General features: G+C 50.4%; 2 protein-coding genes across 3 annotated transcripts; both read right to left on the reverse strand.

Annotated features, from left to right (window-relative positions):
* Positions 1 to 11,782: 11,782 nt before the first annotated feature.
* On the reverse strand, positions 11,783 to 20,374 carry Optc (opticin). Its single transcript, XM_047521531.1, has 7 exons — positions 20,144 to 20,374; positions 19,325 to 19,460; positions 17,628 to 17,786; positions 16,679 to 16,881; positions 12,915 to 13,010; positions 12,265 to 12,455; positions 11,783 to 11,971 (listed from the first exon to the last, which is right to left on the reverse strand). The coding sequence occupies exons 1-6, from the start codon at positions 20,372 to 20,374 to the stop codon at positions 12,285 to 12,287; spliced, it is 996 nt and encodes a 331-aa protein (XP_047377487.1). The 3' UTR covers positions 11,783 to 11,971; positions 12,265 to 12,284.
* Positions 20,375 to 24,891: 4,517 nt separating this feature from the next.
* Prelp (proline and arginine rich end leucine rich repeat protein) lies at positions 24,892 to 38,205 on the reverse strand. Of its 2 annotated transcripts, none has more exons than XM_047521776.1 (3): positions 38,062 to 38,205; positions 29,958 to 30,949; positions 24,892 to 27,509 (listed from the first exon to the last, which is right to left on the reverse strand). In XM_047521776.1, exons 2-3 carry the CDS (start codon positions 30,931 to 30,933, stop codon positions 27,334 to 27,336), a joined length of 1,152 nt encoding a protein of 383 aa, XP_047377732.1. In that variant the 5' UTR covers positions 30,934 to 30,949; positions 38,062 to 38,205; the 3' UTR covers positions 24,892 to 27,333. The 2 variants fall into 2 exon arrangements, with proteins under 2 accessions (XP_047377732.1, XP_047377733.1); XM_047521777.1 differs by having other exon boundaries at positions 38,072 to 38,199.
* Positions 38,206 to 69,996: the final 31,791 nt, after the last annotated feature.

A 69,996-nucleotide genomic window follows, 5' to 3' on the forward strand; every position in this document is an offset into this window, starting at 1 on the left:
GGGTCCCCAGCCCTGAGATGCTTTGTAATCCCTTTTGGGACCCAGCCAGCCGTCATGGTTACCAAGATGGGGGGCTATTCCAGGGCCCTGATATTCCTTAGGACAGTTCCATATTCACTTCCAGAAAGAGAGACAGTTCAATGCTCCAAACCAATAAGGAAGTATCGTTTTCAATCTGTTAGGTGAGAGAGACCAATAATAGGAGCTTCCCCAGCCCCAGGAGCCCCCTCCGTATGCCCAGCATCCTGACACATTAGCCACTTAGTAAGGGAGGGGCTGCCATGGCTTTCTCCTTCTTTACTCCCCCACCCCCAGCAGCTGACGGGGAGTGAGTGGGAGGACAGTAATACTCAGCCAGCTTCCCTGTTGTCTTGTGTGCACATGGAAGGTCTGGACAAATGGAATTCAAGGGTTGGGGAGGAGTAGGCTGAGGTTTGCCCATCACACCTCCGGACTGCCAAGCCTGCCAGGAAGCCCAAATTGCAGAGCTCAGCTCCTGGAGAGAGCGGCTGCAGTTCTATTCCACCTCGGTCCCTGGGATGGAGTCTGGATTGGATTGAATCCCAGGAAATGTCCCTTTCCCTCTGCTAGCTGCTGTCCTCAGTGTCTGTGTCCTATACCCGAGAGAGCCAGGTTGAATGGAACCTGTATCTATGCCAAGACGGCCAGGCCTGAGCCCATTTCTGGGGCAGTGGGGCACTGGGGCAGGGAACAGGGGTGGCTGCAGGTGAGCAACTCCTCAGTGCACCCCAAGTCCATGGCCCTGAAGAGAAGGAAGAGAGGATCCTGGGAACATTTGATCTTTCACCTCCCCCCTCTGCTGCCCCAACCTCTCTGTGTCATTTGAGTCACAGAACTGAGGACCTAGTTAGAGAAATAGAGACAGGCAAACGGAGATGACAGAGAGGGATCCCGCTCCCCTGTTGCCCCTGCCCCGAGTGGCTCTCTTGTTCTGAATTGCTTCGCCATCGTATTTCTCTCCCTGCTCGGCCCCTCCGGCCTCAGCTGCCATGAGCGGCTCTGGCCTCCTCATCCATCATGCTGGCCGCAGGGCCCCAGAGCACTTCTCACAGAGCAGCCTTCCTGCCCTGGGCCTCCAAGGAGAAGGGCTCAGCTGTCAGAAGAGAGCGGTTTCCGCAGAGGTCAGAGCAGCAGGCCCTCCAGGATTGATGTCCTCTGAATTACAGGCATCTGGCTCCAGAGCCAGAGCTGAAGCCAGAGAGGGCGTCTCTGCCTCCCTTTCCCAGGCATCTCTTCAGCGTGGGCTTGCTTCTCCCAAGGTGCGTTCCTGAGTTGCTCCTTGTTGGCTGCTTTTTTAATGGGTGGGGATTTTGCACACACCCTCTGCGTTAGATTGGCAATCCTCTGTGCAGGAGGGCCGTGCCTCTTCCCAGGGCTACGGCCCAGCGAGAGGATCAGATGGTCAGTGGGTACCAGTATAGAAAGGCCACTGGACTGATGATGAGTGGCAGAATGAAGAGCACTTCAGATCCAGGAAGACCCAGGAGACGAGTGAGACTGTCCCAAACCAGGAAGGCAGCAGTGAGTCCAGACTGCACACACACAGTCAACAAGACCAGTGTCATTCCCACGTCAAAGGGCAGTTTGCAAAACCCTCCTGAGTGAGGGGGGCCCCAACTGCTTCCCTTTCCCTTTCCTTCTTTTTGGGTGACTGGTTTCTCTCTGTCTCTCTCTCTCTCTTTTGGGTACTAGGAATTGAACCCAGGGATGCTCTACCACTAAGTTATGTCCCTAGCCTTTTTTTTTTCCTTTTGAGAGGGTCTCACTAAGTTGCCAAGGCTGGCCTCAAGCATGTGCCCCTCCTGCCTCCCAGGTTGCTGAGGTTACAGGTCGCGCCCCACTGTGCCAGGCTGGTCTCTTTTGTTGCTGCTGTCTCTCCAGTTTCTCTTCTGCTTGCATGCCCCTCAGACATCCCCAGGCCTGTCCCTGCCCTCTGTTCCTCCCAAGCCGTGCCCTCTGCGCCGCCTCCATGCAGGGAGTGCTCAGGAAGCCTTCTCACACCCTCCCCTGGAGCCAGCTGGTCCCTCTGCTAAAGAGTCCCACACCCGTGACACTATTGCAAGTTCTTCCCCTTGATGGTTCTTTCAGTGCCTCCTACACCTTCTCTCATCCAAACTTGCTACCATTTTTCTCACCCAGAACTCATCTCTGTCTTCAAATTCCATTGCATCAACCTCCTCACCAATGACTACAGGCATGTCCTCTTCAAAACCAGCTTTCTCAGAACTTCCCAAATGCCCCCTTGTTCTTCCGATCCCCACCCCCAACATCAGGAAAAGTGCAGGGCTCTGCCCTTACTCCTGCCACCCCTGTTCTAGCCACGTCCTGCGCCTTGCTCCTCTGTGCTGAGGTCCTTTGGTCCTGCAGCCCCTGGCCTGGAGTGACGTCCACCCACCAACCTTGGATCCCAGGAGCTCCTAATGGCCTGGGATCCCTGCTCCAGCGTCCCACCTTCAGGACACGTTCCTTGATCTCTGCACCCACACAGACTCTCTGTTCCCGCGTGGTGTCACAGTAAGGCTGTGTGTGTGTGCACTCCTGTCACCACGGTTACTGCTTTGTATTTTAATGGTTTATTCATGTATCCACGCACACCCCTCCCCCTGCGGCTCATCCCCAGCACCTGTTGTTCCTGGCACACAAAAGGAGTGACTCTAAATTACTGAATGAGTGTAATGAAGTGAAGGAAGGAGGGACAAGGAGTGGACAGGCCTGTAAGCGAAGGTTCATAGGTCAGGGTCAAGAGGATGGTGGGGAGAGACAGGCCAGAGGAGCAGCCTGCAAGGTAAATGCAAGATAGTGCCAGATCCAGCCACAGGGGGAGAGCTTTGAATATACAAAGGACCTTTGCAGTGCTGCTTCTCAAAGTGAGGAAAATAAACCTGTTTTCCTTATGACAAATGCTGATTTGATGACTCTGGGCTTCCCAGGAGGTGGCCTTGACTCTGATAGGTGGGGAGGAGGCTGGAGTAAGGGAAGGGAGGAAGGGGGAGAAAAGAGAGAGAGGAGAGAGAGGCGGTGGGGGAGGAGGGCAGGGCTCCACTGCGTGCTGCTTTCTAATGTGGTGGCAGCTCGCTGCTCCGCTGCTGGGCTGTTCTGCAGGGAAGCATTTTGTGTGTGTGTGTTCAGGGGAAGCAGGCGGTGTGTTAGAACAGCTCTCTCCAGGCAGCAGGGCTGAGGGAGGAGAGGACCCCGCAGGCTGTGGGGACTGCTGTGCCAGGGAAGGGATGGGACAGGGGGACAGGAACCTCTGCTCTCCCAGGGCCGTAGTCATCACGGGGCATGGGGTTCTTCCACAGACAGGGGTATTTCAACCTCAGAGGTCACAGACTCCTTCCTTGAGGAGGTGTTTGTGGGTCACTTGTCTCTTCTTTGACTTTGCAGGGGGCTGTACCAAGCCCCATCCTGGCACGGGAATCCGCAAGCTTACAAAGGCTGCTGGGAGTCCCTGTCCTTGAGTCAGAGGCCATTCTTTTGAGGCCCAGCCTGAGCAGTGGGTGGTAGGGAGTCCTTTCGCCCTTACTGCTAAGGGGAGCAGAGCTGGCTGGTGGTTAGGCCAGGCAGCCCTCATCTCCAGGAGGTGGTGTGGAGGAGGCTGAATTCTCTGACCTACTTCCGCAATCAATGGCTGATCTCTAGGCCCATCTTCTCATGTCTCTGAATATCCTCACCCTTAAGAAAGCAAAAGCACATGTGGACTCATGGAGTCACAGATGGCCTGTGCCTTCCAGATTATGGCCAGGGGAGGGAAAGAGAAGAGAGGACTTGCCTGAGGCTACTCAGCAAGTTAGTGTTGGAACAGGGGCTCAACCCTTCCTAGGAATTCCAGTCCCAACAGCGTAGTGCATTCAGGGTCTCTGCTTCCCCCACGGCCCTAACTTTAAGGCAAAGCCTCCCTGTCCATTCCTGTCCAAAGGGGACTGACGTGGGCCTCTGAAGCTCGGAGATGAAGCAAAGCCCCTGCCTGAGACTTCTTGAGACTGTGACCAAGGGCAAATTACCAGACTGGACTTCCTTAAAGCACTCTCTGCAGTCCCCTCGTCAAAGTCCTGCAGCTCTCAGAGCTGCTGAAACCCTCCCTCCCTCTTCAAGCTCACCCAGTAGGGCTTCCTGGTCTCAACCTCCCCCACGCCCTGGGGTCTCTCCCTTCTCCACTTCAGTTCCCCATTTCTACCCATTACCATCCCCAGGCCTGGTAGCCAAGCAACAGATCTTTCCTCCTTTAAAAGGTCATATTCACTCTGGTCACTGTCACCCTCCGGTTTGTGAATCATGCTCCCGTCCCTCCTGCCTGTGTTTTTAGCATGACTAACAGAGAGAGAGGGGGCTGAGAGCATTTGAGTTTTTCCAAGAAGGAGCCATTGCACTTACAATAAAATCCTACAGGACTTCAGATTCGGGGCCGCTGCCTCTCTGACCCCATCGGAGTCTAGCTCCTGCTGCTCACCTGGGCCTCCTTTTCCTTTCTCAAACGTGCGGCCTCGTTTGTGCTCAGGGCTTTGCACCTTCTGTTTCCGCTGCCTGGAGAGCATCCCCCTCATATTTTGCTGCTTGCTCCTTTCCCACCATGGAGGTTGCAGCTCAACCATGACCATCCTGACATGCCTTCCTCCATGACATCATCTAGTGTCGCCAGCCTCCACCCCCAGTCTCTGCTACCCAGCATGGGTCCTTATCTGAAATATCTGTTATTGTTTGTTTACTCTGTTGTCCCACTGGGAAGACGTCCCTGGTGCTTGGCACTTACAGAGTGGTTCAAAGAATCAAAGAAGGACTCAGGAGGGTCTGGATCTCTGGAATGTCTTGGTGGATGGGGTCTTGCAGACTCAGGGGTTCTTCTCTGCTCTCCTCAGAAAAAAGGAGACTCAGGATCCATGTGAAATGGAGGATCTTCTTGGTAGAGAATTAGCAGATCCCCTTTAACCTCTGAAGCACGGGTGCTGAGGCTGCCTGCTGTGTTTGGGGTGCTCCTGCTTCTCGGGGACCTCCTCCTCCTCCCCTGTGTGATTGCAGGCCCTCATAGAAGTTACTCGGAAAACACCACCTACCCACCTGCCCTTGCCCTGGGAGTGGGGTGGTGGGGACGGCACTCCTGCCTCTCCTTCCACGTTCCAGTGAAGAGATGAGTGGCAGTTCCTGGACCCCATGGAAGGAAAGAGGCATCGTGTGAGGACCTTACTCACTCTCCCTGCAAGCTGTGACCCAGGAGGAAAGAGGGCATGGGCAGCAGAGAGGAAGGGGTGGGCCAGGCCACCTCTCCAGGAGTTCATGTCCCCACTAGGAAATCACAGGGAGAGAGGCTCCTTGGGGAGCCAAACTGGCTTGGAATAGCTCCACTGGCCCTGCTGTGGTTCTGTTTACCAATAAGCAGGAAGACGCCTATTGTGCTCAGGGTCAGAGAAGTGGAAAGAAGCTGGTGAACAGGAGAGTAGAAGCCAAGAACTTGGGTCAGAGACAATAGATAGGAAGGGAGGGGGTGTGGGAAGGGAGATCCAGACTGGAGAGGTTTGGAGGAGAAATCCAGGTGGCCCGGGCCAACAATCGGGGACCTTAGGAGAGGAGGAGTGGAGAAGGGGACATTTATGGTCAGTTTTCTGTAGCACATCTGCCTCCCCGCATGCCATGGAGCTGGCCTGGCACAGTGTTTATTGGGTGTGTTTTTAGTAAAGTCCCCATAGGAAGTGTGAAGTGAAATAGGATTTAGCACGTGTGCCAGCCACCCAGCTCCAATCCAGGAGGGCTGGAGGGCTTTGCAGACACACCAAGCTGAACTTTCCATTCTGCTTCTTACTTGCTGTATGACCTTGGGCAAAGAACTTAACCTCTCTGAGTTCCTCTATCACATTGGAGCAGTGCCCACCTCACTGAACCTCTGTGGAGGCTACACATGCTAATGGATGCAACGTGAAGGGCTGGCACAAGACACACAGTGTCTTAAAAGTGGTGGCAGGGACTGGGGTTGTAGCTCAGTAGCAGAGTGCTTGCCTAGCATGTGTGAGGCACTGGATTGGATCCTCAAAACCACATAAAAATAAACAAATAAAATAAAAGCATGCTGTCCATCTACAACTGTGAAAAACTTTTTTAAAAAATGGTGGCATGGTAGCTTTCTGTAGCCTGGACCTCTGGCCCTCACTTAACCCAGAGAGGAGATCTCCATCTGTACTTGGTAAAGGCCTGTCCACACTAATGGGGGCATGGACCAAAGGACTTGAGGACTCTGGGGTCCTTTGAAAGATTGAATTTCTGTCTGCTTCCTATCTTTCAAAACCTCCTGTAATCTCTGTAGGAATGACAGTCTGATCTGCTGACTTTAAGAAGGACTGAATTTTCAGATGGACCTCTTCAAAGGGACCTCTACATGGGCAAGCCGATTTCATCCCAAGTACACAGCTGATTTGAAAGACTTGGGTTCAGAAAGATTACATTCCCCCCCTCCTCTGCAGGGTGCTTTAACTTGAAACATCTGGATAACTGTTCAACAATTCCCAGCAGAGCAGCTGTTCGCATCTCCCTGGGTTGGTGTTTTCCAGGATTATCCAGAGCCCAGAACCTCATGCACCCCGAGTGACCCCACCTCCTCTCTTCCCACCCCTCCTCATGCTCCCCTGCCCCAGCACCCTCCAAGGCGAGGCTTCTTTCCCTGATTGCCTGTCCTCAAGGACAAGGCCCTTGAGGGTTTTCTTAGAATCCCAAGAGAGGCGGGTGCTGGGCTCCAGGCACTTGTCCTGGGGTGCGGGGCTCCTGGAGGGGAAGGGGTCTCCTCTCCACCACTACATTCAAGGGTTGTTACTTCTGGTGTCTGAGGATGGTGTGGAGAGCTTGGATTGTCCCCTCTTCTGCGAGGACCAGAGAAGGAGCAGGAAGGTAAGCCAGCGGCAAGGCCAGGGTGCTGCTGAGTTAGGGTCAGAACCTGGACTTGGACTGGACCCATCCCTGCCACAAGTATTTTCTTCCCCCGTCTTGTTTTCATCACCATCAGGTACCTTTTTGTCTGAGTGGGTTTGTGCTACAGAGGACAGTAGGTAGGAGAAGCTTTGGTCTTTGTTCTTGGACTTGAATCTAACAGGGTGGGGACAGGCACTGTGCCCCCTGGGCTTGGATATGACTGAGTGACAGGAAGCTCCACCAGGAAGCTGCTGATGTTGTCACATGTCCCACAGGAAGACAGAGCACCAAACTGTCAAACTCAGGAGCCTGGACTCTCATTTCAGCGCTCACTCCCTTGCTCACAGTCCTTCACAGAAGCACTTCCACTCCCTCCTGCTTCGGAACTGAGACACGCAGGAGAGAAGAATTTGGAAGGCTGGCTGGGACTGGGACCAGCGGCATAGGAGCAGAAGAAGAGCTGTTTGCTCCAGTGTCTGGGGCACAGGAGGGCGGGGCGTGCAGGGGGTGCGGGTTCAGGAGGGGTGCGCACCCTGCCCAGGGCCACGTGTCCAGAAGGGCTGGACTGGCTGGGGGAGGCCAAAGACAAGGAGTAGGAGGCATTTCATTGCAGTGGAAGAGGGGCCCCTGATGCTTTGTCACCCTGGAGGGCTGGGGGTGGGGCAAGGAGACATGGTGAAATAAACAGGCACTTTCCTGCCACGCAGAGCGTCTCATCCAAGCCGGTGACACGGGAGGGAAGCTTGTGAGATCTGGCTGCTGGAGACTAAAGTCTGCGGGCCAGCCCAGAGAACCTTGAGAGAGAGGCCCGTGGGAGAAAGAGCTTCACCGAGCTGGAGTCTGGTGGCGGGGAGGAGGGGGCAGGCTGGAGGAAGGAGGATCTAGACTGGGAGACGGGCAGAGCCCTGGTCACCTCAAGTCTGTGACCTTCCTCCAGGACAAAGTTAGAAGGCCACAGACACAGGCATGTGGGGGTGAGGAGAGATATGTCCTTGAGCCCTGGGGTTTTCCTGGGCCGAGATCCTTCCTTCCCATGCACTCCCTGAGGATGCTGGCCCTGATCCTGCTGGGGTCACCAACTCAGGCAGGCGCCCTCTTCCAGCCTGGGGTATGCCCTCCTCAGAGCTTGCTTTTCAGTGCTTCGGGGCATTGGAGGGGTGGAGTGCCTGCCTGGTATGCGCTGGGCCCTGGGGTCAGCGCCGGCTCTGCCTTGCCAAAACAAAAACAGAAGGCAAGGAGCAACCTGCTTTAGGGGCTACTAAACCACGGCTGCAGGTGCTAGAGATGAGGTTTCCTTTCTCTCTGGTAGGATTTCCCCAGAGGTGGAGCTGTCCCCACAACCCCACCCACCTTGTTTTGATGTCACATGTTGTTTGTCATCTTTCTCTTGGACAAAGCACTTAGCCCCCCATTTCCTATCTGTACAGTAGGGAGGATAATTCCTTCCTCCCAGAGTTGTGGGGACTATGGAGTCTGATCCCATATGTAAAAGAGCTTCTTAACGCGCAAATTTGCAGCCTAGGAGAAAGAGATTACTGTTCCCTGGGAGGAAACTGAAGGAAGAGGAAGCAGGAAGGAGGTCTAGGCGAGGTCAGAGTGAGGAAACCTCCCTGGCTCTAGCCCCTCCGCCCTCCATTCCCTCCTCAGCCCTGGGCCTTGCTGTGGGAGCTTCAGAGTGAGGGAGGACTGTGGAGCTGAGGATGGGCAGGTGCAAGGGCCTAGTTGCAAATTTACTCTCCCTTGGCTGCGTGAGAAGCGGGGAGCCGGGTTAGTGAGGTGGGGCAAGTCCTGCTCTTGGAGGAGGGAGATCCTAAGCAAACCTAGACTGCTTGCCCGTGTGCGCTGGGCCTGACGGGCCCTGCAGTCCCCTCTTCCCTCCACTCTTATTTCTCCCAGTGACGGGCGGCCCTACCCTCCCAACCATTCTCCCCGTCTTTACCACTGCAGGACAGTGGGCCTCCTCCGGGCTGGCAGGGGCTCTCCACCCACCTCGCCAAGGCCCAGCCCTAGCTCCTTTCGTCCTGCGGAAGACGCCTTCCTCGCCAACATCAGACCAAGAGGTAACAGCTGCTGGGAGCGAGCTGGTCCCCTCCCTTCCCTGGGGTGAGGGACAGATGCTCTGTATAGAATTTCTTCAGGGAGACAGCCAACAAGGGCATTCTTTCTGTTCCTTGGGCTTCCCTAGTCAAAAATGGGGGATTAGTCAGGAGACAGCTGCAGAGGCGCGGCCTTGGGGAAACCCTCCCAGCGCACAGAGGCCTGGGAACACACAGTGGCATCTGCCTTCTTGACTGGCACTTGAACCCAGCGCCCACCCCAGGGTATGGTGTAAGAGCAGGACTTTGCACCCCTGTCAGAGAGACCTGGGTTTGAGTTTTAGCCTTACTGCTTCTTTGCTGTTTGGCTTCCTCTTCAGCAGCAGGGAGAAAGCGTCCCGTTGTCTAGGGTTCTTCCCGGGATTAAATGACCTGAGCAAACTCCAGGAGCCCTGGAATCGCTAGTTCCCTTCTCTTACAGCAGAGCAGGGGCCGATGACTTTCTATATGTACAGATTCACCAGGGGCATCTGGGTGTGACACAGCTTCTAGCACCAGGAGCCCCAGTTCTGGAAAATCTTCTTTATATTTTTTTTGGGGGGGTTCCTTCAGCGGAGGGTCTCTTTCAGTTAGGAATCTTGAGGCCCTCAGCTGTTGCAAGCTTAGGCCTTTTCATAATCCAAGAGAGCAGGATGTGAAAGAGACATGGGGCATGGAAAGGAATAGAACTAGGAGAGAAAGAGAGAGTGAGAGTGAGAGAGAGAGAGAGAGAGAGAGAGAGAGAGAGAGAGAGAGAGAGAGAGAAAGCTGGACACACACAGGTTCTGCTGACATGCTTGGGAGCTAGGGAGAGCTCACTGTCTAAAAGGTGAGGAGCTATTAGCTTCCTGCCTGCCTAGTCCTGGCATGGGGCGAGGAGTCTCCAGGAGAGAAGGCAGGCCCCTCAGCCAGGGCACAAGGGCACCTCCTACCACTTCCAAGACTTCCCACTGACAAAGTGATTTATCTCTTCTAATGTCAATTTCTTCATCTGAAGAATATGAATAATAATCCCTGACTTCTTACAGGGTTGTCATGAGGATCCAAAGTGCTTGGTGAGGTGCTAGACAGGGGTGGGGGAGGTAGATAAACAGGTTCTTTTCCATGTGGGCCACAAGAAACACCTGTCCCTCCAGACTCAAGGACCACCTGGGACCTTGAGTGGTTGCCTTGGCAACCCATGGCGTGCTTAACTCCTACTCCATCTTAGCCTTCGGCTTTAATGTCAATTCTGTGAGGAGGTCTTCCGGACCCTTAGACTTGGACCCCCTCTCGTAAGCTCCTGCAGTGTTCCGTCTTCCCTTTACAGCACTGACCATCAGTTGAACAATGTGGTTGGTTGTGTGATGATTCGCTCAACACCTGTCTTCTGCACTCAAGTCTAAGTCCTCAGAGGAAAAGGAACATGTCTCTGTCGCACACCATCTTATCACCAGCATGTAACAATGTCTGGCATCCAGCAGGTAGGTGCTCCATAAAACCCTTGCTGAATGAGTAAAGGCATTGCCGGCCCCACTCCTTTTCCAAGCCTCAGCCCACACCTGATGCCCAACACCATCCATCACACGCTCCCTGCCCAATGCTTCCCTGTGAGAAGCAGGGGGGGGGGTGCGTCTCCATCCCTACTTATTATTCAAGAAACAATGGCTCCCTTCTTCCCAGCCTCCCAGCACAGCAGGCTCCGCCCAGGCTCCAAAAGGCTGCAGGTGAGTAATTACTCTATTTATTTATTTATCTTTGCACAAGGCTGCCCTCTGGTGGTGGAACATGCAGGAGGTCGGGAAGGACAGCATCCCCGGTGGCCAGAAACCAGTAGGTAGTGCCAGACTCAGAGACTGGCAGGTGAGGCAGGGAAAATGTCAGCACTAACAAAAGGGTGTCCAGGTAAAGAGTTGGATCAGTTCTCCATCTTCTGATTGGCTCCCTCCAAATTTAACAGCAGGTCCCAGCCTAGGAAGAGCAAGAAATTAAGGAAGGCTCCCAGAGACTTGGGAGGTTGAGGCAGGAGGATCACAAATTTGAGGCTAGCCTAATCAACTTAGTGAGACCCTGTCTCCAAATAAAAAATAAAAAGTGTTGGGCGTGTGGCTAAGTGGTTAAACACCCCTGGGTTTAATCCCCAGGACTGAAAAAAATTAAGGAACACCCCATAGAAACCCTACTCAACTCAAGTAGTGCAGTTCTGTAGGGGTAAGGGACAGATAGTTTAAATAGCTATTCTCTTTCTCCCTCTCCACCCCTGCCACCTTGGTACCAGGGATTGAATCCAGACATGCTTAGCCACTGAGCCACATCCCCAGCCCTTTTTATTTTTTATATGGAGACAGGGTTTCCCTGAGTTGCTTAGGGCCTCGTTAAGTTGCTGAGGCTGGCTTTGAACTCACAATCCTCCTGCCTCAGCCTCTTGAGCTTCTGGGATTATAGGTCTGTGCCACCATGCCTGGCTTTATTTTTTTCTTTTCATTGGTTTGCTGGCAAGCTTAGCAATCAACTCTCTCTAAAAAAAAAAAAAAAAAAAAAGAAAGAAAGAAAACCTCAATTTGTAACATTTTGTAAATCTCTTAACATGACCAAAGTCACATAGCCAACATGATGTCACCAAACAAGGAGTTGGGAAAAGATGCCCAGTAGTGCATCACTGTATAAAATCTCCACCACACAGATATCTCACACATAAATAACTTCAGGGGTGTGATTAATAATAAAATAATTGAGAAGTGGTGAGTTTTGAGTGTTTATTACATTGATATATTTTGATATAAAATATTCAGTTGTGGGTTATACAATTTAATTTTTCATAATGACTGTTTAATAACTGATTTGCAGAATTCTGGAAAATTCAATCCGTCCTTGCAAGACTCATAGTGAGGGTGGTTCCAGCACACCACTGCTTCTCCCGCTCTCTGCTTCCCGCTCCGTCCTCTGCTGCGTTTCTCTACCTTCTCTTTCTCTTCCTTCTCCTCCTCCTTCATGGCTTTCCTGGCATTCTGTGTGGATGGGAGAGATGGGGAACATGGAAAAGATCCTGCTGCAGACACTGCTGTTCTCTGAGCCAGGAGCCATAAGGTGTTAAAGAAAGAGGAGGGAGAAATGCAGATTTGGCTACTGCAGGACACTGCTGGTGTGTGTGTGTGTGTGTGTGTGTGTGTGTGTGTGTGGTGGGGGGTGAGGTGGGGATTTTTTGCAACCAGATCACGAGGCTGTCTAATGCTGAAGACTGCTGTTTAGACACAGGAGACCACAGGTTCTATGTGGCCTCAGGGCCTCCGAGTGCTCCTACCTGGAAGAGAGGGAGGGAGACTAGGAGAAGCGGCCGACGGGTAGCCGGGGCAGGCAGAAGTAGGCACTGGGGAAGAGGCTCAGGTTGATGGGGTTGCCATCCAGCCGGATGTCTTCCAGTTGCCTGCGGATGTGTCTGTGCTCCCCAGGGTCACAGAAGGCATCTCTCGGCAGGGTCTCTATCATGTTATTCTGGAAAGAACGCACAGCAGCCGAGCACCCTCCTAGAGGCCTGGGCCCCGGGCAGCACTGAAGATCCACCAGCCTTTCCCACCAGCCCTGTCTTTCCTGTGCACTCGGGGAAGCCGAGGCACCAGAGCCCAGAGCACATGAGGGGTGAGAAGAGGACACCAAGCAGGGAGAGAGGTGAGAGAGATGAAGTGGGATGAAGGATGAGAGGGAGAAGGAAGAAAGGAGGCCGTGATCGGAAGAGAAGAAGAGAAACAGAAGGAAAAGCAGGCGGATGAGGCGAGATACAGATGCGGAGGAAAGGAAGCGTCTTCCAAGGAAGAAATGGAGAACATCAAACGGGAGCCATGGACCATCATCTAGATGAGAGCATGTCTCCCACACAACCCTGTTACCCAGGCCTTGTGGGGCTCTCTGCCCCGTTACCTGCTGTCCACCCTCCCCATGGCTGAGGCTTCTCACCTGCAGGTGGAGCGAGCGCAGGCTCAGAGGCAAAGGCCAGGGGATGGAATCCAGCAGGTTGTCTGCCAGGTAGAGAAACTGCAGCTTCTCCAGCGCCTGCAGGGGCACAGAGAGCATGGGAGGCTGGTGGGTCCCTTAGGGCTCTGGCAGGGAGGAGGTTCCCCATGAGGCCAGGGCCGGGGAGCCCATTCCACTCACTCAGGGCTCACCGAGCCTCAGCTATGTGCTGGGCCCTGTAGTGGGTGCTTTGTGGGGGCAGCTTGGCTCTGTAAGGGCCTTACACACACTAACTCTACCTATCCAGGTGCTGCTGCTTTTGAGGTGCAGGCAGCTAGAGGCAAGGTAGGGGCTGTTAGTGACAGCTGGGAGGAGTGGGGGATGGACAGGGATAGGGTAGAAGGGAGGACCAGGGGACATTTCAGCTCAGCCTCAACTTCTCTGCCATCAGAATGGATTTTTCCCTCCAGTGAAAAGTCTCCCCATGCCAACCCTGGAGCAGATGCATGGAACTCGCTCAGGAGATAGAGCAGCAGAACGAAAACCCAAGGCACGTCCAGACCAACGGTGAGCGAGTGCGAGAGCCCCGTCAGAATCAGGTAGGCTAATGAGAGAAGGATGCGGGTAGAGATAAGCCTTTCGGGGCTCAGAGAGCAATGAGGAATAATAGCTGCCGTTCATGGAGCATCTGCTATCTCATCAGTCTTCCCGGGCTCTGTGTAAATGCTGTTTTACTTAATCCTGCGGCCACAACGTCAAGTAGGTGTTATCACCCTCATTTTGCAGATGAGGAAGCAAGATCAGAGAGGTGAGGTGACTCACCCATGAGCCCAGGTCCCTCTGGTTCCAAAGCCCCTGCCTTCCCCTGGACTGAGGAAACAGCCCAAGTCAAGGCAAAGAAGTCCTCCTACTCTGAACACAGGCTGTTTCTTAGCTCGGAAGGCACAGCAAGGGAGCTCTGTGATCACGGGACCCCAGCTCTTGGCTTTGAGACGGGAAGGCTGCGGCCCGAACATGCACAGGAGGAGGGTTCTGCTTTCCACTGCAGCAGAGCTATTGGCACTGTGTTCTGCACCTCAGCCCCCAGGACCACTGCACCCGGAAGACTGAGGGCAAAGGTGTTTGGGAGAGGAGAGAGAGCAGGCATGTCCGTGCCTGCACCATTTCAAAACGGCAGCTGCCTTGACTTACTGGATGCTTCTTTCCTCCTCCTCCCCCACTCCTCCTTCTCCTCTTCTCCTCTCCTCCTCCTCCTCTCTTTCTCCTTCTCCTTTCCTCCTCCTCCTCCTCCTCTCTTTCTCCTTCTCCTTCTCCTTCCCCTCCTCCTCCTCCCCCCTCCTCTTCTCTCCTCCTCCTCCTCCTCTTTTTCTCCTTCTCCTCCTCTTTTTCTCCTTCTCATCTCCTTCTCCTTCTCCTTCTCCTCCTCCTCCCCTGCCCTCCTCCTCCTCCTCCTCCTCCTCTCCTTCTCCTTCTCCTTCTTCTTCTTTTAGTACAGGGGTTGAACCCAGGGTACTCTACCACTGAGTTACCTCCCCAGCACTTTTTATTTTGTATTTCAAGACAGGATCTAATTGAGTTACTCAGGTTAGCCTCAAACTTGAGACTTTCTGTCTCAGCCTCCTGAGCTGCTGGAATTACAGGTGAGCACCAATGCACCTGTCTATTTGATGCATCTAAACAGCCAGAAGAGCCTACCATAGCCATGCATTGCTGAACCACTGGGAGACGCAGCATTAGGTGATTCTGTGATTATACGAGCACCATGGAGTATACTTACATGAACTAAAAAGGCTACAGTGTCACTAGGTGAGATCATCTTAGAAGTTCACCATCCTATATGTGGCCTGGTGTTGATGACTGTACTTAAGAGAGACAGATAGACGCTGAAAGTGAGTCCAAATGAAGAAGAAAAGACTGAAGAATGAGTAATAGGCTTTTGAAGGCCATTTCTAATGATTCTGCCAGCATACTTAGAGGCGGTCAGTCTTGTCCACACTCTGCTTCACTACTTCAGTGGAACTGCACCCTCCATTCTTCCTAGCCCTGTCCCAGGGGGCCATATTTTTTAAAATTTTTATTTGTTGTTTTTTAGATATACATGAAAATAGTATATATTTTGACATATTATACATACATGGAATATAACTTCCCATTCTTGTGGTTGTCCATGATATGGAGTTTCACAGGTTGTGTATTCATATAGGAACATAGGAAAGTTATATCTGATTCATTCCACTGTCTTTCCTATTCCCATCCCCCCTCCCTTCCCTTCATTCCCCTTTGTCTATCCAATGATCTTCTTTCCCTCCCCACCCTCCCTTGTTTTGGGTTAGCATCTGCACATCAGAGAGAACATTAGGCCTTTGGTTTTTTGGGACTGGCTTATTTCAACTTAGCATGATATTCTCTAGTTCCATCCATTTACCAGCAAATACCATAATTTCATTCTTCTTTATGGTTGAGTAATATTCCATTGTGTATATATACCACATTTTATTTATCCAATCATCTGTCGAAGGGCACCTAGGTTGGTTTTATACCTTGGCTATTGTGAATTGAGTTGCTATAAACACTGATGTGGGTGTGTCACTGTAGTATGCTGATTTTAAATTCTTTGGATATATACTGAGAAATGGGATAACTGGGTCAAATGGTGGTTCCATTCCAAGTTTTCTAAGAAATCTCCATACTGCTTTCCAGAGGGGCTGCACCAATTTGCAGTCCCACCAGCAATGTATGAGTGAGCCTTTTCCCCACATCCTTGCCAACATTTATTTTTACTTGTGTCGGGGTGCCCGGGACCCCTGGCCCTAGGTGTGGCTAAGATGGCGCCTGGCAGTGAGCCAGAGCAGTTAACTTTTGCACAAACAACTGACATTATTTTGAGGAAGTTCCAGGGATTGGTTGAGTTCCCTCGTGGACAGTGCATGATCACTGCATGTCTGCATTTTACTGCCTGTATCTGTTCATGCTCTCCCCTCGTGCTCTAATGCTGATTGGTTACGGTAATGCATATATTGGAGTGTAAGTTCCTCGAAAGGGAGAACAAAGAAAGAGAACAAAGAAAGAACTGAGAGGATGGGGGTGCGCGCAATAAAAAGGCTGAAAAGAACCAGGTGTCGTGTCTCTCTGCGGGCGGGGAGCGCGATATACTTGTATTCTTGATAATTGCAGGGGGCCATATTTGCATCCTATAACTTAGCCCTTCCCACCAAAACTAGACAGCCAAGGACCCATCGGATTGAGTCTCTTGAGAGCTTGATGATAGACAATGATTTGTCACTTGGCGATGGGTTTGGGAGGGTGGAATGACACACAGGAGTTAGGGTTAGAGTTAGCACTTTTGCAAGTCAAAGCCATAGGTATTTGGAGAGGTCTGGAGTTTCTGGGAGCAGATCGTGGGAGTGTGCTGAGGATGCTGGTGGGTAGAGGCGAAAGGAGATGATGCAGAGCAAGAAGCCCAGACCGAGACATGTGCCCCTCAGAGGAACAGGGAGAGTCACTGACCTTGGTTTCTGGTCCTCCATTCTCAGTAACAGGCTCGTGAGGCCTGTCAGTACTGAGTTTCCCATTCCAGGAAGCTCTTGGAATGGCCTGCTATAAAACATCCTTTTCTTGAGTCAGAATTCGTTTCTTCCAACCCAAAGAACAAACAGAAAAGGATGAAAACTAAGCATGGATTTGTAGACCCCAAAACACCCTGGAGGGCACCAAGCTCGGTGTGAGTGGGGGCAGATGGTGTGTGGTGGTCTGAGGCCCCGACTCACCCTGAAGGCCTCAGGCTGTATCCCTGAGCTCCGGAGCCGATTCAGGCGGACATCCAGGAACTTGATGCCACTGGGCAGCATGGGCAGAGCCACCAGCTGGTTCTCTGGGAGGATCAGATCCTGCAGGGCAGGCAGCAAGTGGAGGGCGTCATTATCAATGGAGGAGATGAAGTTGCTGGAGAGGTCGATCCTTTTCAGTTTTGCTGAGGGACATTGGGAGAGAACAGAGAAAGATACTGGACGCATTATCTTTCCTTGCTTCCTACTGGATGTGCCTGGTTATCCTGCTCCATCCATCTCAGGATAAGAGAATTCTAACCAGCTCTCACCCTGCAGCAGGTCCAAACTAGAGTCTGAAGGACCCCTTGGAAAAGCCCTGGGATTCCTCAGTACCTTTCCCTGGATTCTGGGCTGCCCGCTTTGGGACCCTACTGGAAGAGACCTCCAGCTAGCCCAGGAACCCCTGGACCACCTACACTCAGTAGTTCTCACTACAGGCGCTGAAGGCTGGAAAGGCTGTGGGTGGTCGGCAGTGGAAACCGGAGCAGAGCCCAGGTCTCCTATCCCAGGTAGGACATGAGACAGAACAGCCAACAGCATCAGTAGGTACAGGAGGAGCTGGTCCAGAGGCCAGCAGAGTGACCCGTTTGGGGCAACCTGAAAATGTTGGCTTCATCCTACCTCCCCGTCCCCACTTCCCAGATCTTCAGGGAGAGCAAATGAGAACAGATCACTTCCACCACTTGAACTCTTCAAGGAACGGAGTTAGAAGGACTTGGGGGATGGTTTCCTTTGACAACTGGAGAGACTGAGGACTAATAGGGAAAGGCTAACACAGGTGGGGGCTAACCGTGTCTGGTCACTGTTCATGTGACCAAATGCAAGGAAAAGGACCCTGGTGGTCCCCTCTGCCTGGCCCCCTCTCCTCTTTTCTCAGGGCATTACATACTCAGCCCTTGGAAGTCTGCAGTCCTGATACGGCTGATACGGTTGAAGCGGGCGTACAAGTAGGTGGTCATCCGGGGAAGAGGAGGAATGTTCTGTAGGTCAATGTCATCACAGTACACAGAAGAACCGAGGCACACGCAGACCAGGCAGGTGGGCAGGTCTGGCCCAGGTGGAAGACAGAACAAAGGGAGACCCCTGATCAGACTCCCTTCGGCCTCTGAAGCCAATGGCTCTTGCCCCAGGGAGTATCTGAGCCATGGACATCTGTGTCCTCTTGATGGCCTGTGGGTTGCTGTCTAGAACCAATTGGCATGATGCACCCAGATTGTACTGATGCCTACTCTCAGCCCATCACTCAGGCCTCAACCTAAGAGAATCAGGTTCACCCTTAGTTACTACTCAGTACTTTCACCAGACCTGGTCCTTTGTAGGTGTTCCTGGGTCTATGTGAGCATTTCCAGGATATCTAGTGGCCTTTTTTCCCATATGTCTCCTGTCTGGTCCCAACAGGAACAGTAAAGATGAAATAAAGCCAGAATCAAGTGGAATAGCCAGTGGTTGCTGGGTCTACCAGCTGTCTTTGGGAGGAAGAGCTGGACATGTTCTCCGCAGCTCCGAGAAGCACAATAAGGCCCAGATGGGGTGGACAGTGCCTGCTTAGCACCCATCTCCCCTTCTTACGGCAGCAGCCTCCCAATTTTCTATCGGGAAACAACCCTCCCCTATTCTTAGTCCATGACCCCATTTCTTCATCCAGCACTCATGGGACTAAGGCCAGTCCATCCAACTCAGACTGGCTTTAAAACGTTGGGAAGACTGTATTGGCTCACACGATGGAACAGTATAGGAGGTTGTGTCACTTGCTTTTATAAGACAGAGATTTCTGTGAGGCCAGGATTAGCTCGACTCAAGGCAGCACTATGGTAGCAGGAACAGCCCCAAGATGAAGCAGCAGTTCCCAGCCAGCGGTGACCAGCAGGACTGATAAAGCAGGGGCCCCAGGGCCCTTCTTATCCCAAGGCCTTAAGTGACAGGTCCAGAGAAGGCCCTTTACAATCTCTGCAAGGTCATGGATCCTGACCAAAGGCCTCTGACTGATGTCCCAGTCCCCCAGGAGCACCCGGGGAAACACCCTAAGAGGAGAAAAGGGATGCTGCGTGCAAGCAGGTCCAAAAATGAGCTGCTTCCTTCCTCTGCCCCAGTTTCTGATCCCCAGCCGAGTACTAAGCCCTCACCGCCTACCATGCCAGCATCCCAGGCTCCAGGAAGGCTCTGGGGAGGGAAAGAGGACTGGCTACTGAGGAGATGAATGCGAAGCTGAAAGCAGTGTGACTGCTTCATTTGCCCCCATGCCAAGGGACAGCCACAAAGTTATTTATTCTTCTCTCCAGGCTTTTAATTGCCTCTGATCTAATCACCACTCAACCTGTTCCCCGAGTGATGCTGTTAACTGAGGTGTGGTGGCTTTGCTGGGGCATAGGCAGCTCTTGCGTTGCTTTGCTTGGGAGCCAGCCTCTTCCTCCCCTCGCTCCCTGTTTTTATGGCAGCTATCTCTCCTCCTCTCCCTGACATTAGGCACCAGGCTTGACACTCCATCCCCACTCCTGACCACACTCTACGTGGGTACCACCTGGTGCTGGGTCATGGCTGCTGGACCTTGGACCTATGGATAAGATAACCATTTGACTGTGCACTTACCAAGGCTGGTTGGGGAGCCCAGTGGGCCTGGCAAAGTAGGCTTGGTCATCGCGGGGTTTGACAAGGGTGTCCTTGGAGCCACAATGCTCTGGGTGGGACTAATCCTGGTTGGAGGTACCAAGCTGGTCTCCTTAACCTGGAGACATAGCACACAGCACACAATAGGCTGGCTTTTGGCCCACAAAGGACTCAACTTTGGGTTTTAGAAACCTCAGTGACCCATCTCAAACTTGCAAAGAGTCACTGTGATTGAGGACAGAGGGACAGCACAAAGAATGAGCAAGGAAGAGATCTTAAAGAGCATCAGACCACATCTTCACTAGATAGATGAGGAAACAGAGGCCCAGAGAGGGGAGGGACTTGGATCAGGGAGCCTGTTGGTGCCAAGCTAGCACCTGGATCCCCAATTCCCTCAGTTGGTGCTCCTCCACACTACCCGGCTCACACCCGCCACAGTGGAGGCTTCAAACTGGAGAACTGTCTAAGAAAAGAGATGAGGGTGGTATTTCCTTTTGTGGGGGGCGGCTATGAGGACTTTGCTGACCCTCGCCCCAATGAAGATATGCTGTCACACTTGACAGCCTGGGGAGGGATGTATGACTTTGGGAGGGTGGGATCCTATCAATTTGCACAAATAGACTACTTGGAGGTTTGTGTCCTCTTTCTTAGTACCATGTAAGCAACAACGTCCTCAGGAGGGTCAAGAATTTGCCTCTTACAGAGAGTAGGAGGCTTGAGAAGCCTGCATCGTGGGGCTGGTGGAGAGGGGCCAGGGGCCTGGTCTTGAAGGGCATGCAGCCAGTCTGTTGTGTCCCTCACCTCAGCCAGCTGGTCCCCGTAGTCTGCCAGCTCCTCGTAGTTGCTCAGGTCAATGACCTCCCCGTAGTCATCCAGGCTCCCCAGGTAGCTCCCCGCATGCGGCTGGGCGACAGCATGGCTTTCCCCGTGGCCCCGCTCTTCTCCCCTCCTCCTCTCCTTCGGGAGAGAAGCCGGCCCTGCCTCCTGCAGCACCAAGGCCAGCAGGCTCAGCAACCACACGGGGAGCCTCATGAGAGCCTGGGGCGGGCGTGGGGGAGAAGTGGCTGAATCACTCCGGCACCCACCTGGGGAGGGGGCAAGTGTGGGAATGGCTTGCGAACTTGCTCCCCTTCCCAGCATGCATCACGCACGCTTACTCGCACCTTCGCCCCCCTCGAGCTCCCTGAGGGCTGGGCTGTGCCGGGGCACCCCGGCACCCCCTCCACGCACCAACACTGGTGTCATCTCATACAGCACATGCAGACACCCACGTAGTCCTGCTTCACCAGCACAGACACGCTCACGAAAGCCCTTTGTCCCTGCGCCCCCCTGCACACCCGGCACACGCTTCTGCATCTGTGCAGATATTCTCTCTTAACCACGCACTCGAAACATAACTGTTAGTCACTAGATTTAGGGAAACCTCCATCTCAAGGAGTCTTTGTGTGTGTGTATGTGTGTGTGTGTGTGTGTGTGTGTGTGTGTGTGAGAGAGAGAGAGAGAGAGAGAGAGAGAGAGAGAGAGAGAGAGGGAGAGAATTACTCATTCATGCATTCACTCAACAAATATGTATGGGGTACTCGTTAAGTTCCAGACCCTGGACTTGCTTCTGGGGGTACAGAAAGGAACATGGCGTGGCCCTTCTCAGGAACACCTCATCTATTTGGAGACATGGACTTACAAGCTGATATGCAATGTAAAGAATGTTAGTTCATAAAATAGATGGAGAGATGCACCTTTTTGCAAACATGTTTCTAGAAACCAGAGAGTTCTTTGTGTGTTGTGAGAGGGTGTCCACATCCAGAAAGTTCCTTGGATAGCTATACATCTGTGTATGTGTGAGTGCATTTCACGTGAGTATGAATGCTCACTCATTTAGCTCACCCACGTTGTACAGGCGGGCAGAGAGATGTGTGTGGTGTGGCCGTGGAAGCATCCATGTAGAGTGGATACGCAGACATGGGAGGTGTGTGACTGATCACATGGCCCTCCCCAAAGCCCCTGCACACATTTCTAGTAGACCCTCCTCCTCAATTTCAGCTGGGTAAAGGGGGTAAGCCCCTAGAAGCAGCAAAGGGGGACACTTCACCTCACTTCCCATAACTCACTCCAAACCAAACTCCATGAATTTTAGACAAATTCCTAAGGCAGAGTTTGCTGCCCAACGAGAAGCCTCCTCCAACTTCTCTGGCCAGGGGCCTGGACTCCCTCCATCCTCCCTGCCCCAGTCCCAGCCCCAGCTCTTTCCCCTCATCAGCACACCTGTGGCCCTGAGGCCTCCAACCTTGAACCTTACCCTTTAGATGCCCTTTGGTTCCAAATGGAGCCCTACAGCGTCCAGAGAGAGGGACTCTGATGGAAAGGTTGACGGCGGTGGGGCAAGCTGGGCAGGACAAGCAGGCAGGCAGGCATGTGTCCAATCAGGCTTCTCATTCTTTCTGATGTCCTGCTGTTTCCCCTCCTCCTTCCTCAGGGGGTCCCCAATTCCATTCCTTTGCTTGATGAAGGAAATTCTTCCTCTCTCTCCCTTTGCCAGTTTTGCCACCCACCCCTTTTCTCTTTCTGTTAGTATCCGCTACCTCTCTTTCTGGCCCACCTTCCTGATAAGGCCAGGTATTTGAGGGGCAGGCAGTGCCCACCCTGAAATGAAGAGGCCTCACCCCTTAGAGTCTGAACTTTCTGCGAAGGATGGATTGAGGGTACTTGGAGGGCTGGAACTTGTCTTCCCAGTTTTTTTCCTCCAGCCAAAGAGTGATGAGGATTGGCTTCATAGATGGAATCCAAAGATAAAAAGAGGCTGAGCTGAGGAATGCCAACCAGCCCCAACACCCACAGTCCCTAAAAGGAACCATATTGAACAAAATCACCAGTGGGAGGGTCTGGGCCTGCGTGATGCAAAGAGATGGTGAAGAGGGGGTGGGGAAGGATTTGAAAGCCAACTTAAAGTTCACAGATGATGATCAGGAGGAGGATGCAGAAAATTCTTTAAAACTTCTAGGAGGAAAGGACATGGAACCAGAAGACTCCTCCAACTCCATGAACAGGAGTTGGGCTTGGGCTCCAGAAGGGACTTACTGATCATGAACACTGAAGACACCACATAGGGGCCTCTGGGGCCGGCTGGGGGTACATCCTCCCCTCAAAGATATACTTATGAAGAGAAATTCTTCTTTTCTTGGTGCCTTAGGCAGGCAGTGGGTGGGAATGGCTAAAATGTTTGATTCTGCTCGTGCCTGTTACCTCTGCCAGGTTCTTCAGGGATGTTCTCTGCTCCCTCTTCCCTCCCACTGGCTCATCCTTTATTCCAGCTACAAGGCCCTCTAAAGATTTGAGTCTAATTCCTGTAGTGTACAGATGAGGAAGCCAAGGCTCAGAGGAGGGAGGTGACTTGCCCAAGATCACTCAAAGCCACATCCAGCACCTAGATTTCCTGAGTCTCACCCCAGAGTTTCCCTTGCTTTATAGGACTTCATCTTTTCAACCTCATTCCAGGAAGCCCTGAGCCAATGTGCCTCTGGGCACTCAGAACAGATGGTCTTGGCAGAACTCGTCTCTGCCCGGGTCTAACAGGTGAAGGGGCAAACCTAATAGCCGGCCCAAGAGGGCAGCTCCTGGTGTGGGAGGGGAACTTCCCTCAACCCAAGAAGCTGGGCACCTGAGAAATTGCATGTTCCTGTGCCTCTGGCACTCCCCACCCTGGAGCGACCTCATCAAGGGCTCTCCTGGATGGAGGGAGGTATAGTCCTGGAGCCAGAAGGGCTCCCAGAAAGCAGATGGCACATTTGGCGGGCTATGCTCCTCGGTTTTCTCTCCACAGCCAGGCCAGAGAACCTCTGGCCCCATGTTCGGTCCTGGAGCATCCCCTCTCTGGTCCCACGCTTTTTATTCCTGCAAACGCTACTGTTCGTTCATTCCCCCCGCCACCTGCTCCTTCCCTCCTTCCTCCCTCTCCACTCTCTGGGTGACACATCCCTGCAGGTCTCGGCGCCCTCTGCCTTGCGAAGGGTCCTCCTCCACGCGCTCTCCAACCTCACAGCCAGCCTTGCGACCGCGCATGCGCCGGCTCGCTCCCGCGCGCCCCCGCGCGCTCCGCTGGGAGTCACCTTCTGATGCAGGCTCTCTCCCAACTTCTGTTCTCGCTTTTGCAAGCTCGCAGTTACACATTCGTTCCCATGGATTTCAGGGAGTGGCCGTGGACGTGTATGTGTGACCTGTGTGGGAAATGGCTAAGCCGCGTGCTGTTCCAGGCGCTCAGCTCCCGGAGAGCCTGGCAAAGCGGGCGGGTGGTCGGGGGAGGCGTCCTTATCTTAATCTCTCATTAGCAGAGGCACAAGGCAGGTTGATGGAACGGAAGTGGCAGGCGGTGTGGACAGAAGCCTGGCCAGCTGACCCTGTTGCTGCCCCTGTTCTGGGCAGGGAGAGAGGTGGGGATGGAAAGTTCAGGAACCCTCCTGCTTTTTGGATGACAGGGTCTGTTCCCTGCTGGGGATTGGTAGCCACACAACTTTAGGGCAGGAACACAATTCTTTCCTTTTCCTCAGACCCCCTCCACTTTTCCCAGGGTGGACACGGCTCCTTTCCTACCCTCTGCTCCCTGACTTGGCCCTTTCAGACACGTGCTTTCTTTACCTTTTCCCATCTGGCAAAATTCGATTTGTCCCTAAGAGCCAGCTTAAATGATAGGAGCCTCTCTCCAGTTTCCCCCAAGCAGAGGCAAGGGTCCCCTCCTCCCTGCTGTTTGTATACAGCATGACTCCTAACACTTCAGGCAGAAATCCAATTCATGGAATTTCCCCCCTTTACCAAGTTATGAATTCCTCAAGGGCATGGGGTCTGTATTGCCCAACCTGAATTCTTAACTGGGAACCTGACCTGTAGTTGATGCCCCCTGAGCACTTGTCAAGTTGACCTGAAGCAGGTGTTTAGCAGGCAGGGTGAGGGCTTATTTAGCAGTTTTCTCCTACAGAAGGTGGTATGAACTGGGATGCTGGTAAGTCACTCTTACCATTTGGCTAGAGCCAAATTCCTTCTAAAGAGGAGCCAGGGCACCCTCTTCTTGCCCTTTATGAACTCCTGCATGGCCTATAGACCATTTCAAATGATTTGGTCCTTTATTCTCTGCCCTCAAAATGGTTTTTCCGTTGTTCACGTGCACATTACATTTGCCCAATTCATCCATAAGCTTGATCAGAAGGGGCAACCGTTTTGTCTTTCTGCAGCTGCCTTAAAACTGAGCCTGGGAGACCCTTGACAATTTAGTGTCTGTGGGTCAAAAGAACCTGGGGCTTTGAATTCAGATGTAGCTGTTTGATTTCTGGTCTTACTTTAGGAATAATTTTTCTTGAGGGTTATGAGTTCTGAGGAAATTCTCTGAGAAGAAGCTTTGAGATAACTGTCCCAGGAGTTTCTTAAGAATATGATCTTTTCTTCACCCGTTATTTCGAAGCAAGTAAGAGGTGTGTAGGGGAGGTGTCAGGGGATAGGTTGTCAGATGACTTTAAGGTATTATTTTTGACCTGTTCACATTGTCAAGTTCAAGCAGGTTATTTTTCATATTACTTTATTTCCTCTGCTGTAAAGCGTGTTGAAATGTGAAACTTGTTTCACAAAGTTAACATGGTCTTCAAGAGGGAATAGAGATATATGTGCAGAGCACACATACGTACCTACGTACACACCTGTTTATGTAGATGCCAACAGCACTGAGGGATGAACTTGGGTAAGGAGGAGGGGCTTTCTAAACCCAAAGGCAACCTGCACATTGGGTGTGCTTGGCCGGGGTGGGGGTAACCTATGGTGCCAATTGAAGTCTAAGCCCTGTGGTGTTCAGCTGCAGAGAGCAACACAGGGAGCAGATGGATTCTAGATGGGGCAGTGGAATGATGATGATCGTGTGGCTGCTAAAACAAAATAGTTCAGGTTTGCAGGACTAGGCTCCCCCTGGGGAGTCACAGGAGCACACTCCCCCGAGGGCCTCACCAAAGGGCTGAGGTTGCGAGGTGTGAACAGGTCAGAAGGGGGCTTATCCAGGCCATAGCACCAGGTTGCTTACAGCCATAATAATATGTTGACTTTCAGCAGGAGCCTTGGAGAAACCAGCTGCAGCTAGAAGAGGAAGCTGAATGGGAGCAGGGGAAGGAGGCAGGGATGGGATGGGCCTAGAAGGAGCAAAAGAGAAAGGTGAATGAGAGTATAATAGAAATTCCTTGATGTTAGGGACTCAGCTTAATACAACTTCTTGAATATCTCTGGAGCTTTCCTCGTCCTAACTTGAGGGTGGGCACTGTGTCTTACTCATTTCCAGAACATCCTCCTCTCCAAATTCCCTACCAGCATACACACTCAGGACTATGGAGGGGCAGATCCCCCTAAAGGAAGTGAGGGGGGAAGATGAAGGCGAGGCAACCCAGGTTCCACTTGGAGACCTGCTGAGCTGTTCACCTGGGCCAGATAAGGAGAACAGAGAATCCTCTCAGCAGGGATAATCCAGATAGGGAATAAATTACTGCAAGGAAAGGGATAAAAGGTAGGACTTGTCCTGCATTAGGGTGTGCTTGAGAATGCAGAGTCGCAGATTTGGCACATGAGAACAGAGAGCTCAGAGGAGCCTCTTACCCACCACCTGCGTTTATGGATGTGGGAGCTGAGAGCAAATGGATCTGGCAAGGTCAAGGTCAAACTGTATCCTCATCTGGGGTCTCCAAGCTTTCCCATTTATACCATTCACTATTGGAATGAGCCTAGACCTCTGCACCTTTGTGCCCTTTGGACTCTAGAGGAGAGAGACACTGTGCACATCACCCATGGCTCTTCCAAGCTGGAATCCTACACCAACTTCTTAACCTTGGAACATCACCCCAGGGAGAGGGTGAGCCAGCTGTGACCTTCAGCAGCCACCAGGTGTCACTGATGTGTCTGTCTTAGAAATGGGGGCTAGTTTCCAATGTGGAAGAGGCTTCTGAGAGATTCCAGATGCTCCGCCCCTTCTTCCTTGTTTCTTAAGAACCGCCTGCTTGGGGGTGGAAGTGACTGGACTGATCGCGCACGCACTAACACAGAACAGATGGCGGGGTGGGGCGGTGCCTTATGACCTTCCACTGTGAACACTGTGTTCCCCAGGGCCTCGGGACATATGTTGAAGTTGGGCGAAGGGGGCCCACAGGGTCCGTCTACACTCACACGGGCCAACCCTCAGGCCCTGACCCCCGGCCCTCTCCCTCTAGCTAATTCCCAGTTCTTGGATCCACTCTTCTCCTTGGCTGTTCCTATCTGAGGCCCAGTCAGGAGAGTGTGTACTGGGTTTGTCCTGGAAAAGGAGGAGTAGTTTCCAACTGTCCCGGTGCAGAGACATCCAGATGCAGGCCCCTTTGGGAACCCTAACCCTCCGCCCCATCTTGGGCATTCCCTCATACTTCCTTCCTGGATAACGTGGCTGGCAGAGAGCAGTGCGATATCTGATGCTGGGAACAGCAGATGGTGGAAGAGCAGTTTTGGAAGAAGGGATCCTTGAATGTGGAGACCTGGATTTCTCAGCCTCTTTGAGGCAAGATGGCGAAATCTCCAGCGGGACCCTCTGAAGCTCACCTCTGGGCTTCCCAAATCATCTTCTTGTCTCACTTGACCAGGACCAAAGTCAGATGTCAATCCACCGCCCAGCCTGAGCCAGAATGGATGGGTGGAGGAGGGAGGAGGATATGTGAAGTCTTTAGACATACATCTGCGTTTCTGGAGCAGAGGGAGACCACAGAAGGCCAGAAGTTTGGGTGTGTGTGTGCAGGGGGTGCCTTTGAACTGGGTGGGACCAAATCAAGCCCTGGAAAGTCTTGCTCCAGAGCTGTAGCACGGCATATGGCATTTCCCATCCTCAGAAAGGGGAGAGGTAAGAGCCAGGGCTGGGAGCAAGGCAGGGCGACAGAGAAAAATGGTGGGCACAGGCGCCTGGGCCACCAGCCTTCAAGTGCGATCAGAGGAGGTCCAGCCCAGGGCAAGGTCTAGATGACCACCGACTGCAGGAGGCGGAAGCACATCATGAGGTCCAGCGGGATGGGGGGCTTCAAGAAGTTCCCATCCAGCCGCAGGTAGCGCAGGTGGGGCACGTTCTCTAGGTCTGAGGAGAAGTCGTGGAAGGCCACGAGGTTGTTGGGGCAGATCTGCGTCCCATTGATTTCTATGGAGAAAGAAGGGGAGAAGTCAGCAGCAGGGTGGGTGGGAGGCAAAGAGGAGAAAGGACTCTAGAATTCCCTCTGGAACTAGCTGACGTTGGGAATGTGTGGCCATGGATGGGTCACCCTAAGCTCCAGGCTGTTTACTCATTTGTAAAATGACTAAAGTTGGAAATAATCAATAATTGTTATTGAAGTCACCCTGGAGAATTGGATGTTGGGATATCTGACCCATTGCATCCTGGGGTGTTAAATTGGAAGGGGTCCTTAGATCCCTGTGATCAGGTTTCCGCCTTAGAAAGATCACCTAGCTAAGCGTGGAGGAGCAGTCGAAGGAGGGAAGATCCGAAGTCACAGGGACGTGAGAATTACTCTGGAGTTTATCCGGTGGGTTGGATGTGAACTATGAGGAGGAATGGAAGTTGGTCATGTTGACAGAAGTAGGGATGACAGGAAGAGAACAGGGAGCTGGGCAGGGGATGAGCCCATTGATTCTCAAGTGTCCATGGCCTGAGATTCCATTTTCTCCTTTGCCTCTTGTGAGACAGATGAGGCATGTCATCTTCTAAATAAGGTTCTTTTTTCTCCCTAAGCCTGGCCTCGCTTGTCGTCTGTGGAGGTGGAGGAGGAGAGAGAGGGAACAGTCATCTCTGTTGTTGTCTTCTCTTCCTCTCCTGTTTCTCCTCCTTCATGGTTGAGGTAGTAGAGGAGCCCTGACCCAGGTGAATTTTCCCATATGGGCTTTGTGACTTTGGGCCTTATTATTCTGACACTTGTTCCCCGTTGTGTAAAATGGTGAGGGCGGTGCCTTCCCTGAACATCAATGAGGGAATGTTTACGATGTCATTTTGCTAAATGTACAGGTGGCAGCAGTATGATAATTGTTGGAAACATAATCGTGGTGGCACATGCCTGTAATCCCAGCAGCTTAGGAGGCTGGGGCAGAAGGATTACAAGTTCAAAGCCAGCCTTAGAAGCAAGGCCCTAAGCAACTCATCAAGACCCTGTTTCTAAATAAAATATAAAAAAGGGCTGGGGGTGTGGCTCAGAGGTTGAGAGCCCCTGAGTTCAATCCCTGGTACAAAATAAATAAATAAATAAAGAACGAAAAGAAAACCTAATTGTCATGCTGAGCCAGGTCCCACTATCCACATTCTGTTAGTGACATAGGAGTCAGACTGGGTGGGGGCAAGCACTTGCAGTGGAGGGCACGATTTTTCTGACTTCAACCTCAGTAGTCTGAGATAACCCTCAGCAACATGTTCTCCCATAGTCTTGTAGAGACCTGTCACCATCTATTAACTTAAGTGTCCTTGCTCTCTATATGCTTAACCTATACAGCTTTCTGGGGGTAATGTGTTCCACTTTAATTGCTACCTGCAGGGTAAAAATAGATAGTTTTTGTATTTTCCTGAATTTGTTTCTTGTAAGATAACAAACAAACACCTTCTCCACTTCTTATAATTATCCCAGATAAATGAACAGGTCTGTTCTGTCCATTTGTTCCAAGATCATAGAAGCTTAAATTCTCTCTTTTTGGATTGGAAACCAAGAATCCCCTAATATTTTTCTAGGTTTCCCTTTCTTTTTCCTTGATTCTCTTCACCCTTCATTCCTTCTATGACTGTGGCCAGATGCTTCTTCATTTCTGAAGCTTTCTGCTCAGATCTGGCGTTCTGATTGAAGCAAAATTAAGGTTCTCAGCCTCCTGTCCTAGGCTGCAATGAGCTGAGGACCCTGTAATACAGCTTAGGCAAACTCTCCCTCCAAGGTATAACTAGTCGTGTGCAACTAAACGTTGCAAACTTCCAGACAAATTCAGAAAGCATACAGGCATTTTTTTTTCCATCTAGATGCCACATTTATCAGTTGTATATGCTGAAAAAAATCACTGCCTCTCTGGGGACATTTTACAGACTCTTCAAAACTGAGGCCCCACACACAGGCCCAGGACATTTCAGGGTGAGAGTTCAATATTTCTATTCTGTTTTCAGGAGAATGTCCAGGGATATAATCTATGTCTACCCTATTAATAGCTCCAGATGCCAAAGAAGCTGATGCTGATGAGAAGAGATGGAGGAAGAAAACCTATTACCCTCCAAGCATGGCATTTTGTAACTTCTTCCATATTTAACTATTAAGTCCTCCTCTCAACCTTGTGCTAGAAGGTATTATTTCCATTCTCTTTTTACAGATGAGGAGACTTCCTGGAAGGGTCAGATATCTTTTCAAGGTCACACACATGTAGCAAGTGGTAGGGCCAAGAGCTCAAGTGGATGCTTTTTTTTCCCCTCCAGTGCTAGGGCTCAAACCCACAGTGTCCTGATGCTAGGCAAGTGCTCTACCCCTAGGCCACAGCCCTCCCAGAGGATGCTATTTGTACCCCCTGCTCTGAGGCTCCTGAGAAAGGATGTTGCGTCCCCACCCTCCCTGGCCCTGGCCACCCCACTCACTCTCTATGCTGTTGTTGTTGAGGTACAGGTGCTCCAGCTTGTTGTTGATGGCGGGCACATTGCTGATCTTGTTGTGTGACAGATGGAGCACAAGCAGATTGGAGATATTGAAGGAGTTCTTGGGGAGCCCCCGGTCCGACAGCCTGTTGTAGTTCAGCCGGATGAAGGCGAGGTTGGGGAAGCCCTTGAAGTACCCATTAGGGATGGTCTCGATCTTGTTGCTATCCAGGTAGAGCTGGTGAATGGCTGAGGGGACCTTGGGTGGCATTTTTCTCAGGATGTTGTGGGCCAGGTTGAGCTGCATGAGGTTCTTGAGTCCCTGGAAGGTGTCGGGCTTGAAGACTCCGTCACTCAGCCTGTTGTGCTGCAGATCCAAGAGCAGCAGGTTTTCCAGCTTGCTGAAGACGCCAGGGGGGATTCTGGAGATGTGGTTCTGGCTTAGCCTCAGCTGTTCCAGGTTCCGCGGCAGGGCCGAGGGCACCTCTTCCAGCTGGTTCTTCTCCATGTAGAGGAACACCAGGCTGGGGAGTTTCTCCAGCACCCTCTGGTCTATCTTGCGAATTCGGTTATTGTCCAGGTTGATCCACCTCAGGCCTGTGGCGTTCTTGAAGGACTCCAGAGGGAGCTCAGAGATGAAGTTGTTCTGGAGATAGAGGTAATGGATGCGGGATGGGATGACAGGGACCTTGCGCAGGTTGCGACTATCACAGTAGAGGGCCGATGGGAAATCCGGGGGGCAGTAGCATTCCCGGGGACAGTCAGGGAAGACAGATGGAGGGCCCGGAGGCAGTGGGGGAGGCAGGTCTGTGGGCTCTGCTGGCTCATGGGGCTGAGGAAAGCTTGGGGTGGGCCGGGGCCGGGGCCGGGGCCTGGGCCTGGACCCGGTCCCGGGTCTTGGTCGTCTTGTTGACTGGCCTTGGGCCCCTGAGGCCAAGATGAGGAGAAGTGGGAGGAGCCAGCAGAGGGATGACCTCATGATCCAGGTGATGCACCTGCAGAGAGGAGACAGGTGATCGATTAGCCTGCAGGGCTTCAGGAATAGATGCCTTGACTCTGGCCAGAGTCAGCCAGGACTGGCTCCAAGGGAGATGGGACAGAGCTCAGGGACCTGTAGAGCAGGTGAGGATAAAGAGGGCTCCAGGTTCTGGATTCTCCACCCAGCAGCATTGGAGAGGATGGGCCATCCTGGGAGAAAGCACACTGAGCCGAGTCAGGAGGTGGAGGAACCCCTTCACCTCTCTGGTCCTGCATCTCTCCGTTTGTGGCATGAGAAAACCATCCCTGCCTTTATAAGAGGCATGTTAGGGTGTATGACCCTGGAGTCCTGGGTTGTTACATCTGGAAGGGTCCTTAGAGATCCTGAATCACAGGGGTTTTCAAACTGTCCTCTACTTCTGTAGAATCCCCTGGATTGAGGGGACTGAGGCAATGGTCCTGGGTACTCGGCCCTCTCCTGTGCCAACTTAAGCAACTCATTTTTTAAAAAAAATCTGTTGTATATATTGAGGTTTAGCCAAAACATTCATTTGAGAAAAAAAAAAAGAAAAAATTTTATTGCCAAAAATGGTTCAAATCCACTAAGAACCCACTGCTTACAAGAAATGAGTCTGAAGGAAACAGTGGCTTGTTAAGGCCAGGAAGTCACATCACAGACAACTGAGTACAAAAATCCAAGTCTTCTGCCTTCCAGAGTAGAGCTCATGGGATGAAGGAAAGTGCTCAGACTCCCCGTGTCCACCCATGCTCCCCCATACTCTGGGCCTCCCCTCTCCTCGCCCACTGCACTTGGCTCAGAGAATGCCGATCTTTGCCAGCATAAGCCATGCCAGGAATTTCTCCCCAGATGAGGAGGCTCCTGGGAAAATAAACAGGAAAGAAATAGAAAGGCACAGGGAAAAACACTTTTTCCTTTGACCTGGTATTTCTGCTCCCTGTATCTTTGGAGTTGGCAGTATTGAGGTAAGATATCAAGAAGAACCTGTTGTCTTCAGTGACATTGGAATAGGAAGCCAAAGGATCTTTTGAACTTGCCTTTCCATTGGCCTTGATGACACCTTAGATAGGGCCATGTGGCTGGGGTTGGATGAACCCAGGGAAATATCAGCTGACCCTGGGCTGTGGACCGAGAGTGGCAGCTCCCACAGACTTCCTGCCCTGGCCTGGGCTGGGCAGGGTCCAGGAGGGGTGCCCTGTGCCTTCCCTTTCCTGGACTATGCCTCCTCTTCTACCTGCTCTGGTCTCCAGCAAGGTCCCCTTCCCACACAGTTTCAGCCAGAACTCCTGTACTTTTTGCCCAATTGTGGTGGTCCGGTCCCTGTCCTGGGCCCTGGGACACCGGGGGGATGCAGGCTTCTTGGGGTTCTGTGAGGTAGAGTGGGCTGGAGTGTGTACCCTGACTGCATCTGGACCCTGTCTATGATCACTGCCTCCGATCCAGGCCCCCTCCCTCTCCCACCTTCTCTTTGAGCCCATATCAGCTTAGATTCTCTCCTTGCTTGACCAGGGACCATCTGCAGGCTTTGATCAAAGGACACAGCAGGAGTCCCTCACCAGCTGCCAAGACCTGGGCCAGACGCTTGGGAAGCTGAGTGGGACGAGACACAGGAAAGAAGGCAGAACTCAGCCTGGGATGTGGGGCAGGGGGCTCCCCACAGCTTTCACTCATGTGCACACACACCCCCTTGACCCCAGCCGCACGCTCTTGCACACCTACATGCACGGTCTCCCCACTCCATCCTACACACAGAAGCAGACCTGCACTCTCATGTGCATGCAGGTGTGGGAAGCAAGGGGGAAGGAGGCGGGCTTCTCCCAGGGGGTCTCAGGCCATTTTCCCCTGGGCCTCTAGCCCCAGGGGCCTTGCAGTGCGGTTCCCGATTTCACCTGCAGTGGAGGCGTGGCAGTCTGGCGACCCACTGAAAGGACTGAAGAAATAAGACATCCATTGTGGAACCTTACACTTGAGCCTTGCTGCTGGACTCCACATCACTTCTATTTGTTGAATTATGAATTAACAGTTTATAAGGCCTATAATTTTCTGGAAAATAGCACACAATCGTATTACATATAAATTAAGGGGGATAGTTCAAGCACTAATATTCTAAACACAAACATTTTTAAAAGCTCCAATCTTTGGACCTTGATTTTTTTTCTCCTTCTTTGTGAATTTCTTTGTATTTGAATCACCCAGAAGTCTGGAAGTTTGCCAGAAATAAATCTCTCCCGCTGTGAGAAACCCGGCTCCACAGGCCAAGTCTAGTAGTGGCTGAGGTTCCTTATTCCCCCTTCATCGCCACTGTCACCAAAGCACATATGAAGTGCCCCAAAGCAAATAATGCTTGCAGAGCTTCCAGGAAAAGCCTGCTCTGTGACTTGGGAGTGACTTGGGAGCTGGCCTCTGCTGGGGTGTGTTTTCAGTGTCACAGAGCCTGGACAGTCATTGTCAGGGTGACACGAATGGGAAGGTCAGTCACAATTATGCCCGGCAGGGCCGCCACATCCCCATGGCCAGTGCCAGACCCTTGGAGAACAGTCGTATCTTCCCACTAGTCCCTTTGACCCTTTCGAATTCCAGAATTCGGGACTAGCCAAGCCCCTCCCAGCTCCTACAGGAGGCTCTCTAGGCAATACACCCTGGGGCAAGGGGCGCCAGCATGTTTCCAGGGAAACTGGATCAGTCCTACCCTCCTCCCTAAGCCCCAGGCTGAATCAGGCCCATCCCGTGGCCTGAGCAACAAGGAAATAGTGCTCCTTTCTCAGGTCTTTCTTGGGCCCAGCGCCCTGCAGAGCCGGGCTGGGAGGCTGCTGCTTTGGCAGCACAGCAGTTCTCTGGGCGACTTTCTGTGATATCCTAGGTCTCTAAAACCAAACCCAAGGCAACCTGGAGGTACCTAGAATCCAAGGGGAGTCATAGTCCCTCCCACAAAGCCCCAAACCCACTACCGTCTGCTCTTGCCTTCCAGAAACTTCTGTCCAATCATAGGCTCCCTTAGGGTGGGGTGTGTATGTGTGTTTAAAATTTCTCATGCCTTTGCAAGCACACCTCCCACCCCACCCCCCACTTTCTGTCCGTCAATGACCGCTTGTTAGACACCTACAAGGACCTGCTTCATGCAGCCCGTTCTCCAGCACTGGCTCTCACGGAGGGGAAGAGCATTGCTTTGTCCAACCCTAAATTCACTCTCTACGTTTAGGAACATTTCCTAAGAGCGTTAAAACTCAAATGTCAGTTCCAACTATGTAAATCTGGACTCACAACCTGGCTCCTGACTCTTCCCTGGGCGCCAGCCTCCTCATCTGTGTGAGGATTAAATGAGATCACACCTTCAAAGGCATGCTATCGAGGGTAAAAAATCTCTGTAAATGGCAGGACTTATTCATTTACTTATTTATTTACAAAAGAGCAGGTTCTCCAGGGAGACTCCTTGCTCTTGAAAGTGAGATATTCCTCTTTCCTATCTATCACATTCATTTAGGTTAGAACCTGGGACTGGTGCAGTGCTTTGGCTTAGGACAAGGTTGGGCTGAGGCTCAGGGGCTTGTCAAGTCCGTCAGAGCTGGTTTAATGACAGCTGGCTTTGTGTGGAGAGGTCAAGGTTGTCTACCAGGTCTAGGAAGGGTTAGTTTCATTTTTATTCCATACAATGGACTGGCATTCTTGCAACAAATTTCCTGTCTAGTTGGTCTAGTTGGTCACCTGTAAGCGTCCTCAAGGCTTACACAGACAGCTACCCTGTCCCAGAGACAGGCCTACGGACATCAGGATGCCCCACTCCCCAAGCCCCCAATTTGAATGCACTCTACCACTGAGCTGCACACTTAGTCACGACTCTTCTTCCCCTTCTTTTACTTTTAAACCCAGACTTCTGGAAGCCATCCTGTAGCCCAGAGGGCAACTGGAAGCAGGGAGAATCAGGCGTCTCTGCTCACTCATTCATAGAGAAATGAGACAGGTGCACTCAGCCAGTCTGAGGTCCCCTGAAGACTGGCATGTCCTCTTCTGAGCCTCAATTTCCTTATCTGTAAAATGGGGATAACAAAACCTTCTCTCTCCCAACGTTCCTCATGCGGTTGTTAGAAGCCAGAGTGATAAGCAACTTTCAAATGTGCTGCAAATCAAAGAGTGCTAAAAATAAATATAATACTACTATGGAAAGACCATCTGTCTCCCCAGTGTCTGCCACAAGGCAAAGTGTAAACAGAGTCAAGTTTTTATGGCCTCAGGCAACTAGTCCAGAAGAGCAAATTTTCCCTTCTGAGGGATGGGGAAGAAACGAGAGTAAGAAGGCTCTTCTCCTCTGACCGCCGGTTGCACACCATGGTCTCCTCTCTGCTCCCACCCAGGTTTTCTTTTTCTTGGTGTAGTATTGAGGATGGGATACTGAGGATGAGCTTACCAGTGTATGCTGGGCAAGCAGTCTACCTCTGAGCTACCGCCCCAGTCCTTTGATGTTGAGACAGGGTCTCACTAAATTACCCAGCCTGGCTTCAAATTTATAATCCTCCTGCTCAGCCTGGTAAGTAGCTAGGATTACAGGTGTACACCACCAGGTCTGGCTCCACCTCAGCATCTCCAGCCTCTTAAGAAAGGCAAGAATCATCTGTCCCATGACTTCAGTAGTTATAGATTTGGGTTGCAACCAGATCTGCAACTGTTTTGCTGAGTACCCTTAGGCAAACCTCAGTTTCCTCATCTATAAAATGGGCATATAGACACTTTTGTGTGTGTGTGTGTGCTGGAAATCAAATCCAGGTCCTTGTACATGCTAGGCAGGTACTCTACCCTCAGCCAAATATTTTTTGGATTATTTTGAGAGTTAAATGAGTTAATATGGCAAAGTAAGTGACTCAGTGAATGTTAGGGGATATTGGTAATATTTCAAGGTAATGGGGCTTTTCTCCTTTAACCTCGTTCAAGGGCAGCCTCACCCACAGCTTGAAGGCAGGGTTATTCCTTATATTGTAGATATTGGGTTTTCCATACAGAGCAACTTCTCCTTTGTGACTCTGAAGATCCCACTTAGGACTCAGAATCAACAGTTTGGAGAGATCCTAAGAACCCCCTGGCCACCTGGGAAATGCTCACTCTGTCCCCTGGTTTGCTAACCTAGCCTCGCACTTCCTGCAGCTGGTGAGAGGATGCTGGGTAGCGAAGGTGGAGTCCCCTTCCTCTGCTGGCTGCAGAGCTCCACGGGGGGCCGGGACTTCTCCCAACCTTTCACACCTGACTTTTTTGTCCTTCTGGCCTCGAGATGCTTCTCTCTCATGCTCAATAAACAGGCTACCCTCCAGGGAAGTGAAGAGGAGCAAAGAACTTATCATTAGGTCCGAGCTCTGAGAGAGCCCATCAGAACAGACAGCTGTCGTGCAAGGGGAGAGGACATCTAAAAGGGTGGGGGTTAGTAGATAAGAGGAAACAGGAGCTCTCTGGAGCTATCTTGAGGGAACCATCTTTCTGGAATGTTCCTTTGTGATATGGATGCTTGGGCTTGCAAGGAGGATGGGGAGAGCCACACACTGGAGACAGTCCCTATTCCCTCCAGTGCTCACTCTTCCTCTCCAAAGAAGGGAGGGACACTCTGGAGCTCCTTTTCCAGGCAACCACACAGCCTGCTGCTCAGCGAGCACTGGAGAAGCCCTAGGTTCATACATGGCAGAAGGTCCCTCTCAGTCCTCCGTTTCTCAAGCCCTGGCCAACCATTAGGATCCCGGATGTATAAGAACAAGTATGGATTCCTGGGCCTCCATTCAGTCTGCTGAAGTGACTGTCCACACACCATGTTCTTAGTAAACCGTCCTCACAGCCATGGTTGCCCTACCCCTGTCGGTTTGGAGATCAGCTGGACCTGGGAATCCTGCTCCAGCCCACGCCCTGCCTGCCATGGGACCCCCGCTCCTCACCCTGTCACTGGAGCATGGTGGGTTTCGGGGATGGAGAAGGGTCCCCAGTTTTCCCCCTCCCAGGCTGCTTAAGGAACTACTGTCTTTTTTTCCCTCTACCACAAGGACCCCTTGCAACCTCAATGCTCGTGATAATTTTGGAATGGTTTTAAGGAGAGGTTTTTTTTTTTTTTTTTTTTTTTTTTTTTTTTTTTTTTTCTGCCTGCAAAGAGGTGTGTGTGGGGGGACTGTCCTAGATTTAGGGATTAGGACCTCTAAGACTCGCAGGCTGGCTGGGAGTGGTGGCACATGCCTGTAATCCCAGCGGCTCCGGAGGCTGAGGCAGGAGGATCGCAATTTCGAAGCCAGTCTCAGCAATTTAGCAAGGCCCTGAGCAACTTAGTGAGAATCTATCTCTAAATTAAAAAAAATAAAATAGAAGGGACAGGGGATGTGGCTCAGTGGTTAAGCATCCCTGGCTTCAGTCCCTGGTACAAAAAAAAAAAAAGACTTGCAGGCAGCGTTGCTTTCTTTTCTTTCTTTCCAAAAGCCAAGTGGTTTGGACCCAGAAGACAGAAATTCGGACTGCTGAGCAGATCTGTGCTGGTTGGAAGGCCACTTCTCTCTCCCTCCTACCCAATTAAGCTCAATAGAACCAAGAGATCCTTCCAGCTTCTGTCTCCCTCATCTCCTCCCTGCTCGGCCTAGACTCAGGACACATGATTTTCTTTTGGCTCTGCCATCTCAGTGGGAAGACACACTTTCTCTTTGGTCTTGCAGCTGGAGAGGCATGTGAGAGGGTGAGAGACAAGACGCAGAGAATGTGTGTGTGCGTGTGCCTTCTACAAAGTGTGATAACACATGAAAGGTGCGGAGAAGTGGGTTTAGTGTCCAGTTTCTATGGCAACACCTGCTCTGTTGAAATTCTGTGTGCGACATAGCTCTCTGTGTTACAGCAAACATCTGTACCAAGAAAGTTTCACTTTAGCAGCTGTGAATATGGGGGTATAGAAGGATGGAGAGAAGAAGAGGAAGGGGCGAGGGAAGAAATGGCGGAGACTGCATCTGAGCTCTTGGGAGAGGAGAGAAAGGTGGAGGAAGGAGGCAGGGAAGGAGGCAGTGGGGGGCAGAGGCTAGATCAATAAGCGAGACTAGACAGGGCAGGAGGAAACTGGCTGGGAGAAGGAGACTTCAGATCTCCTGGCCCTCTCCCAGCCGGGCTTACCTGCACACACCTGCTGTCCTCAGCTCTGGGTCGGGTGGTCCTCCTCTTCCTCCCCACCCTTCGGTGGAGCTGTGGCAGCAGAGAGCCAGCTAGAAGTTCTGATCTCCCAGTGGTGCGTGCTGACTTTTCTTCCACCAGATCCTACTGGGGTGGGGAGGTTAGGTTAGGGGGAGGGAGGGGCAGATCGCAGGGAGGGAGAGGAGGGAGGGAGGAGAGGAGAGAGGGAGGGAGCTTGAGAAAGGAGGAATGACAACAATAAAGTCTTTATTTGGCAGCCAAAACTCCAAAGACTTCATCCACACACCATGCCCGCTAACGGACTTGCTTTTAATAATGTTTCCTTCTGCTGCTGCTGCTTCTGGGGAGGACTGTTTGACCCATGTTTGGAAAATGCACCAAATTAACAGAGGCACAGGCTTGGGGAGAAGTCTGTAGGCCCGGCAGGTCCAGCACCGGCCTGTTGAATGCCTCCTAACAAGTGCCTTGCTTTGATGCAGGTCTCTCCCTGGTGCTAGATTCCTAGCCCAGTGAGGGAGCTGGGATGCTTCTTCTGAGCAGTGGCTGTTCTTCCCTAAAGCACCTTCTCCAGGAGGTTGGGAAAAGAGTGGAGTCTCAGCACGCAGTGAGCTGGCATAGGAGAGCACTTTGGTTTGGCTGCCAGAGGGCTGGTCTGAAGACCAGAGAGGGAAAAGTCTGGCCAGGGCCACACAGCAAAGTTAGAACTAAATTCAGATCTGATGTAAGACCTAGGACTGGACATGTAACTCAGTTGGTAGAGCGCTTGCCTAGCATGCACAAGGCCCTGGGTTCGATCCCCAGCACCACCAAAAAAAAAAAAAAAAAAAAAAAAAAAAATCGATGTAAGACCTAAGGTCACTGTTCCTAGTTCATGCTGGAGTCTTCTTTCAGCTTCTCTAACACATTCAGGTGAGGTTTGGGTGCTGGGTGGTCATCCCATAAAGTGACTGGGAAATCCAAATGTCCCCAGTGAGTGTTAGCATCTCAGAAGATCCATTCTAGTATCAGCAGTACCTTTACCAACGTTTTTCAGTTAAAACTCTAGGCACACTTGCAGTCAAAGTAGCAACCCAGGAAAACTTCCTGCCATCCCCAGTGAATACTTAGAACCTCAGTGAAGTTGACTTCTCTATCCTTAGGCCCCTGGAGAACTGCAGAGCCCAGTGACAGGGGATTCCTCCACCACATCCCCCCAAAAGAACATTAAAATTAAAATCAAAGCCAGGCACAGTGGCACACAACTGCAATGCCAGCTACTCAGGAGACTGAGGCAAGAGGATCACTTGAACCCAGGAGTCTGAGACCAGCCTATTCAACACAGTCAGTCTCAAAAAAAAAAAAAAAAAGAATATAAATAAATAAATTAGGGTCAGTAGCCCTGGACTCTGCCACTTACAAGCTATGATTTATGACCTTGGGCAAGTCGCTTGATCACGAGAAGCCTGTTTTCCCGTTTATAAAATGGGGCTGATATCTATCTCAGAGGGTTGGGAAGATCAAAAACCAACATAAATGTGAAGCACTTTGTAAATTGGGACATTTGTAAAGATTTGCCAAGATTTTCGGGTTTAGCAAGAGGTTATGGTGAATGGCAGACAGCCTAAGAAGAGGAGAGGGAAAATTCCAACCGCGCCTCCTCTCCCTACACCTCCCTCCCCAGATCCTGTGCCTTCCGCACGCTGCTGGGGAGGCCTCGCAGGAGCCCGGCTCGCTCAGCACGCTCCTCTCCAGACTCCCAGCAGCACAGGGCACTTGTGCCCATCGCTTTCCACCCAGGCGCTCTCCAGCCTGCTCTGCTGACTGAGAGCATCAGACTCCAGGCTCACAGATACCTAGATGAGCAGAGTGCGATGAGGTGCAGGGAGCAAACTGGGTGCCCCGGGGACAGAGGGCGGCGAGGAGTGTGGGCAGAGGCAGGTGTTATCACCGCGTCCATTTGTACAGGATCCACCCAAACCCCAAGAGCCTGTGTCCTGGGCTTGATGATGACCATCTTCCCAGCCCTTCCCAAGCAGGAGCATCTCCTTCCCCACTCTCATCTCCCATCCAAGCTGTGCAGACAGAACTGGCCTGAAAGCAGGAGACAACCAGTGGGACACTCAGGAAGGCCTAGAGTGGAGTTTACAGATTGGTGACCTGTGGGTATGTGACTCAAGGGCTTAATAGGGTTTTCGATAGTACATTAATTAAAATTTTTATTATGGAAAATTTAAAACATATATCCATCTACACGGAAGAATATTAATTAATGACCTCCTGACCTAACACCAGTTTCGACAATGACCAACTCATGCTCAATCTGGTTTCCTCCATGCTGCATGCCCAGGTCCACAAACTATTGAACCATTAATTTTTTTCTTTGTGGCACCAGGAATTGAACCCAGGGGCACTTAACCACTGAGTCACATCCTCAGCCCTTTTTAATGTTTTACTTAGAGACAGGATCTCCCTGAGTTACTTAGGGCCTAAGTTGCTGAGGCTGGCTTTGAACTCAGGATCCTCCTGCCTCAGCTTCCTGAGCTGCTGGGATTACAGGTATGCGCCACTGCCCCCAGCTGAACCACTGATTTTTTTTTTTCAAATTGGGTTTGAATGCCTTTAGGCCCTCTCTGCTCTCTTACCCTAGAGTCCGGGGCCACTCCATTGCTTAACTTCCTGTCCTTGAAGACATCTGAGTTCACAGCCAGTGATCTAGAACAACTGCTGAGAAATGGAAGTGAGTTAGGACAAATCAGGGAACACTATATCAGGATATATATATAGGATAATCAGGGGAGGGAGGATCAGGTCAGCTTAACCAATCTGCCTTTTTACCCCTTTGATAGAGGATAAAACAGCCCCTAGACTGAGGACAGGACCAGGTTTTTGAGAGCAGCATTATATCTTACATGTTGTGTGACCTGGAAGATGTTCCTTTCCTTCTCTGACTTCAGTTTATTATTTGTAAAACAAGAGGTTGTACTAAGTAATCTCAAGGTTCTCTTCCAACAATATTGTTAAGAGAGTCTGAGGTTTAGAGTCAGGACACCTGGGTTAAAATGTCAGCTATGCTATTTTCTAGCTGCCTGGCAGGTGGGTCATGCAACACGTCTGAGCCTCACGTTCATCCTCTGTACTTGGAAGGAAATAACCCATCTGCCTCCCAGCATCAACCAGGGTAAGGTGAGGATCCCTGGAATCCAGGTGACTCCTCCCCCAAAAGCCTCCCCTACTCTCCTAGAGTCCAGGCAACACACAGACCTGTGGCTTCCCCTGGGGAAGATTTTGTTTTGTTTTTGTAGTCTGGAGGATGGAACCCAGGGCCTCCCACATGCTGGGCAAGTGCTCTACCACTGAGTTACACTCCCAGGTCTAAGTTGCCAGGCTGGCCCCTACCTTGCCCTCCTCCTACCTCAGCTTCCCAGGTAGCTGGGATCCTAGGCATGCGCTACAACACAGCACCTGGCTCCAGGGTAGGTAGTTCTTCCTTCCTTGTGTGATCAGAACACCCAGGGACATATGCTGTGAGTGCTGGCCAAGCAGTGGGAAGTGCAGGTATCTAGGTTGCTGCAGCAGCTGCCTGCTCCTAGGAGAAGCTGGGGCAGCCGATTTAGGGACAGAACGCAGGGCCAGAAAATGCAGGGGGCCAGGCAAAGGAGGAAGGCAGCACTCCACTGTGGTGGATTTCAGTTGCATTTCCAGCCTGGACTGCCCACCCAGACTGAAATCCATCTGGGGGCTCACTGTTTCTTTGACTCTTGTGGTAAGTGCTGCTTCGGTCACCAGCAGTGAGTGCTTAGAGCCAGAGAAGAAGGGGTAGATTGTGTGGTACCTTTTACCTACTATGCAGAAGGGAGGGGCTTCAGGCTTCTGACGTCCCCAGTGCCGGGAAGGGCAGTGTGGGCCTGAGGAGTCTGGGCCCAGCATCATCAGGCCCCACAGAGGCTGGCCCTGGACAGACCCTCACCCCTCACCAGCTGAGGCTCCCAGCTGTGGGAATCCTGTGGTTGTCCTTCCCGCTGTCCAGCCTGGGGGGCCTGGGTTGCCCGGGGTGAGTGGGCTTCTGGTGGCCCGAGATGGTGTCCTGTTCACTGTGGCAGGGTCACAGCATCTACCAAGGGCTTGGCACACGCCCTGGGTGCTCAGTAGAGGTCTGTTTCATTGAATCGAAAAGGGCCAAACAAGGAGAGTCTCTGTTACTTTCTTTCTAAAAAACACAACAACAAAAAAAAACAGCCTATTCTTTTTTGAATAGGTAGTAATTTTCTTGATTCAAAATCCAGAAGGTTTGGATAGCAGTTTACACACAGACAAGTCTTCTCCTCTGGCCTGTCGCCTCATTACCTAGTTTCCTGCAGGAGGTAATCAGCGTACCAGTGTCTTGTATCCTGGCAGATGCGTCTAATGCAGATAGAGGCAATAAATAAGCAACTAGGAATTATATTTTCATCTTGTAGTATATTTTAAGGGTCACCCTACATTGGGACGTAAGGCTCCTCCTGTTCCCTGCCCACCCACCCCCACCCCATGTACATGAGCATTCCCTCTTGATGGGCATTCAAGTTCCTGATTTTTAAGGTCGACAGTGCTGGACTCAAACCTAGTTCCGATCCTGGCTCTGCCTCCTCTCCATACTACCTGGGTGACCTTGGGCCATGTGCATTTGCCAGGTATTCACTGTCGTTCATTGACTCAGCAGTTAATGAAGTACAAGCTTGTGCTGTCATTTAGCTTTCTACTGTAATTTCTGAATCTAGTGCTCCTTTCACGGAGACAGTGGAAAACTCCATCTCAGTCCTTCTTGGTCCCCTTCACCCCTCCCCTGGGCTTGTGCAGCAGCTTGAGGCAGGTTTATTGGGTGCCAGGGCCAAGTGTGGCGTGGAGGGATCTCTGGGAAGGGCACGCATGTGGCTGGGGCTAACGATACTGCTGGACGCACCCTTCATCCTGTGAGGCTTCTGGCTGACACTTTTTTCACTGTGTGTAGGGGACAGAAGCCTCCTGCAAGGCCGTCATTTCTCTCTGGGGGCAGTCTGGCTGCCTGGTATGTGCCTGCAGGCAGGTCACTGGTCCCCTATCTGAGGTCCCACAGAAGCCCCTCATTCCCTCCCATCCTCCACTTCTTCTCCAGGGGAAGAAGTTTCCTTGTCCCCCTTACTTCTGACCAACGCTGTATCAATACTGAGAAACACCCAGGGGTTTAGGCTTGTGGAAAGCGAGGCCAAAGTCACTCGTGGACCGCTTGCTTTTCCTGCCTCATCAGTCCTGAGGGAAGGGGAGGGCAAGTCAGGGAAGGAAGAAATGGGGCTTATCTGTCCACCACACGGTCAGCACAGTTGGACTGAAGGACCCCTAAATCTCTTTCCGTCCATGAGCTTGTCAATGGCTTGTCACCTTGTGGACAGCCTGAACAGCCCTACAGAGAGAGGCTGGGCTGCTCACCTGGTGAAAATGACCACGCCAATCCCCAAATCCTACAGCCAGGTACCTGGCTCAGGTGAGCAATGACAGCCCTCTGCCTTCCCAAGTCAGGCTCTCCTAGGTTCTGGGATGTTCCAGTCACATCACCTTGAAACGCCAATCTAAATTAAATTTTTTTTCTGGTACTGGGAATTAAACCCAGGGGCACGTTGCTACTGAGCTACATCCTCAGCCCTGTTTACATTTTTATTTTGAGACAGGGTTTTGCTAAATTGCCCAGGCTGGTCTAGAACCTGCGATCCTCCAGCCTCAGCCTCCTGAGTTGCTGGGATTACAGGCATGCGCCACCACACTCTAACTTAATTTTATGTTGTTAAAAAAAAAAATCACAAGTTGCAGAAAGTCGTAAGTACCTGGATTAAATATCCAGGTCCCAGGTGTCATTCTAAGTAAGCCCCCACTGCTACCCTGCTCCAGGCCATAGGTTGCTAGGTAACAACATGTCTCCCATAGGCATAGTTTCATGGTAACCAGGGGAAAAATGGACATGTGTGGTCATTCATAGCTGTGTCATATGGTTAAGGAGGGCAGGAGCAAAGCATCCCTGCCACAGTGCCTCAGGGGTCTTCATATCCACAGGTCCACTGAGCAGCATCGTTAAGGTGAATCACAGTAACGATCTTGGCAGAGCCTCCCGAGAGTCCCATATGCCCAGCAGCTCCTCAGCCCTCCACGTGAGCTAGCTCTAGTCCTCACACTCTCTGTGAGCAGGGACTGCTGTGGTACTGACAGCACAGGTGAGAGACAGCAGCACAGATGGTTCAGGTCCACAGGTCCAAGGTCACACATCTAGTACTGGCAGATACAAGATCTGAACCCGGGCCACCTGCTCTGATGCTCTTGTTTGTGTATATCCGTGCTCCTGCGACGCCTAAAATATAAATTCTTTAAAATCATTTCTAAATCCCTGTAACTTTGCATCTATCATTAGGTATTCTTGCAAAGTCAACTATTGGCACAAACTTTTTGCGGTGGGGGTACTAGGGATTGAACTCAGGGACACTCAACCACTGAACCATATCCCCAGCCCTATTTTGTATTTTTTATTTAGAGACAGGATATCACTGGTGTGCTTGCTGCCTTGTGGTTCCTGAGGCTGGCTTTTGATCCTCCTGTCTCAGCCTCCTGAGCTGCTGGGATTAGAGATGTGCGCCACCGTGCCCAGCTAGGACCTGAGTTTTTGGCCCCAGTATGTTCTGGATTCACCTGAGGGCTGTTGAAAGTGCCCGAGACCCCTCCCTAGCCATGTGGATTCAAGTACATCTGTATCCCCCTGCCCATCACTGCTAGAGATGGAACCCCAAGTCTTGCCCACGCAAACATTCTAACACTGAACTAAAACCAAACCCCAGATCTATGTTGTTAAAGGCTGGTCATTGTGAGCTATCCTGATCTACCCTTGTGAGAATTATGGGCCTACAGAATGCAGTCCAAGCTGTGCCCTCTGACCCCTGCCCACCTTCCCAGGCCCATTTCTCAAACTCTAGACTCCAAACATGTGACTGACTCACAGTGACCAGAACACTCCAAGCCCTTTCACCTCTCCATATCTTTGCTCACTGTCTAGAAAACCCTTCTTGTCCTGCATTACATCTTCTAGAATGTTCTCCCTGATGGCACTGTATTCTCCAACCCCTGGGTAGCCATGACCCATGTGCTCCAGCAGTCCCAGTGGATGGCCATCCCAGGACCTGTGCCGCTTGCCTGCCCTCCTCTGTTCTCTGCCCCTTCTACCAGCTCTCATAGGCCCACGCCAAGTCTGAATCTCACTGGGGTACGTGTGACACCCCAGTCTGACACACAGTGGGTATCGATAGGCCTGCTCTCTGCTCAGCAGCCATCTGGCAGCAAGCCCACGGGCTCTGGAGGAGTTTCTCCTCTGGTGTGTTGTTTGTCTGAGTCATTGCCAAATTCTCTTTTTTTCTTTTCTTTTTTTTCCTGCAGGCTTCTCACTTTCTAATCTATTTTCATGACCCAGCAAGTGTATTATTTCCCAAAACACAAACCTGATCATGTAATCCCCATGCTTAAAATTCTGCAGGACCTCTCAGTTGTTTATGGGATGAGATTCAAAACCTTGGCCCCTGAAGTCTGTGCCAACTTTCCTGCTGTTCTCTCTTCCTTCCACAGTTCCTGTGGAACTGAGAACTAGAATGTGGCACTGTGGTTCCCTGAGTTTTCATGTCTTCAGGCCTTTGCTGATCTGAGTTCACAAGTCCTTCTTCCTCTTTTTCTCCATTTGAGGAACTCCCATCCACCCTGAAATACCCAATTCAAAGGTTACCTATGAAAAGCTGTCCCTGGCTCCCACGTGCTGGGAGCTTGCCCTCACTGGTGGCCTGCTAGGCCACACCTCCTTCACTGCACTTAATGCCCAATGCAGGTACCGTGTGTTTGCAGGTCTGCCTCCTCTGCACGAGCAGAGGGTGTCCAGGGCACAAACCCAGCTCCCAGCAAATAGACACTAATGTTCAGAATAGCTAACACTTGCCGAGTCCTCCCTACATGCCGTGCACGACCTTTACAGTACAGTAGCTTGTTTAATCCTCCTAACGACCCAGGAGCAGGCACTATTATTACCACCCCCATTTTGCAAATGAGGAAACCAAAGCCCAGGGTATTATACATCAGTAAGGGTTGAAGTATACGGAGAGCGTCAAAGCTAGGGTTCAAACCCAGCAGCCTCACTCCAGATCCCATGCTGTCTAGGTTCTGCTAATAAACTTGCAGAATGAATGGGAACCCACAGGCTCTGAGCTAGTGTGTGCGCATGTACGAGAGTTTAATGACACATGCTGTGACTCCTTCTCTGCCCACGCTATCCCTGGTGTCAAGCTGGATTGAAAGCCTAGTCTCCTGAGGCCTGGTCTGTGGCTTCTACTGAAATAACAGAGCTGTCATCTTGTCTAGCAGGTGTCACCTGCCCTCGCCCACTCCTCCATAGTCCCACACCCCGCACGCCTCAGCCTCCTTCCTTTGTATCTCTCCTTTCTTTGGCTCTGCTTGCCCAGTCTGGAAAAATGACTGGTTGGCCTGCAGCTCAAGGAGCCGTGCCTGGGCTCCCTCTTGGCCTCTGTGGGCCCCTCCTCCTAACCCCCCATGCACAGCTCTGGCCTTGTTTGGGGCCAAATCACAGGGCTCAGGGGCTGAGCCACGTGGCTGCCCACCCTGGCTTCCTTCTGAATCTGTGAACCTCCCAGCCTGCTCTGCCAAAAGGAAAGGGCCCAGCCAGAAGCACAGACCGGAACCGAGAACATGTACGTGATCAGGCTGTTTGCTCCCTCCCAGCTCAGAACTGCTACTGCTGTATGTCACCAGCAATGTGCTCTGCCTGGAAAAGGCATGAACTCCCATCCACTGCCTAGGGCTCTGTCACCTCCTGGGGCTGGTCACAGAGGACACCAAGCTGAGGCAGAGCGAGAGGCCACAGTCACCGTGTGGCTGTCATGCCTGCCCCCTGCCTAGGTTTGGGTCTCCTCACGTGGCATGGCTCTGCCTTCAGATGGGTGACTCCCAGGTGCTCCTGTGTGACTGAGCTGTGTCTCCTCTACAGACGGGGCTTTGCTCAAGAGCAGGGAGCAAGGCTTATCCTAGCTGCGGGGATGGGAGAGGAGCCAGGCCTGCCTTCCTCTTGTTCTTCCTCCCCACCGGAGCCCAGGGAAGATGGAAGGGGCCCCGAGGGCAACTAGAAGTACCCATAGAACCAGCAGGGAGGCTTCCCGCTGCTTCTCTAAGAGCCAACCCACCATCTACACACACGTGACAATTGAAGGACACGGGCCTGTGACACCTGGCCCTGAAGGTACGTGGTAAAGGATAAACACTGTTTGTAGCTGCAGCTCATGAACTAGTGTCGTGGAGAGATCCAGAGCATTGTTATGAGGTGTCCTTGCCAAGAGACACTGTGTTTCCTTTGTAGTGTTTACACTGGCCTTGGCGTTCGTAGACGGAGAATTTAGCCAGGATTGCTCTGGGCCGAAGCCTGTGAGCTGGGGAAGTAATTTGCCGGGCACACATGCTGCCCCTTGGAGCCGGTCGCCTCTCTGCAGTGATCTAACGCAGCCACCCTAGCCAGGCCTCAGAGGGCTGTCCTGGGTACCCACTTTTGAGGGGACTCCAGGGTGGGAATAGGGGCTATGCAGCAAGACCAGACCCTCCACGCCATGGCATCCTGATGTGCTGCCCCCATGTGGTCCCTGGAAGCTGCCCCTGGCTACTCTCAGGGTCACAGGCCTGACTGTCCCATCTCATGAGGCCGTTTAGGGCTCTCAGGCTGGAAAGAGTGATGCGGGCGCCCAAGCGTTCCATCTTGGCCCACCCCAGGTGTGGGGAATTTTCAGGCCTCCTTGAGCCAAGCCACAGAAGGAAGGCAAAAGGCAAAACATGTTTTGGAAGATGGCTGGCAGCCTGGACTGTCTGCTCCCCGGGCCAGGGCGCAGTGAAAGGCCGCGGAGCTCGCAGGGTGGTGTGGGGTGTGGGGCAGCGCAGCCTAGGACGGGGCGGGGTCTGCTTTCACAGAGACCCTCAGAGAGGAAGGCTCTCCACCCCCACCCTATGCCTTCATTTTCCCAAGTCATTATCAGCCTGGCACTTTGAGATAAGAAGACCTTGTTGGGAAGTTCTTCCTTCCATCTACCTTGCTTCTCTCATATTGGAATTGAGCCCTCTTTCTTTTCCATTCATTTTTCTTTTTCTTCCTTTTCTTTTCTTTGCCCCTCCCTCCCTCCCCCCTCTTCCTTCCTTCCTTCTTTCCTCCCTCCCTCCCTCCCTTCCTTCCTTCCTTCCTTTTTTCAGTATTGGGGAATGAACCCAGAGTTCGTACATGCCAGGCAAGCCCTCAACCACTGAGCCACATCCCCAGCCCTTTGTATTTTATTTTGAGACAGAGTCTCACTAAGTCGCCTCAAACTTGTGATCCTTCCTGTGCAGCAGACATCAGAAGCCTTGAACTTGGGAGGGAGCGGAGGAAGGCAGAGGAGGGCACAGAGGAGCCCTCCCCAGTCGTAAGTGGGCTTGGGTCTAAAGAGCACTTTGGGCTCCTGGGTCAAAGGCGGGGTGTTATCGGGGGCCATTATGTCACTAGCATTACTCATCTGTGGGCTCCTCCTGAGTGCAGTAGCTCTCTGGGCAGGCAGCCACCCTCCCTCCTGTTTGTTCTGGAGAGAGAAAAAAATGAGGGGAGGTGGGAAGACATGGGAGGGGTGGTCGGAAGAGGAAGGGCAAGACCTGGGGACGCGGGGAGCCGGCTCTCTCCACAGCCAGGCTGCGGTGGCCTCTGGTGTCTGTCTCCACCAAGGGGCTGGGTGCGGGGAGGGGCACTTGGTTTCACTCTTCTTGACTCCCTCTCTGCTTCTTCCTCTCTCTTCCAGTCTTTGGGCTACTCTGGTGGCTGAATTCAGGGAAGGGATGTGACATTCATTAGCCACATTGCAGTGGGGCTACTCTGGTGGCTGAGCTCAGGAAGGGATGTGACATTCATTAGTTGCCACATTGCACTGGGATTAAATCATCCTGGCTGCTTGTCCCCAGAAGCACTCTCTCCTCTGTTGGGCCATATGGGGTGACAGGTCCCTCCTGGAGCCCAGTGATTCCATCAGGACTCCCCAAGTCTTCAGCTGGGCTCCCAGGTCCCACCTGTCCCTACCCAGAACTAGGTCCTGTCTCCTCCCAAGCCTGTGGTGGGTGGGTGGGGGTAGCTCAAAGCCTCTCACTTTTCAGCACCCCCCGCCCTGCCTTGGAAGTTTTCCTTCAGGTTCTAAAGCACCACATTGGGCCTTGAACTTCTTGACCAAGGAATTCTCTTACTTTCTTCTTTTACCCCAGTCTGTCTTCCTGGGTCCTTCTGTCTTCCCATCAGGGTTCTCTTGTGCCAGCCCTGTTAATTTCCATCTCTGCCTGCCTCGTCTCTGTCCTCCATGGTGACCCCAGGCCCCTTGCCTGGTATCTTCTGCTGTCGTGGAGATGGAAGATACTCTCAGAGGAGTTACCCAATTACTCAGCCCAATGTGCACTTACCATTTATCCCAGAACCCTGCACAGGCTGGGCACTCCTTGGACAAATGTTTATTGAACACTTACTATGTGACTGGTGCTATGCTAGACTCTGAGGGTACAGCTGCAAATGAAAGAGACAGGATCCTGCCCTCCTGAAGTCTTCACTCTAGTAGTGGATACAGAAAGAAACCCAAGTCACTCTGAGTGTGTCTCAAACAGTGGTAGTGTTATGAGGGAGGAGAATCCATAGTAGGTTGCTAATACCTATTTCTGTAACGCAGGTACGATGAATTAACTTTACTTTTTAGCTTTTTCTATTCCTTTCCTATGCTGCTTCCAAGCCTGAGCTGGTGTCTGGTCTGTACTACCTAAAAATATCCTTAATTATATCCTGTCCCGAATTGTTCCTTTATTTGTTCCTCTTGCATTAGTCTTTTCTCCCCAATAATAATAATAAATTCCCCCGCATTAAATGTCTACCATTTGCCAGGCCATATGTAAACCTTCACATAGCATCTTATTTTAACAGTTATTCCTGCTCTAAATAGAAGGACACTCAGACTCAGATGAAATAACTTGTCAAAAACCACACAGCACCAATAGAGATTTCATGTCTTGTGTTTTTCATAGCCCCGTTAGGCTAGGCCCCCCCCCCCCCCCCCCGCCCCAGTTCCCACAAACAGCTGGAGAAATAAACTGGTGAGGACTGGGAAGGCCTGGAGACATGAGCCCTGTGGGTCATGGAACCAGCAAAAGTTGCCACCTTTCCTGCCCTTTAAAGGTCCAGGGTCCCTCAGACATGCTCTCTGCACCGACTCTGATCTGCCAGTTAAGCTGCCCACCTCCCAGACCCACTATCTTCACTTCCATGTCTGCGATCCTCCCTTCCCTTCCATGGAGGTCTGCAGGAGCTGGGACAAGTTATCCGGGCTCCTCTTCCGGTAGGATGAGGCCGTGACCTCTGGGAGGTATCTCTGAGTCTATCCCACTTGTCTCTGGCTCCTCTGTTCTTCCATGTCATCTCCATTGAGCTCTGGATTTATTCTGGTAAACAACTCCAACCCCTGTGCTACCTACTGGCCCATCTCAACAGTTATGCAGACTGAGGAGCTCTGCATTTATAAACAGGGGCTCTCCTTCAACCTGCAATCAGTCCTTGACTCTATGGAGCGTTCCGGGTGGGACCTTTTACCCTCTAGCATTCATTCTTCACCAGAGGCAAGAGATACCATTGTCTTACTTTTTAAATCAACTAGTTTTGAGTTATAATTTACATAGAATAGCAGGTATGCATTTGCAGTAGTTTGGATGAAATTTGACAAATGTAGATACCTGTGGAACCACCACAATCAGATGCATTGGAAAAAATTTTAAATTTTAAATTGATGAATAAAAATTGTATATATTTGTGGGGTACGACATGGTGTTCATGCTAAATAGAGCTAATAAGCATGAATTTCCTCACAGAGTTATTTTTGTGGTGAGAACACTTAAGATTTACTCTTAGCATTTTTCAAGTATTTACTATGTTGGTATCAACTGTAGACACCATGATGTACAATAGATATCTTGAATCTATTTTTCCCATCTAACTGGCATTTTGTAAACTTTTGCTGACAACTTTCCAACCTCCCACCTCCTATCCTAGGCAACCACCATTCTACTCTGCTTCTATGAGTTCGAAGTTTTGAGAGTTCATATACAAGTGACATCATGTGGTATTCATTTGTGTGTGTGTGTCTGACTTGTTTCATTTAACATAATATCCTCCAAGTTCATGGATGTTCATGCAAATTACAGGATTTCCTTCCTTTTAGAGATGGAATGGTATTCCACTGTGTATGTACACCACATTTTAAAAATCCATTTATCTGTTGATGGACACCTAGCTTGATTCCATATGTGGTTTATTCTTACTAATGCTACAATGACTGAGAATTCAGCTATCTCTTCAGCATATCGAATTCAATTGTTTGGGTACATACCCAGTAGTGGAATTACTGAATTAAATGATAGCTTAATTTTTAATCTTCATACTATTTTCTTCATACTATTTTCTAAAATAGTATGAGCAACCTTAATTCAAAATTCAAATTTTGAAATGCTTCAAAATCTGTAACTCTTTGAGCACTGATTTAACACCACGAGTGGAAAACTCCACATCATAAAACTTTATTTCAGTCACATTTTAAAAAGTATTTTATAAAATTACCTTCAGGCTATAGGTATAAAGTATATATGAAGCACAAATGAATTTGTATTTAAGACTTTGGTCCTATCCTCAAAATGTTTCATGATGTATTGCAATATTCCAAAAATTTTAAAAATCCAATCAAAAAACTCCAGTCCCAAACGTTTAGGATAAGGGATACTCAATCTGTACTAATGTTGTGCCTGCTAACAGTATTCAAAGATTTCCTTTTCTCCACATCTTTGCCAATACTTAATCTTTTTGGTAATATCCACTTGAACAGGTCTGAGGTGATATCTCATTGTAGTTTTAATTTTTATTTCCCTGACAATGAATGATGTTGAATGTTTTCTCAAACATCAATGAGATGTAAAATATTTTCACCTTCACATAAAAATTTCTTGTCATTGTCACTCCTGTCCCCCCAAAACCATTCAGTGGTATTTTCACTATCCTGTAATGATGGACTAGGCTATTTGGACAAACTCTACTGTTGAAAACAAATAAAAAAGATAGATAGAATATTTAAAAATATTTCCTAGAAAAACAATAGAGAGAAACAACTAGGCAAAATTGATGGGAAAAATTGGAAACCCTGAGACAGAAATTGAAAGCTTGCCCTGATGGTATTTTGTAATCCTAGTTAATTTTTCAACTTTTGTTTGGATGCCTGTAGAGGCAAGGAGATAGACATTGAAGCTCAGGGCCTGATGAAGAGAGGGACCTATTCCCCTCCATCAGCAAAGACCACAAAGGACCTTTACATCCTGGGAGTAAAGGTAAACTGAAATTAAACCAGGCTGGTAACAATTTGGCAGAGTTCCCATCACTGTGTGGTCTAAGGAACCTCAAAATCCTGAACTTGATTTATGATGTTTTCAGAGCAGTACTCCCCACAAGTTCTTGGCAAAAGCAAAAAACTAGGCAAAATAGACAAAAATGCTTCCCTGGAGGAGGGCACCCTCATCTCTTGGGTATCAAATTATTGCATGAAAGTTTTTTTCCAAGTATGATGAGCAACAAATAAACAAACAAACATGTTTGAAAATATTTGAAGTAAATAGACTACAACAATTGATTTAGAGTTGGAAAATGACTCAATCCAACTTCCAGAAATAATAAATTCAATTAATAAAAATGAAAACTTAAAAGATGGAGTTGGAGAGACTTAGTAAACTAGAAGACAGAAGAAATTATCCAAAACTTAGCAAAGGGGAACAAAAAGATGGAAACTAAAAAAGAAACATTGGCCATAGAGGACAGAGTTAGAAGAACCAACATATGTTTAATTGGAGTCCCAGAAAAACATGAGAGAGAGCTGGAGAGAGAGAGAGAGAGAGAGAGAGAGAGAGAGAGAGAGAGAGAGGGAAAGAGACCATGTAAACAGAAAACAGCTAACAATGTCCTAGAACTGATGAAAAACTACAAATCACAAGATGAAATTATTTCAAAAAGGATAAAGATATCCCATTATGAAACATTAGTAACTCAAAACACAAAGAAAAAATATTAAAGTTGGATTATCTTAAATTTTTTAATATGTTGGAAGAAAATAGCTGCTCACCTAAAATTCTTTCCTCAATGAGAACACGTTTAAAGAGTGAAGGTGAAATACAGGTACTTTCAGGATATAGAAATAAAGTCAAAAGAGAAATGATCCTAGATGGAAGGTCTGAGAGTCAAGAAAGAATGAAGAGCAACTGACTAGCCAATATGTGAATAGATGTAAGTGAAACTGTAAAACAGGAATAATTATGTCTTTTGAGGCATAAGAATAAAAGATATAGTGGATTTTTCAAATGTATAATGTCCAAACTGAGACCTCTGATATTTCCCCCTATGCCTAATCCCATCATATTTCTCCCTATTCAAATAAATGACAATTCCATTTCATGAACTGCCCCAAACCTGGAGTCCCCTTTGTTCTCTTTCTATCTTCTCACATTAGCAAATCCTGTTAGTTCTACCCAGTGGTGGGCTGAAGCTGGCCTGTGTTGGCTTATAAGAGCCAGTTGTTAAATTTCCAGGGATCTTACCAGTCAGTTGATGTGCTGTTGGTAACTTGAAATCTGCAATGTTAGATGTATTGACACCATAGAAATCAGCCCCACACGAGAGCTGGTTGTTAAACCTGTTCCAGCACACCACCGGGTTACCTGCAGAATATGTCTAGAGTCTGATGGCTTCTCATTCTCTTCACAGCTACCTCTCCAGTTCCAGCTACTGCCATTCCCTCACCCAGGTTATTGTAAACTGTCTCTCAAAGGGTCTCCCTGGTCTCCCTGGTTCCTCCTTTGTTTCTCCATCTATCCTTTATTTATTTATTTATTTATTTTTGGTACTGGGGATTCATTCACTCAACCACTGAACCACATCCCCAGCCTTATTTTGTATCTTATTTAGAGACAGGGTCTCACAGAGTTGCTCAGTGCCTCACTGTTGCTGAGGCTGGCTTTGAACTCAAGATCCTCCTGCCTCAGCCTCCCAAGCCACTGGGTTTATAGGCGTGCACCACCACGCTCTGCCTCCATTTATTCTTAACACAGCAACAGGAAGGATTCTGTTATTCCATGGTTTCTGATTTCATAGTAAACCCAAGACTTTGACTTTTCCCTTCTTTGCTTTCTTCTCACCTCTAAACCTACAACATGCCCCTCCATTCTGCCTCCTTCCTGTTCCTCAATCCCTCCAGTCCTCTCTGTTGGACCTCAGGGCCCTTGTACTTGCTATTGCCTCTTTCTGGATGTTATTCCAACAGCTATCTCCACAATTCCCTCCCTCCTCTTTCTCAAGTCTTTATCACATCTCCTCCTTTTCAGGGAGGCTGTCTCCAACTCCCCTATATGAAATTGTAATACCTGCACAAAACTTTTTGTGTGTGTGGTGCTGGGAATTGAACCCAGCGGTGCTCGACCACTGAGTCACATCCTCAGCCCTTTTTAGTTTTTATTTTAAGATAGTCTTGCTACATTGCTCAGGCTGGCCTCGAACTTGTTATCTTCCTGTCTCAGGCTCCCAAGTTACTGGCGTTCCAGGAGTGTGCTACCAGGTCTAGCTGGCCCCAGACTTAATAACTCCCTTTCTGGCTTTATTTTTCTCCTTAGCAGTTATCATTAACACACTGTAAATTTTACATATTTATATACTTGCCTTTATTGTGTCTCACCAATTAGAATGTATGGTGCGTGAGAGTGGGGGTTTTTGTCAAGTTAGATCTCAGTCCACAAACTCAAGCTGATATGGAAGCACTGGACAAATCATTTCTCTGTACTGACTTTAATCTGACCCACCCCAGGGGCATTTGAATGTTCTCATTCGGTGGAGGACAGCAGGGGCTCATCCGGGCCTCACTGGCACCGTGGAGGCAATGTGTGGGCCCAAGTTTGGCAGCCTGGAGCTGAGTCCAGCCCAAGAATGTGTTTTGTTTAACTCACTAGACATTTTAATAGAAGTTAAATTAGTTGTCAACTTTGAAAAATGGGAGATTTCATATTTTAAAAATCCAGATTTTCAACTCCTCTGGAAAAATCCAAAGATCTCGCAATGCTGGGGCTGCATTCCCACCTGGCAAGCATTAGCAGGGTCGGAGCAGCGCCGGCCTCTGGCCCCCACCCTGCTCCTGACCCGCTTCCCTCGCGCACGGGTCCAGGACCAGCCCGGTCTCCTTGGCTTCCATCTGTCTGTCTAGTGGTAAGATTAGTAACAAGACCTCTGATCTGGGGTTGGGAGCTGGGGGTTAGCTCCTCATCTGTGATAGAGGTAAGGATGATACCTATGTCGCCAGAGGGACATCAGACCCCCGGAGAACATCTGCAAAGGGACTGTGGTTTCAAAGCCCGGAACACCCTGAAGGGATCAGCATTCACAACACACCAGCTCACATAAACACCTCATCAGAGCGGCTGATGGGTCTGCCCGGGCCGCCCCGCCCAGGGATCCCACCCAGACATCCTATGCAGCGTCGTCTGCCTCCCAGATGGCATCTGGCTCCCAGGCAGACAGCGGGCGCACGCCCTTTCCCCTCAGCCTGTGTGAGGACCCCCACCCAACCCCGTTCTCGGCACAGCTGGTCTACCAGCTGTCTCAGCAGCAGAACCGTGGGTCTGTGATGAGGCTCGCTCTTCTGGTCGTTGGCAGCTGAGCTCGCAAAGCCCTGCTGGTTAACGACAGGAGACAACCTTGATGGAAGGCAGGCAGGCAGGCAGGCGGCCCTGGAGAGGACGTGAGGCTGTGGCCCCTGCCCCCCCACAGTGCCCACCCACACTGCCACAGGAGCCCAGTGTGGTTCCTGCCTGACACCAGGCAGACAGGAGTGTGGTGAGGTAGAGGCCATTCCCCTGCCCATGGTGGGTTTGGGGTGGGAACGCGGACTGTTCCTGGGAGGCTTTAGGAATGTGTGGGGAAGCCGCAGGAATGCCAGAGGACAGGGAAACAGAGGGATGCCAGAGCTCAGGGCTTTCATATGCCACGTCTGTGGGGCTCCGAATCCCAGCTTTGAGGAACCATGTGGTTACCTACGGACTGTGTTGCCTGAGGAGAGTCACTTCACTTTTCTGAGCCTGATTTTCCCTTTGTGAAGAGGAGACACTGTTCCTTACTTTCCAGTATTAGGAGACTTGCATGAAATCATGAGAGAATCATATTAATGGTCACATAGCTCCTGCTGTATGACAGACATGATCCAAACACTCCACACACATCACCTCAAGCAGTCCACACACCAGCCCTATCTGTAAAGTGAGTTACTATTATTTCCATTTTGTAGATAGGAACACTGAGGCACAGAGAGATTCAGGAACTGCCTATAAAGTTATAGGTAGTAAGTGGAAGAGCAAGGATTTGAACCCCAGTTGATTTGGTCTGGAGTTCAAGACCCCTTTTAAGCTTTTGCAATGTCACTTCTCTAAAACACAGTGTCGGAACAGCACTAAAATCTACGTGAAAATGTCAGGGCACTTGATTCCCACATGTGGCTGGGGAAAGGGGGTTTTGAAATCTCCTCAGTAAAGGGCACAGTCGGGCTGTCCTAAACCTCTTGAGCCCCGGAGAGGTGCCTGTGTCCACAGGGAGATCACAGCTCCCTGGGAAAACTAGGACTGGCAGAGGGGGCGAGTGGGGACCACCAAGAGGGCCAGCCCAGGGACAGAACTGTGCATGAGTACCTGAGTCACAGGAAGCTCAGAGAGAAGTACACAGTCCCTGGGAGGAGATGACCCCTGAGATAGAGAGCAAGATGGGTGTCACCGGGTGCTGTGTGGTTGTGGTGTGACATGGTCCTTCCTGTTGACCTTTGAACACTGGTTCCTGAATTTCACCTGTCCTTCCAACAACTTCTGGAGGGAATGGTCCCACCATTAATTCTATGGTAAGGGGCAGGATTCGTGGTCTCTTAGGCCGTGTCAGCTTAGGAGTAGCTGAATGGGCACAGGGGCCTGTCCCCTGTGCTTAAGCACAGTAACCTTATGACTTAAATAATAGCCTTATGATTTTAAATATTTGCCTGGCAGCTTTGCTCCTGAGAGAGCAGATAGCAGCTAGAAGTTGGGTCTTTGGCTGGTGACCATAAGGAGGTGGACAAGAATGCTGTTCTCCCTCCCGGGGTAGCACCTCTGGTGTGGTTCTGTCAATCCCCTTATCTACTTTGGGGGAGCAGCAGCCTCGGACTGTACTGACTTGGGCTTATTGAGTGGGTTTCTAGAAGCCCCTGTCTGGTTCAACCACCACTCAAGTAGGTCTCTTCTCTAGAACATAATCACATCTATCCCCGGCTTCTCTCTTTCTGCTTCCCTAACAAGGTCAGAGCAGAAGGTATTTCTCACCCTTGAACTCAGGGGGCTCAGGGTCTGAGCTGACCCCTTCAGCACACACCTTATATTTCTTTCCTTTGTCCTCCAGTTACTTTTTCATGCTGACCACACATGATAAGGGTAGGGACTGTGTCCTATGTATGTCTCTCTGTTATGTCCCAAAAGGCCAGTAGGATCCCGGGCATACGATACACTTTTACTCGAACCTACCTTCTTGGTTAGAGCATGAGTTCACATGCATGACAGAAACCTGGAATAACAATGTCCAAGAAAGTCAAGCTTCTTCCTCATATAAAGAGCTTGACAGCCTGCTTCATAGAGTCATCCAGTGCTGGAACCTCTCAATCATGTCGTACTCTCCTCCCTTGTCCGCATGGCCTCATGGGACAGGGCTCACCCCATGCTGCCTTCCAGCTGGCAGGAAGTGAAGGGCTTATGGGGTGGGAGTAGCAAGGACCACCACTGCTCATGGCCCGTTGGCCATGCATGCCAAAGGGCACACCTAGCAGCAAGGGAGGCTGGGAAATACGGTTTTATTCTGAGAAGGCATAACTTAGGACCCAGCTCTACCCTATATTATGCTCACTAGCTGAAACGTCTGAATTTATCCAAAAGATGAATTCATGTGATGAAATGAATCACATTCAGATTTCCCTAAAATAATCAGTGCTCCAAAAATCATGATTCATTCACTTATTCCTTCACTCACCAAGTATTTCCTCCTCTATAAATGGAATTAATAGTGCACCTCATGGGGAGACTCTGAGAGCACAGAGGGAGCTAGCACCCACACAGCCCATAGACCAGAGGCCCAGAGCAGACACGGTACCAGGGCTCCCTCATGCCATTATTCCTTGGCATGGTCCAAGGTGCCATGGGAATTAGAGTTGACTCAGACAAGAGTCCCGCTGTCACGGAGTGCAGAGTTTAATGCTTCCAAAAAACACGGATACAAAGAAGTCCCTGTGTTTGGGGCTCCCTTGTGGTGTGTACCTCCAAATTCCCTGGGATCCCCTCCCTCACAATCTGGTTCACTGGAGTGGCAGCCGGGCTGGGACACCTGCAATCCATTAAAAGATGCACAGGAGATTCCGAGGCCCCTTCAGGGTGCACGAGGCTGTCCGATAGAACGCTGGGCGCCATGTGGATGGGAGCCTTGGGGAGGGTCGATGGACTTGGCCTGGGTTGGTCAGGGGAGGCTTCCCAGAAGAGGTGCTCCCTGAGAGCTGTGGGCAACACCTTTCAGGTAGAAGGGTCGGCATACGTGGAACCGGTAACACTGGAGTTGGGTTCAGGTCAGTGGTATAGGTTTGAGCCCAGCTCCACCAAAAAAAAAAAAAAACAACAATTTTTTTTTCCTTTTAAATAGTGATGGCATTTTTAAGAGTTAGTCGGTGCCTGAGAAGCATAGGTTCAGGAGGTAGGGGTTCTAGAGAATGGGGGAAGATGCCGGGAAGGAAGCAGAGAAACTGGGCTGGGCTCAGCAGCCACTGTTCTTCTATCAGAATCTGAAAAAGCTACCACCTCTTTCTGCAGGAAGCAAACTCCATATACTCAAAATCTCGCCCAGTAGTTATTATTTATTTATTTATTTCCTCTTTCTTTCTTTCTTTCTTTCTTTCTTTCTTTCTTTCTTTCTTTCTTTCTTTCTTTCTTTCTTTCCTGTTTCTTTCTTTCTTTCTTAGTTTCTTTTTTTCTTTCTTTCTTTCTTTTTTTCTTGTACCAGGGATTGAAACCAGGGGCACTTAACCCCTGAGCCACATCCCCAGCCCTTTTTATATTTATTTTATTTAGAGACAGAGTCTTGTCAAGTTCCTTAGGGCCTCACTAAGTTGCCAAGGCTGGTTTTGAACTCTCGATTCTCCTGCCTCAGCCTCCCGAGCCTCTGAGATTACAGGAGTGTCCCACTGTGCCCATCTTGCCCACAATCTCAGGAGGTCCACAAATACTCCCCAGAGCCCCAAACACACCCACTGACAAACATAGACTAAAAGCCAGCATTGAATGTGACAGAGAGGTGGGGATACAGGGGAGGATCAGACTTGGGGGAATTAATGAAGTCACTTTGGGACAAAATGCATTTGAGGTTTTTCGTATTCAACAGCTGAGTGGAACTCTCCAACAGGCAGGTGGGTATATGGGTGTGAAGTTTGGGCGAGAAGTGTAAGCTGGGGGCCCAGATCTGGGTGATCTGCAGGCTGGTGATAGCTGAAGCCATGTAGCTGGAACCAGCTAGAGGCAGCCTGTGGGGCAAGAGAGGCAGAGGGTCAGGCTGGAGGGTGACAGACACAGAAGACTTACCTGCACTGCTTTGGCAACACCTCGGCAGACAACACAAAGCAGGATTGTGAACCGTTTACATCCTGGGTCAATCAGAGCTGCTGCCCAAGGACAAAAGGGAAGGAGGAGCTCTGTGGTTGTCACTCCTCCAAGTCAGGCACAATTGACATGTGTTATCATTTTGGAGAGTCCTTGAAGCAGGTGGGAATCCACAGTTCTCTGGCCCAGGAGTTGGCTGGCCTGGCAGGTTGGGGAGCGGGGGGGGGGGGGGGGGGGGACCACTGTCCCTCGGGAGCTGGAAGTGCTCAGGGGCACTCCCCTTCCTCTCTGGATGGAGTTTCTGAGAACTGCCTTATTCCAGTCAGCACAGTGAGACCTAGGAAAACGCCCACAGTGCTGCAAGGGGTCACACACGCACACGCACACACACATACACACACACAGCGAAGCTAGGGGCCTCTCCCCATCTCCCCATTTGCACTTTTAATATATCTGTATGAAAAACTCTGGCAAAGGAGGCAATTTAAAATGCATTTGACTAGAGATTTAACAGAGGGCCTCTTTTTTTTTAAGAATAGAGTTACTTGAATTGGGACTATCATAGAAAATACTGGACATATGGTCACCATATTAAAAGGCTGTGAGTCTTTGGGTGGGGCAGGAAACTTCTCTGAAGTACTAACTTATGTTCCCTCCCAATATATCCTTCTACTCTTTGACCTTCCTCCCCAAAGCCTCTGGGTAGAGCTGTATCAATAGAGCAAAAATCTCCACCCAATTTTCATCTCCTTGACTGCATCCTACAGATTACATAAAAGATTGGGAAGAAAAATATCACTAAACCCCCTGCCTGATTGACAGTTCCTAAACACCCCCCCCACCCCCGCCTGATTGACATCTCCTGAAACTTAGGTGAATGGATAGAGGACACAGACCTTGATGAGTTTTGGAGAAGTGAGCCTCGACCCATTTCTTCACCCAGTAACCAGGCTGAGCCCTGAGAGAGGGACAAAATCCCAGGAGATCAGAGGGACCCCAGACTAGGAAGACTTGCACCCTCTTCCCTAGACAGCAATGTGAGGCAACAAGGTCCCAGAGACAAGTGTTGTGGGGATGTTAAGGTAGGTACCAAGCCATCAGAATGAAATATGTGTTTTCCCACTAAATCATCTCCCGTTTGTCCCAGCACGTGGTGGAGCCCCAGACCCATCACTAAGTGGCAGAGAAGTAACAGAATGAGCCACCAATCTGAAGGGACCACAGGATGGGAGCAAGGGGCTGCTTCTCCCCATCTGAGAGGCTCACTCACTCACCAAGGCCAGGTGAGGAGACAGAGGTCTCAGAGGATACTCTTGTAAACAGGTAACACTGGACATCAGAGTCCGAGTCTATTCTACCCCACAAATTTGACACAACTTTGGGAGTTGTGTCTTGGAATGACTGAGATGCTGTCAGCCCGAATGACTGAAGAGTCCAAATAAACATTTAATTTTTTAAAGAAAATAAAAGAAAGTCACATTTCTAGTACACCTGAGCTTGTGAATCAAGAGTCATACATTTAAAATCGTATATATGTTTATGGATTACCAAATTAGCATTTTAAAGAACTGGCTTTTATTTTTATTTATTTTTTTTTTTTTAGAAAATATAAATCAGGTAGTCACTGTACTACAAACCTGAGTCTTTCAAAAGAAGAAAATGTTATTCCAACCTCGCTCTTTAAAAAAAAAAAACCAACAAACAAACCAGGAGAAAGGTTTACTGTAATGCTTGCAGTCATTTTCCAAACATTTCACTAAAAAAAAATAAAGAAAAGAAAAAAATTCCCTTGAATCCAGTCATTCATTCAGTTTAGGCGAATATGGAAAAACTGGAAGAATGAGCAATGAAGAGAGAAATTACCAGAACAGGAGCTGGAGATGGAAAATGTTTTGCAATTTCGAAGCTGTTGCCACCCCTGCTGGTGTAATGGGTCATGAACGCGAGTGTTTTGGTGCTGCCGCTGCTAAGGGTAGCCCGGCGCAGACTCCAGACACAGGCTCCCTTGACCTTCATGCATTTAATGACCCGCCGCCTTGATGTCTGGAAGAGCTGCCTCACCCTGACTCCTCGGAAGGGCGCCTGGTGAGGCTCATATACCCCTCCTGGCCTCCTCGACAATTTGTGAGGCAGACCATGGAACCTTCTGCCAACAGAGGCCTCCATAGAGACAGGCTGCGAACCCAGACTTGGAAACACTCTTTCTGAGGAAGAAGGGACCATCCCTATCTGCTCACTGTCCTGACACCTCAGGAGGGAGAAAGAGGCTCTGGCTGCAGAAAGCGGGCACGCTTCCAGATCATCTGGAGCACCAAATGCTGGCTCATGTCCCCAGGCTTACCTAACCCTCAGGTGGAGGGGGTCTGTCGGACTTCTGGAGATTTGCTCAGTTAAGGCCTTCTCTCAGCTCGGCCTTCTTCGGTGACTTCTCCATTCAAATACGCTCACAGACATGCACACACAGGCGTATGTGTTTAGTCTCCCCATCTTATACAGGGTGCCTCAGGACTTCCAAGTCAGTTTTGTTCACTAAGAATTTTCTGGGAGCTAGGTGCAGTGTCACATGCCTGTAAACTCAACCACTTGGGAGGGTGAGGTAGGAGGATCACAGTTTCAAGGCCAGCCTCAGCAACTTAGTAAGGCCCTAAGCAACTTAGTGAGACCTTGTCTTAAAAAAAAGAATTTTGTGGTTCCTTGCAAGGCAGGGATGGAAGCTGAAAGATATGTCACTGGAGCAGAGGAATGTGCAGAGCCAGGAAATAAATACACCAGAGCATGAAATGAGGAGAGACGAAAAATCCATTTTAAAACTGCAGGTAGTTCCAGGCACAGTGGAGCAAGCCTGTAATCCCAGTATCTTGGGAGGCTGAGGCAAGAGGATTCCAAGTTCAAGGCCAGCCTCAGCAACTTAGCAAGGTCCTAAGCAACTTAATGAGACCTGTCTCAAAAACAACCCACCAAATTCCACAGTGCATCCACCACCAGTTTCCAGGATTGGGGATGTGGCTCAGTGGTTAAGCACCTGTGGGTTCAATCCCTAGTCGCTCCCCCTGAAAACAAAAATTAAAAAAAAAAAAAAAAAAAAAGGTGTAGGTAGCATCTGGAGAAAGGGTGGAAATTCCATTGCTGGAAACAGTGATGCCGTTCCTGCGTTTGGCAAATTCCAACAGAGGTCATGGCTGCACAAAGCTGGTGGAAAAGGGAAGTTGCAGTAAATCAGCTGGAAGGTTAGGGCTACTTTGCTCTCCTTATCCCAGTCCAGTTCCAATTCTAGACTCTCTAATTCCCAGACCTTCTGCCCAACCATACTCCCCACCCTGTCCAACCCACCAGACTCCACAGTGCATCCACCAGCTTCCAGGGAAACAGTGGGGTGAGAGAGAACTCTGGACAACAAATCCAGGGGAAGCTGCCAGGGCTACCCTGTCTCTGGAAGTCAGTGGAAGGAGTGATAGAGAGAAGGTGAGAGCCAAGCTATTTCCCGGGTGGAAAGCTGGGTTCGCTGTCCAGTCCATCTATGATCATTTGCCCAAACTATTGCTCCTGGAAATTCCCCATGGGGTATGAAAGGACCGAGAAGAGGTTAGGTTAGCTCAGGGTAGGGGAGCTGTAGAAATTTTGGTGGAAGATTAAGTGAAGGTAACCAGCTGCCTAGGAGACAGGCCTGGCTTTAAACAGGGCTGACTTCTCCAAATTGTCCCTCCCTACATGTGGCATTTACCAGTTTAGTCAAAGAAACTTGCCACGAGATGCCCAGAGAGCAGGAAGTGGAGGGGATATGCATTCTCTCAGAGACAATGGGTACAGCAGAAAACGTCTCAGAACAGTAATCAAGAAAGCCTGCTTACTGGCAGAGGAACTTTGGTAATTGCCTTGTGTTATTCTGTTTGGGCTACCATAGCAAAACACCATAGACATTCATTTTCTCACAATTCTGGAGACTGGAAATCCACGATCAGAGTAACTACTTGCTGGGTTCTGGTGAGGGCCCTCTTCCTGGCTTGCAGGTGGCTACCTCCTTGGTGGAAGCTCACATGGCCTTTCCTTAGTGCATGCATGTGGTGAAGTTCTACCAATTCCATTGGATTAGGACCCCTTCTGAACAAGTCCTATTTCTAAATACAGTCACATGGGGAGTTAGGGATCTAACATATGAATGAAGGGACACTTCGGTCCAAAGCACACCATCTCTGAGCCTCAGTTTTGTCAGCTTTGTGGTGTCTTGTCCTCAACACCACCTAATTAGGGACTTTGCCTGTCCTCTTTCACTCCAGTTCAGCCCCTTCAAGATAATAACCTCACTGTTCACTTGCAGAGTCCTTCTCCCAAGCTGTGACTCTTAATTCCAGGTGTCAGTAAATACTAAGTTCACCAATGACAGTATGTAGTGTGCTCAAGAGTCAGAGACCTTGTAGTCATGCCTACACATTTATTCCATCTCATCTGCTTTTCTTGCAAGTGACTGATACTCCTCCCACCAAGAGGCAGAGTTTATATTTCCTCCCTTTTTAATTGGCAGGAATTTGGGATTGTTTTGACCAAGGAAACACTTTTAAAATTTAGGTCATAAAAAGGTTTAACTTCACCTGAACTTCTCTGTCTGAAACTTGAAACCAAGCCACCATATTGTGAGGAAGCCCAAGCCACATGGAGAGACCCACTTGAAGAGGAACCAAGGCCTCTCCCACAGCCAGCATTGCTTGCCAGCCTGTGATAGGCAAACTTGGAAGTGGATTCTCCAGCCCCATTCAGCCTCCAGACACTGCCGTCTTAGTGACATTTTGATTGCAACCTCACAAGAAAGGGTGCACCAGAACTACCCCTGCTGCCCCCTGATTCCTGATCCATAGAAGCAGTAAAGGATAATAAATGTTATGTAGCATTGCTAACTAATACAAACCTACTCATGAGGCTTAGGACAAAATGGGAATAGATAAAATTTTGGACCTTAAGAAGTCTGCACTCTAGGTGACTAGCAGACACTGATGAAATCAACAACAATAGAGTAAGTTTTTAATACGACCAGAATATACTAGGGTCATTAAGAGGAAGCGTGGGCCAGAGAAATTCTAGCCATACTTCCCAACTTAAAATTGGGACTAATGGTAGCCCATTGTAGCTTGGAATTGGAACAAAATATTTGGAATCAGTGGGGGCAAAAATAACCTAGGAATATGGTTAGTTTTTTGGTTTGTTTGTTTTTAGTTGTCAATAGACTTTATTTATTTATTTGTATGAGGTGCTGAGAATTGAACCCAGTGCCTCACTCAGGCTAGGCAAGTGCTCTACCACTAAGCTACAAATCCAGCCCAGCCCAGAATATGGTTAGTTTAATCCAGAAATTATCCTATGGGGCTCAGAGGGACGGGCTCCCTGGAGCAACAACTATTGTGATGGGGAAAAAATTATTATTTTAAGAATACTTCTGATCTTTTTCATCTCCTCTGCCTTAGAGGACACTGGCTTCCCCCAGTCACCTTCTTTCCCTCCCCTCTCTCCAGAGAGGGTCTTGCCTTGCCAGATTGTACATTTGGGGATTTTGTGTTGAAGAATCAGGAGGAAAGGAGAGAGAAGACAAAGAAGAGGTGTGTGGTTAGAGCTGGAAGAGGAATTTGAGAGGCAAGAGTTTGGGGAAGGAGAAGTGTATGATCAAAAGTGGTAAGTAGAGAAATAAACGGGAGAGCGGGCTGCATGGGTGCCACTAAGCTTTGCTCTGCCCTGCGATGCGTAGCAGGGAGGATTAGGGTGTGGTGAGTGGCTTCAGGCAGAGGAAACAGTTGGGTCAGAGGCTTGAGAGGAAGAGGCTGGAAGCCAAGAGACTGTTGATATGTTCCAGGATTGGAAGTCAAAGTGACTTATGACCTGGAGAATTTGGGCTGCCCCAGGCCCAGCTGCATCCAGATGCAAAGCCAGAGGCTCAGGCTTGTTTGAAGCTCACTGCCCCTCTGTGCATCCCCTGGAGTGACTCCAGGAAGAGAGGCTTGGAGGGAGTTTGACCTTCCCTACCAGAGGGAGCTGGGCTGGAAGAGAAGCATGGGGTGTGCTGGGCCTGAGGGTGAACTTAGGGGTGTAGAAGCAAAGACAGGAAGGACAAAACAGTACTGAGCGCAAGGGTCTGTAAAGGGCTGCCTCAGTTTCCTGGAACTTGCCACGTGCTTGAGTTTCCCAAGGGCAGAGGACGGCTCTTATGCATGCTTGTTCTTCATAATTAACATCATTCCTGACAGGTTGCGATTGCTCCATGAATCATGTTGAAGGGAGGAAGGAAGAGCGGGAGGCAGGGACAAAAGGAAGGAGAGAGGCAGGGAAGGGTGAAGGAGGTTGGTTGTTTCTTGACTTCTGCTCAAAATTAATTGGCTACCTAATTAAGACATGACATTTTTCTGTCTGAAATCTAATTTCTTCTGGAGGCACAGCGGGTGTATTTTAGTCCTAAGGTTCTGGAATTCTGGAGCTGGAGTCCTGTCATTTCCACTGGCCCGGTCTCTTCTCTCGGGTGAACTGCTAATGGAGAGTTGGAGAATCTTCTGGAATCTCATAGACATGAATTGAAGTCCTCATGACACCACTAGCCATGAGATCTCCCCCAAGTTACTCAAACTCTTTATATAAGCACAATCTGCTGTAAAGGAGGTGAGACCCTTGCCACAAGGAGGGCTAAAGGAAGCCAGCGTCGTGAAGTCCTACCGAGGCTCAGCACGTGGACCTCAGGGAGTGTCCACGGCTCCTGGCTTCTGGGGCATCTGACTTCTGTAGGCTTCCATCTCCGGCTGCCCTCCTCCACCTCTGGCCCCACTGCCTCCTGACTCCACAGGCTACTTCCTGCTTCCTGTAGCTGCTGTGCTCTCTGCAGTGCTCTCTGCAGTGCTCTCTGCAGTGTTTTTCTCTCTAGTTCCAGCTTAGCCTTCTGGACCTAGGACCTTGGCACTGTTCCTCCAGGAGGTTTGTGCCCTTGGAGGTGACAAGCAGCAAAGAGCCCAGGGATGAGCCACAGGATCTTCCACCAGAGGCTAACACTCATCTCCTCCCAGTTGTTACATACCACCTGCTATTTGGAGAAGAAAGAAAATAAATGGGTGTTCCTAAGTTCCACAGCATTCCTGAGCTCCATCTCAGCCCCACAGAACCCCACTCCTCCTCCAGCCTCCTGCCTTGTCCCTGTGCCCCAACCTCGATGGCTCTATCCCCTCTGACTCTATCTCCTATCCCTCTGACTCTGCCCTTCACACCTGTGCTTGGACCATCTCTGGAGTCAGGGAGCTGCAGGTGGGATAGAAGCCTTGGTGTCAGGCACCATGATCATTTTCAAAGGTAGAAGATTACGAAGGGTATCTTGGGCCCCACTTGGACGTTTAGACTGATCGCAAAAGAGCTCCCTCTGTCTTTAGAATGTGCTGGGTTCCACCTATAGAAGGAGGAGGGTCTATGACTGATTTGGAGGAGGATGGCACAGGGTCAGCCTGCCCTGACAATAAGTGGGTCATTGTCAGGAAAGAACTCAGGAGCCCAAGCCACAGTCTCCTGTCCCACGTTGGAAAAAGGGCTTTAGTGCTTTGGCCTTGAACGTGCCCTAGGCTCATCCCGTGCCGGGGAGGAAAAACACACTGTGGGGATGAACACGTCTGAGCCCTTTCCTTTAATGGGACACAACCTCAGGAAGAGTCAGAGTGGGACCTGCTTTCTGTCCACCATGGGGCACCCGTGCACCGTGAGGAAGGTCCAGCGGGAGCTGCCAGCGTGGCTCTGTCCAGGGTGAGGAGCAAGCGGCTCAGGGAGGAGCCGCTCCGAGATGCCCTGGCAAGCCCATCACATTCCAGAACACAGAGGACCACGGATTCCAGCTCAGCCCAAGGCATCCAGGGCTGGCAGCAGCCCAGGGGTTTTTGCTCATCCTGGTCTCAAACTTCTCTCTTCTCTTTCTGCATCCTGGGGCAAAGTTTCCGCTGGAGCTTCAGTCTCCCTTCCCTGCAGAGGGGCCGTGCTGGACTTGGAGAGCACCAGGAGAACTTCCCACTTAGTTTGGTGCTGCTGGGAAGCCATCCATCTCTAAAACGTGGACTGAGCATCCCAAGGGCCTAGCCCTGGGCCCAAACCAGGAAGGTAAAGATGAAGGAGCCTCCACCCACAGTGCCCTCTACCTAGGAGTGGGGAGACTGTTATGGAGGTGTCCTTGAGGGCCTCCTGCCAGGCACACTGAGGAACTCAGAGGGAAATCTCCCTGATGCCTCTGCACCCCTGAACCCCAAAGGCTGCACGAGGGACAGAGCCTCCTCTGCTTGGTCACCTCCAGTACCCCGCACAGTCCCCTGGAGGAGTGCAACACGTATTTGTTAATGAATGGATGGAATAAGTGGTTCGAGAAGACTTCTTGGAGGAGAGGGCATCTGAACAGGGCATTAGAAGATGGACAGGATTTGACCAGGTGAGAGGAGGAGAGTTTACCTAGGCAGCCAGGAATATAAAGCAAAGCAGGCCAAGGAACTGTCCACAGAGGGGCTGTTCTGGACAAAGTGGGAGGTGCAGCTCTTCTGTCACTCTCAGGATCAAGCCGAGGTTCCCTAGCATCACTTACAAGACCCTTCTAAATGGGGCTGCCCACAGCTTCAGTCCTGCTTCTCACCACAACACCTGGGCCGGGCACCCTCCAGCAGCACCAGTGGTCATCTGCAATCTGTGGGCTGAGCCCCTTGCTCTCTCTCCTCTGGGCCTGCTGACACTCTGCCAAAGGCCCTCCACCTCTGCCTCCTGGCACTCTGCTAATGGCCTCTTCCTCTGAGGGTCTTCCTTCCAAAGTTGGGCTCCTCACCCTCCTCAGCACCATCACTTCGGTCTCTGCTTGACACCCACTCACGATCAGCCACTGGTCTGTTTTCCTGACGAGACTCCTCACTTTTAAACCACACCAGATTCCCTCACAGACAGTTCACCACAGTCAGAGACAACTCATTATGACGTCAGTGACATATCAGAGGCAGCCAGCGTCCAAGGGGATCCAACGCAGCCGCCAAAATAGAGATCACACAATCCCAAACGATCTCAGCCTCAGCTCACATCATCTTTCTTTTCATTTCTAAGTGGAAAAGGCTGGGCTGCAGTGGGCATGGATTAGCAGGCTGTTCTAGAAAGCATTAGTGACTTTTGATCACATTTGGAAGCATCCCTCATGGGTGCAGATTTCCCATGAACCTGTCAACTCATTGAAGTTAGGATCAAATCTAAGTCCCCTTTGTATTGCCAATTAAACATCACACTGGGTAGATGGTAGGCTTAATAAATTATTGTTTCTTTATTTGGATAATTAGATCAGACTCAGAGACAATGTCATCATCGTGTCCAGTCTCTGGCCTCAACAGTGAACGGGCTGCCAGGAGGAGTATCCAGCCTAGAGATCATGCCCAGGTGACATACCAGAAGTAGAAACTGAAGCTGCTGCAATAAATGGGAGGCAGGTTCCCAACGAAACCTCACATGCTGAGTGATGGAAACGGGTTTAGGGAACACCTAGCTCAGACCGCACTTCATCATAAGATGGGAAACTGCGGTATGGAAATTACTTGTTCAAGGTCAAGGTCATAAGACATCTCTTGCTTGTCAGATCGAGCTGTTTCAGGATCAGCCTTCTCTTCTTGCCATTCATTCAATGACGAGGGCCCAGACAACCCTCGCGTTGTTCCCTGTGGAGGAGGATGCAGCCATGTGAGAGTCACAGGCCAGCTGATGTCTGCAGGGTGTCTGATGCTGTGCTTCCTTCAGGGACCTTCAGTAAATGTCAGCTGCCTCTCTTTCCCCCCTTCTGGGGAGTTGTTCTTGTTTCTCTGTTCTTGCCTCGACTGGTAGAAAGTCACTGTCCACTTCCAAAGGACTTCCCTGGGTAGGCAGGGCCCTCCCAAGGCAGGCGTTTCTCTGGTAGTCACTGTGACTAAGCTAGGTAGCCCCTCCTCCTCCCACTCCACCCAACACTTGTACTGCAGTTTCCTGACAAAGTCGGTTTCTTTATTTTGCCTTTCAAGAGAATGCAAAATTTTCTTTTTCCTTCCTTTTTCTACCTGATGCATTCCCCCCTCCCCATATCCTAATTTATCCTCCTTTTCTCCTTCCTGGGGCTTAAGTAAATGTCCCCATGCTTCTCCCATCCCCACCTGTGCT

This window comes from Sciurus carolinensis, chromosome 12 (genome assembly GCF_902686445.1).
Source record: "Sciurus carolinensis chromosome 12, mSciCar1.2, whole genome shotgun sequence".
NCBI lineage: Eukaryota > Metazoa > Chordata > Mammalia > Rodentia > Sciuridae > Sciurus > Sciurus carolinensis.

Excerpts from the sequence above, each read along its gene's own strand:
- Optc (XM_047521531.1), bottom strand. The coding sequence starts at position 20,374 with ATGAGGCTCCCCGTGTGGTTGCTGAGCCTGCTGGCCTTGGTGCTGCAG. Across the intron at positions 19,461-20,143 it reads ACGGGGACCAGCTGGCTGAG|GTTAAGGAGACCAGCTTGGT; the intron begins GTGAGGGACACA and ends CTATGTCTCCAG. Across the intron at positions 17,787-19,324 it reads GGGCTCCCCAACCAGCCTTG|ACCTGCCCACCTGCCTGGTC; the intron begins GTAAGTGCACAG and ends CACCTGGGCCAG.
- Prelp (XM_047521776.1), bottom strand. The coding sequence starts at position 30,933 with ATGAGGTCATCCCTCTGCTGGCTCCTCCCACTTCTCCTCATCTTGGCC. Across the intron at positions 27,510-29,957 it reads CAACAACAACAGCATAGAGA|AAATCAATGGGACGCAGATC; the intron begins GTGAGTGGGGTG and ends CTTTCTCCATAG.